The sequence below is a fragment of the Chiloscyllium punctatum genome, chromosome 1, assembly GCF_047496795.1.
Source record: "Chiloscyllium punctatum isolate Juve2018m chromosome 1, sChiPun1.3, whole genome shotgun sequence".
NCBI classification, from domain to species: domain Eukaryota; kingdom Metazoa; phylum Chordata; class Chondrichthyes; order Orectolobiformes; family Hemiscylliidae; genus Chiloscyllium; species Chiloscyllium punctatum.
The window spans coordinates 108283035-108355123 of NC_092739.1; the positions used below are offsets into that span (position 1 = coordinate 108283035).

At 40.8% G+C, this 72089-nt stretch overlaps 1 non-coding gene across 1 annotated transcript; it reads left to right on the forward strand.

Annotated features, from left to right (window-relative positions):
• The first annotated feature begins 25566 nt into the window (after positions 1-25566).
• trnak-uuu (transfer RNA lysine (anticodon UUU)) lies at positions 25567-25639 on the forward strand. The gene has a single exon. It is a non-coding gene; the product is annotated as a tRNA-Lys (tRNA).
• The last annotated feature ends 46450 nt before the right edge of the window (positions 25640-72089 follow it).

Here is a 72089-nt window from a genome sequence, read left to right on the forward strand (position 1 = left end):
TGGTACTTTTTTGTCCTCCAGGTAGACAGAATAATTAAATACAATTTGCATGGCCAGCACACCTGTTTTGATATGTAAGCCTCAACAGCCCAAGTCACTTTTGTTCTCGATCTCCTGCATGATTTCCATAAAGCTTAATGTAAGTTCGAGGAACTGAATCTCAGGTTTCCAAGAGGCTGTTTACAACTTTCTCGAGTCAAAATAGAGTTTAACAAAAGAGGTGAAAGCTCTGGAAAAACTCAGAAGGGCTTCCTAGCTATTGTCAGATCTGTGGTGCATTGTCTCTATTTTAACTTTCTACTTCAGATCTCCAGCACCTGCTGAATATTGATTTAGAAATAGAAGTCAACAATTTCAGATTGCATTAAGTTAGAGTCATACCTGCTTGTTCACCTGGTAGGATTGTAAGAAAACTAGCTGATCAGGCAATAACACCAAACAAAATAAGTGCTTCATAAGATTGTGGAATCTTAGGGGTATGCTATTTATCTATATATTATACTTCATTATGACAGATTGCTTTAAATATATTGAGCATTTTTTAAGGTCATCCCCATGATTATAATAAGCAAGGTACTACAAGAAACAGATTTAATCTTGATTTTTATGTTGTAAAGAAATGTATACAGAGATGTTGTAAATGCAATTAGCTGAAAGGCAATAAGGTTAAATAACCATTAGAAAAGGGCACTATGATTACTAAGTGCAACTTTATAGCCTTTGTTAGCTAACCTGTAATCTCTACCAGATATACAAACAACTTTTTGGTGTTAATTGCATGTCATAAAAATTATGTTGCAGTTCCAAAGCACAAGGTAACATTCATTGTTGTTCCTCACTTCTGGCAACAAAGTTTTATACTTCTCTTCTGCTGTTTGTTTTCTTTTCTCATTACAGCATTTGGACATGTTTCAAGAAAGCAGCTCATCATCACCTTTTCAAGGGTAACTAGGGCCTGACCACTCAGTATGCTCATGTCTGAGTGAATAAAATAAACTCATTATCTGTTAGTTTAAATATTTCCTGTCTATAGGTAATATTAGTAAATTGACATCTTAGTTTTGTGCTACCTTTGAAAAGTACCCATGCATGACAGATCCCTCAGGGAAGTTTTGCTGCAGTTGTACAGAGCGTTAGTGAGACCACATTGAGAGAACTGGAGACAGTTTTGGTCTCCTTATTTAAGAAAAGAGACAATTGCATTGGAGGTAGTACAGAGGAAGTTCAATCAACTGATTCCTGGGATGAATGGTTTGTGTTGTGAGGAAAGGTTGGATATGTTGGGCCAATTGGGGTGGCATGGTGACTCAGTGGTTAGCACTGCTGCCTCACAGCACCAGGGTCCAGCCTTGGGCAACTGTCTGTGTGGAGTTTGCACATTCTCCTGTGTCTGTGTGGGTTCCCTCCCACAGGTCAGGTGAATTGGCCATGTTAAATTACCCATAGTGCTAGGTGCATTAGTCAGAGGGAAATGGGTTTGGGTGGGTTGCTCTTCAGAGAGTCAGAGTGGACTTGTTGGGCCGAAGGGCCTGTTTCCACACTGTAGGGAATCTAATCTAATACTCAGATCTCAAAGGAAGGAGAGTTGATTTTATTGATACATATAAGACCGTGACAGAACTTCTAAATGGTGAAAGCTCATGGGGAGATGTCTAGAAGTAGTGGATACACTTTAAAGTTACTTCCCATTTTCCTCTTAGAGGACTGTTTACTTGTGAAACTCTTCCCCAGAGAGCAGATGAGGCAAGGTTAATGAACATTTTGAAGGGTAAGTGGAATTGATTCTTTTAAACAAGAGAGTCAATGAGCACCAGGTGCATTGAGTGAAAGTGGAGCCACAGTCAAATTAGCCATTTAACAACTAACAGATCCAGGCAGCAGGCAGGTAGAAGGGAGGGGATGCATCTTTTGCTAATATCTTCATGCCCAGGTGTGCTTGGAGAGGGAGCAAATGGTATCCATCAATGTTTCTAATGTTTTTAGAGAGACATTGGCACTACGGGGATGCAGTGCTTTATTTTTCCATCCAACTCCATTTTGGGTTCACCCCTTCCTGCTCTCTCTATTCCTCCTTTTTTAGTTTGTGTTGTCTATAATGGGCTTTGCATGCAAAATTCTACATGGTTGCATGAGTAATTTATCGGTGGCAATTAATAGTTAAAAACAAATAGAAATAAAATCAGCCATTTGGTTAACCAGTCCAGGCAGCAGGCCATGGAAGGAGTCATATCTGCTGACTGTCTGCCTTTCTACCATGGCTATTTTCATGCCTGGATCCCTTGGAGAGGACGCAGTTCACCAATGCTCTCAATGCTGACTGTGGTACAATGTTTTTTGCCATCTCACTATTTGCATTTGCAGATCCAGGTTTGTACTTGTTCCTGATGTCATGTCCCATGGTGAGCTGTAAACATTGAAGCTTAAGGATCACACTGTTGCTGGAAAAATTTCAAGTCAATTTGAAGGAGAAGAAAGAGAAGTTTTAGAGAACAATGGTTTTGTTGGATAAGGCCCGCAAACCCTCACTCTCACTCACAGGCCTCTGTCCCCATGATTCCCAGAGATGCCTCCAGCTGGCTCCTCAAAAATGTAAATTGACAATCTGCTTCTCCCTTTAGAATAAATAAAACATGCATTTTCAGCACTTAAAGCTAGTTCTTGTGGCACTCTACTGTCCAGTCTCTATTCTACATGTATGAATGAACAACTTCCCAGAGACTATTGCCATGAGGGATAGTATTGCCTTCATCAGTCACTCCCTGCCAGACACGTTGTTTGGCCAGAGCAGAACACCCCTCTCCTTGCTTTCTATTTGTTCAACAGCAATTGAACATGATCACACTGAAAGTGCAGTCTCTGTGGTGAAATTCCATCTTTGCAGCAATAATTGAGGCACGTGGCAGGACAAAGGACAGCAATGTTTTATGGAGCCTGAGAGCCATACAGCAGAGAAACGGACCCTTCGGTCTAACTAGTCCATATCAACCAAGTTTCCCAAACTAAATTAGTCCCACTTGGGCCCATTTGTCTCTAAATCTTTCCTATTCACGAATCTGTCCAAATGCCTTTTAAATGTTGTAACTGTACCTGCATTTATCACTTTCTTTGGCAGTTCATTCCACATACAAACCACTCTCTGTGTGAAAAAGTTGCACCGAATGTCCTATTCAAATTTTTCTCCTCTCACCTTAAAAATATGCTCTTTACTTTTGAACTCCCCATCTGAGGGAAAAGACCTTTGCAATTCAGCTTATCTATGCCCCTCACAATTTTATAAACCTTTATAAATTCACCCCTCCTACACTCATTAAAAAAATGTCCTAATCTATCCAGCCCCTGCTTATAACTCAAACCCTCCGGTCCCAGCAATATCCTCGCAAATCTTTTCTGAACTTTCTCCAGTTTATTAATATCCCTCCTACAGCAGGGCAACTGGAACTGTACACTATATTTATGACTAGATTCTCATAATGTGGAAACAGGCCTTTTGGCCCAACAAGTCCACACCGACCCTTTGAAGAATAACCCACCCCACTGACTAATGCACCTAACACTATGGACAATTTAGCATGGCTAATTCACCTGACCTGCACATCTTTGGACTGTGGGAGGAAACCAGAGCACCTGGAGGAAACCCACACAGACAGTTGCCCAAGGCTGGAATTGAACCTGGGACCCTGGTGCTGTGAGGCAGCAGTGCTAACCACTGAGCTACCATTTATTCTAGAAGAGGCCTCACCAACATCCTATACAACCTCAACATAATGTCCCAACTCATTTTACTCAATGTTTTGAACAATAAAACCAAGCATGCAAATCCACCCATCTACCTATGATGCAACTTTCAAGGAGCTCTGTACCTGAATCCCTAGGTCTCTCTGATCGACAACAGGACCTGACTATTAACTTTATAAGACATAACTTTGTTCACTTTACCTTACATTTATCCATTTTTAAACTCCATTTGGCATTCCTCAGTCCATTAGCCTAATTAATCAAGGTCTCTTTGTAATCTTAGATAATCTTCTTCAATGTTCACTATCAACTTTGGTGCCATCTGCAAACTTACTAGCCGTTCCTTCTAAATTGTCATCCAACTGTTTTATGCAAATGACCACCAACGTGGATCCAACACCAATCCTTGTGGAACACCACTGGTCACAGGCCTCCAGTCCATAAAACCACCCTCTGTCTCCTACCATTGAGCCAATTTTGTATCAAATTGAAAGCTCTCCCTGAATCCCATTTGATCTTAGTTTACCAATCAGTCTACCACGTGGAACCTTGTCAAAAGCTTTACTAAAGTCTATGTAGACAATGTCTAACACTCTGCCCTTATTAATCTTTTTGTTTATATCCTCAAAAAGCTCAGTCAAGTTTGTGAGACATGATTTCCCATGCAACAAAACCATGCTGACTATCTGGAATCAGTCCTTGCCTCTCCAAATGTATGTAAAACCTATCTCTCAGAATTCCCTCCAACAATTTACCCACCACTGATGCCAGACTCACTGGTCCATAGTTTCTGCCTTTTTCTTACTAACTTTCTTAAATAAAGGCACAACATTAGCCATTCTCCAGTCCTTTAGCACTTCACCCATGGATACAGATTATTGATATACCTCTGCTAAGAGCCCTGCAATTTATTCCCTAACTTCCTACTACATCTTGGGTTACACTTGATCACATCCTGGAAATTTATCCACACTTATGTTTTTAAAGCCTCAGCACCTCCCTTTCAGTAATGTGATGTGGAGATGCTGGTGTTGGACTGGGGTGGACAAGATGAGAAGTCAAATGTAAGATCATTAGTCCAACAGGCTTATTTGAAATCACAAGCTTTTGGAGTGCTGTCCTTTCATCAGGTGAAGTGAAGAAGAGCACACAACATAGAATGTATAGGCAGAGAGATCAATATACAGAGTGATCATAAAATAATACAGATGGTGTGAGTGGAGTGTCGACAGGCTGAATAACAAGTCTCTACAGTGACCAAAAGTGTCAGATGGTGTGAGTAACGTGTCAACAGCTGAATAGCCAATGAAGGGATGACCTCTAATGTGGTTAACTGAGGCAGGGAGATAATCACAAAAAAAAACTCTTCAAGAGTTTCACTTGATTCCAGTTGTCTTTCTCGAACATATGCCTCCTTTTTATTCTTGACCAGAACCTCAATATCTTCATTCAACAATTGTTCCCTAGTCTTCCCAGCCTTGCCCTTCTCCCTAACAGGAACAAACTGCCTCTGAAGTCTTGATATCTCACTGTTGGAAGTCCACCTCCCCCTTGCCAACCATCCCTTTACCTGTGAACAGACCACCCCAATCAACTTTGGAAAGTTCCTGTCTAATATATTCAAGATTTGCCTTACTCTAATTAAGAACTTTAATTTTTATACAAGGCCTATCTGTTTTCATTCCTATTTTAAAACCGATAGAATTATTTTGAAAACTGTTCACTTTATTCCTGGACACCTGTAGTCAGAGCATCACCTGCACTTCTGAACAATGCATAAGAACAATATGATAATTTATATACAGTAGTGCCTCGACTTACAAACTTAATCCATTCTGGGACCTGGCTCGCGAACCGAAAAGTTCATGAACTGAATCAATTTTTCCCTTTTTTCGGATAGCGTTCACAGCGCACGCTCCAAAGATGAACTGCTCGTGCCTTTGTTCGTACCTTGAATTTTGTAGGTATGTTGAAGCAAAATTTTATGCACAATGCTGTTCGTAAACTGATTTATTCGTGAACGGTGTCGTTCGTATGTCGAGGTGCTACTGTATGTCTAATATGGAAGGTCATTTCTTCTCCGCAGACACTGCAGAAGTCTGACCATTTTACCTGGCATCAAGGAATCACACTCGTGATCTTAATTGAACTTTATTATTTGGTTTCGATATAGGAGCTGCTTATCTGAAGTACTTAGCAAAAGGTGTGCAATAGAACTCAGTATGAAGTCTGTTATCAATCAGGCATTTATTTTAGATAAGTTAATCAAACTGTTTTGCTGTGTTATGACACACCTCTGGCACAGAGTCATTATTGTCTTCTGATCATACAGAAACACACATATGCACACAAAACTGGTGGTGAGTTCAACCTAAGAGTTACCATGCCTCAGGCAAGGGGAGAGGTTGAGAAGGAGAGTCCTTCATCGTAACTTCAGTTGGCGTTGGAATTGAACCCATGCTGTTTGCACCACACTTATAAAAAAAATCATTTTGTGGATTGTGGGTATTGCTACCTGGCCAGCATTCATTGCCCATCCCTAGTTACCCTTGAGAAGGTGGTGGTGAACTGCCTTCTTGAACTGCTGCAGTCCACCTACTGTGGGTAGACCCATGATGTAATTTGGGAGGGAATTCCAGGAAGCTTGACCCAGCAACAGTGAAGGAACAGTGCTGTATTTCCAAGTCAGGATGGTGAGTGGTTTGGAGGGGAACTTGAAGGTGATGGTGCTCCCATGTATCTGCTGCTCTTGTTCTTCGAGATGGAAATGGTCATGGGTTTAGAAGGTGCTGACTGAGCATTCTTGGTAAATTTCTGCAGTGCATCGTCTACATAGTACACCCTGCTGCTACTGAGTGTTGGTGGTCGAGGGAGTGGATGCATATGGATGTGGTGCCAATCAAGCAGGCTGCTTTATCCTGAATGATATCAAACTTCTTTAGTGTTGTCGGAGCTGCACTCATCCAGGCAAGTGGGGAGTATTCTATCAGACTTCCAACTTGTACCTTGGAGATAATGGATAGGCTTTGGGGATTCAGAAGATGTGTTACTCGCCACAGTATTCATAGCTACTGACCTGCTGTTGTAACCACTGTGCTAATGTGGTGAGTCAGTTGAGTTTCTGGTCAATGATAACCCCCACGATGTTGACAGTGGAGGGTTCAGTGTTGGTAACACCATTGAATGTCAACGGATGGTGGTTAGATTGTCTCTTATTGGTGATTGTCACAGTCTGTGATTTGTGTGGCATATTACTTGCCACTTGTCAGCCCAGTTATGGATACTATTCAGATCTTGTTGGATTTGGACACGGACTGCTCCGGTGTCTGAGGAGTTGTGATACTGAACATTGTGCAATCATCAGGGAACATCCCAATTTCTGACCTTATAATGGAGGGAAGGTCATTGATGAAGCAGCTGAAGATGGTAGAGCCTAGGACATGACCCTGAGGAACTCCTGCAGAAGTGTCCTGGAGCTGGGATTACTGACCTCCAACAACCATGACCGTTTTCCTCTGTGTCAGGTATGACCCTAATCAGCAGAGAGTTTGCCCCCGGATTCCCATTGATGCCAGTTTTGCTAGGGCTCCTTGATACTACATTCAGTTGTATGCAGCCTTGATGTTAAGGGCTGTCACTTTACATCACCTCTGGAATTCAGCTGTTTTGTCAATGTTTGAACCAAGGCTGTAATGAGGTCAGGAGCTGAGTGGCCCAGGCAGAACCCAAACTGGGCATCACTCAGCAGGTTATTGCTGAGCAGATGCTGCTTGATAGCACTACTGATGACACCTTCCATCACTTTACTGATGATCGAGAGTAGACTGACGGGGCGTTAATTAGCTGGTTAGGATTTGTCCTGCTTTTTATGTACTGGACATACCTGGGCAATTTTCCCAATGTTGGGTAGATACCAGTGTTGTAACTATACTGAAACACCTTTACGAGGGGAGTGGAAGTTCTGGAGCACAAGTCTTCAGTACTATTGCTGGAGTGTTGTCAGGGCTCATAGCTTTTGCTGTATCCAACATCTACAATTGTTTCTTGATCATGTGGAGTGAATCAAATTGTCTGAAGACTGCTATCTCTAATGCTGGGGACCACTGGAGGAAGTCGAGATGGATCATCTACTCGGTACTTCTGGCTTAAGATTGTTGTAAAAGCTTTAGCCTTATCTTTTGCACTGATGTGCTGAGCTCTTTCATATTAAAGATGGGGATATTTGTGGAGCCTTCTTCTCCAGTGAATTGTTTAATCGTCCACAACCACTCACAACTGGACATGGCAGGTCTGCAGAGCTCAGATCTGAACTGTTGGGATTGCTTAGCTCTGTCTATCACTTGCTGTTTATGTTGTTTGGCATGCAAGTAGGTCTGTGTGCTGGCTTCACCAAGTTGAAACCTCATTTTTAGGTATGGCTTCCTGTATATTCTATTGAACCAGGGTTGATCCCTTGGATTGACTGTAATGATTGAGTGAGGGTTATGCCAGGCCATGAGGTTATAGATTGTGTTGGAGTACAATTCTCCTGCTGTTAATGGCCAACAACGCCTCATGGATGCCCAGTTTTGAGTTGAAGATCTGTTTGAAATCTTTCTCATTTAGTACAGTGATAGTGCCACACAACGTGATGAAGGTTATTCTCAGTGTGAAGGCGGGACTTCGTCTCCATGAAGACTGTATGGTAGTCACTCTTAGCAATACTGTCATGCATCTGCAGCTGGCAGATTGGAAAGGATAATGTTTCTCTCGCTTGTTGGTTCCCTCACCACCTTCCACAGACCCAGTTTAGCAGCTATGTCTTTTAGGACCCAACCAACTTGATCAGTAATACTGCTGATGGCCATTGAAATCCTCCCAGCTAGAGTACATTTGTGCCCTTGGTATCCTTAGTGCTTCTTTGAAGTGTTGCTCAACATGGAGGAGTACTGATTCATCAGCTAACAGGGGTGGGGAAGGATAGTGGTATGTTGTAATCAGCAGGTCTTCTTGCCCATGTTCAACCTGAAGCCATGAGACTTCATGAGATCCGGAGATAATGTTGAGGACTCCCAGGGAAACTCCCTCCTGACTTTATACGCCTGTGCCACCACCTCTGCTGGTAGTACAGGACATATCTAGGGATAGGGATGGTGGTGTCTGGGACTTTGTAAGGTATGATTCCATGAGTATGACTCTGTCAGGCTGTTGTTAGATTAGTCTGTGAGACAGCTCTCCCAACTTTGGCACTAGCTCCCAGATGTTAGTGAGGAGGACTTTGCAGGGTCGACAGGGCTGTTTCTGCCGTTGTCTTTTCCAGTGCCTACATCAATGTCAGAGGATCCGTCCTGTTTCATTTCCTTAAGACTATGTAGCAATTGGTACAAATGAATGGCTTGCTAGGCCATTTCAGAGGGCAATTGAAAGACAGCCACATTGCTGTAGATCCAAAGTCACATGTAGCCCAGACCAATTAAGGATTTCCTGAAAGGACATCAGTGAACCTGATGGGTTTTTCCAACCAGCAACTATGATTTTATGGTCATCAGTCAATTCTTAATAGTTTTTTATTATTGAATACAAATTCCAGTGTCTGCCACCAAGGCAGGATTTGAATCCAGGTTCCCAGAACATTACCTGGGTCTCTGGATTAATAGCCTATCGATAATACCACTAGGCTTTCCCGTGAGGACTGCAGATGCTGGAGATCAGAGTCAAGACTAGAGTAGTGCTGGAAAAGCACAGCAGGTCAGGCAGATTCCGAGGAGCAGGAAAATCGACGTTGCCTGAAATGTCAATTTTTCTGCTCCTCGGATGCTGCCTGACCTGCTGTGTTTTTCCAGCACCACTCTTATCTTTCCCTCTACATTGAATAACAGCCAGTCAGCCAGTTGAGCCAACCAACCCCTCTGGAAGCACTACCACTGTACCAAACATGCCCCCAGACATTTATTTTGATGTAAGACTATAAAAGAGGATGGTTGTTGCCAATATGCTTTGAGTAAAGATCTCTTAGTGAATCATCTATTAGTTTTTTTCACATAGTTGCATTCATAAACAAGACACTAAGATTATTCGCCCTATTGATTTGATACCATCACAGTATTATAGTTCAAGCAAATTACTTTTGACTTGTTGGTGGTAAAGAATTATTGATGTGCAAATCTGGGAATTTTTTTTTGGAATGCATTAGTTGTATTCCCTCTCTCTGATTGTTATGAATTGCTTTTAGATATGATGGTAGATTTCAATTACAGCTTATTATTTAAGGTGTTCCAAACTTAAATCCTGACTTTCCCATAGCATAACAGGTGATTCAGATTAAGCTAATTAACTTTCTAATTATAATTGCAATGTGTGAGGATTAAACACAAACACAATGAACTGGTTTGATTGGCCTTTCTTGACATAACCTTAACATCTTGAGCCAAGGCTAGAATTAATTGTTACCGTTTGCAGTGAGGCAACATTCATACTCTGAGACCTATGCATGAGGAATGGTAAGCAGTAGATTGGTGGTAAGTGATACACAATTTGACCATTCAAAAGTTTTATTCTGCACACTGTAGTAGCTGGAACAAAATGATTGTATTATTAGAAATGAGCCTTAGGGGATCTCATTGCCCTTTCACATTGAGAGACTGAGTTCAAACTCTGGCCAGACTGGAGGGGTGCAATTCTCCTTGCTTTGTAAGCTGTAAGAATCATTTGAGAAATGATTTGGGCTATCTCAATCTAGTTGGACCATTGCACAAAATTATTCATAAATTGGCATTAATTAGTACTAAATTGGTAACTTGTTCAAATAGATGGTGTGAGCTGCCTGTGTAATTCTCCACAGCCCAGGAGTGCAATTCTGGAAGTTTTCTACATACTTTTCCTTCAAGAAATAAAGTAACAGTGTTTGCGGGGGAGAAAATACAGTGTATTTCTTTTGTTTATAGAGCTTTGTGATAGTATAGATATTTGTACTGGGTAGGGGCAGCGTTGGATTAGAGATGGGTGTATGTAAGATATTCCTGAGTAAATTTGTGACTCCCAGTGGTCAGGATGTGTTTTCACAGACTATGCAGGTCCTCCTGTGAGCTTAAAATGAGCTGAAAGCAGCACGAAGATGAATTTTCAAAGACTTAAATATTTTTAGCCTTTGCTTTAACCTTGATCCAGGTATTTTGAGTACCACTTTATGAGAGTGCCATAATGAGACCCATTTGTTTTCATGGTATGTACACTGTCAGTTTTGCAAAGGCACTGACATTTATTTGAGAGATTCTGCATTTGGGGATTTTGCTGTTTGTAACAGATGGGAACAACATTTAGGAAATACTGTAGGATAGTGTTGTTGAAATATTCTTTCAGTGCTTTGAGTTGAGGTAAGTGTAACTTTGGTTTATATTCCAACACTAAAGGCAGCATTTTTCATCCCTGAGATGTGAATGAATTATGGAGGTAAAAACAATGACTGCAGATGCTGGAAACCAGATTCTGGATTAGTGGTGCTGGAAGAGCACAGCAGTTCAGGCAGCATCCAAGTAGCTACTTGGATGCTGCCTGAACTGCTGTGCTCTTCCAGCACCACTAATCCAGAATCTGAATGAATTATGATGAACATAATGGCTTAATTGTCCAATGAACAAAATAAAAATTTTACCATCAAGTTAAACTTTCACAATTATACTTCAATGTAATTCCCTGTTTATTTTTGATATTAGCGAACGAACCTGTTTATAGGTGTTATGAAACACTTCTGGAGGAAGTGGGACTTGAAACTCTACGAACACTTATGACAGTGCTGCAAGAGCTCCTACAACCTTCCTGAATACAGGTCCAGCTGATCATTGCTTGCTTCTGCTCCTCCCTCTTGTAGTCTCATGCAACAAACTGCTGTCCTAGGAGGTTTAAAGCAATTATACGTCAAGTAAAACCTTACTACACCCACCTCTATGCTCATGACTCTGCCTAGTTTTGTTATTAGCATATTTCCAAATAGTGTTTCACTTCCCTCTTTGCAATCATTTAAAAAAAATTGTAAAAGAGTGAGACCCAAGCACTAATTCCTGTGGTAGCCTACTAGCCTTTCACACTGAAATAGATCAATTTATTCCTAAACTGTTTTTGTTGTTTAGAAAATAGAACATAGAACAGTACAGCACAGAACAGGCCCTTCAGCCCATGATGTTGTGCTGACCACTGATCCTCATGTATGCACCCTCAAATTTCTGTGACCATATGTATGTCCAGGAGTCTATTAAATGTCCCCAATGACCCTGCCTCCACAACTGCTGGCAACACATTCTATGCTCTCTCAACTCTGTAAAGAGCCCACCTCTGACATCCCCTCTATACTTTCCTCCAACCAACTTAAAACTATGACCCCTTGTGTTAGCCATTTCTGCCCTGGGAAATAGTCGCTAGCCAGAGACTATCTATGCCTCTCATTACCTTGTATACTTCAACTAGGTCCCCTTTTCTCCAATGAAAAAAGTCCGAGCTCTCTTCATAAGATAAGCCCTCCAGTCTAGGCAGCATCCTGGTAAACCTCCTCTGAACCCTCTCCAAAGCATCCACATCTTTCCTATAATAGGGCGACCAGAACTGGACTCAGTATTCCAAGTGTGGTCTAACTAAAGTTTTATAGAGCTGCAACAAGATCTCATGGCTCTTAAACTCAATCCCCCTGTTAATGAAAGCCAATACACCATATGCTTTCTTAACAACCCTGTCCACTTGGGTGGCCATTTTAAGGGATTCTCAGTTCTAAGGGATTCTCAGGATTAACCAATTCAGTTATGCCAGCATTTCACCCCCAATCCCATATTCTTTAATCTTGCATATAAACTCTTATGTTGGACTTTATCCAAAACTTCCTGAAAATCCAAATACATTGTATCCACTGGATTCCCCAATCTGTGTTTAGTCATGTGCTCCATAAAACCCCAGCATGTCACTGGGCTGGTTATCCAGAATTCCAGGCTGATGTTCTTGGATCATATCTTCAAATTTTAGCATAGCAGTTGGTGAAATTGGAATTCAATGAAAATTTGGAAACAAAGGCTTGTCTAATAATAGTGTAACTACATTAGTGAATTAGATGGGCTTTTAAACAATGTTAGTGGGTTTTGAGAAGATTTATAGCTCAGGTTGAGGTTCTGGATGTAGGTTTGCTCGCTGAGCTGGTAGGTTTGTTTTCAGATGTTTTGCTACCATACTATGTAACATCAGTGAGCCTCCAGTGAAGCACTGGTGGCATGGCCCACTTTCTATTTGTGTTTTTAGGTTTCCTTGGGCTGGTGATGTCATTTGGGGTAGTGACGTCATTTCCGGTTCTTTGACTTAGATCCCATTTACCACCCCAAGAAAATGTGTTTGTTGATAGAGTTCCGGTTGGAATATCATGCTTTCATTTCCTAGAAGAATGGCATTTCAACCAGCACTCTATCAATAAACACATGATTTGGATCCCATTTACCACCCCCTGAGAAAAATTACAGGAAATGTCACCACAGGGAATAAAATCTCCAACCTAAGCACATAAATAGAAAGCGGACATGTCACCAGTGCTTCACTGGAGGCTCACTGATGTTACCTAGAATGGTGGTGAAATGTCTGAAAACAAACCTCTAGTTCAGCGAGCAAACCTACATTGAGTTTAATGTCTTTACCTGGTCTGGCCTGCATGTGACTTCAGACCTACAGTGATGTGGTTGACTCCTGCCATTAGGCAATAAATACCCACATCGCATGTATGAAAGTTAAAAGTTTGAAATTATTTCCCTTTGACAATGTTGATTATTTAATAATTTCAAAGTGTCTTGTTATGTCATTCATTATAGTAGATGCCAGTGTTTTACCTACTTGATGTTAGACAATAAAAGGTTTGTCATTCCCTGCTTTTTGCCATCGACCAATCTGCTAGGACAGAATCTACATTATTTCTATGGCTATCTCCTTTAGCTCCTGGGATTTTAACAGCTTTCACTCCTTTTAATTTTGGCAGCACTTTTTTCCACTGATATTGTTTTCTTTCAGTTCCTTCTTCCCAATACACCTTTTTTGTTTCCTTATTTCGAAAGGTTATTTCTGCCAAGACAGAGCAAATGTAAGTGTTTAGCTGCTCTGCCACTTCCTTTTTCTCCTTTTTATCAATTTTTTTTTTCTCTCTGATGTTTTAAGGGACTAGCATTTGCCTTCATAACCTAACCTGAAACTGACAGTGTCATACAGCTCCAGTTTGGATCTGATACCACCTTAACTTTGTTAGTCAAGTTTAGGCTACTTGTATTTTTGCAATGGAAAGAATGCATAACAGTTGCAACATGTACTTACTTCCATTCCTTCAATATTAGCCATTGCCTAACCTAGAATAACCCATTCCATAATTGGTTCTTCAATGTACTGATCTAAAACTAAATCTTGTATACACTTCAGGAATTCATCCACCACAGAATTATTGCAAACTATATGTAGTTTAAACACTCCTACGATTACTGTAGCACACTTGTGAGATTCATTTCTAATTTCCCATCCAAAGCAAACCCATAATTTATCATGTCTGCTTGGACAGTTATAAATTACAGCTACTAATTGTTTTTATTTTTTCGTGGGATGGGGGCATTGCTGGCTGGGTCAGCATTTATTACCCACCTCTCATTGCTGTTAGAAGGTGGAGATGAGCTACCTTCTTTAACCAGTGCAGTCCATTTGGTGTAGGTACACCCTAATGTCAGGACAAAAGAAATTCCAAGATTTTAACCCAGTGACAAGGCAGCAATAGTGAGAGATGTCCACGTGGATGGTGAATGGCTTGGCAGGGAACTTGCAGGTGGTAGTACACTTGCTGTTTTTTGTCCTCGAGTGGGAAGTGCTTGAGAGTTTGGAAGATACTGTCCAAGGAACACTGATATGTTTCTGTAGTTCTTGTAGCTGATACACACTGCAGCTGCTTAGTGTCAGTGTTGTAGGAAGTGGATGCTTGTGGATATGTTGCCAACCAAATGGGCTGCTTTGTCCATGATGATGTCAAGCTTTTTGGATGTTGTTGGTGCTGCACTCCATCCAAGCAAGTAAGGCATGTTCCATCACATTCCTGACTTATGCCATGCAGTTAGTGAACGGGCCTGGGGAATGAGGAGGAAGTTATTTTCTACAGGATTGCTAGCCTCTGATCTGGTCTTTTAGCCACAGCATTATTCTGGCTAGTAACCCACCCCCCAGCAGGCTGACCGTGCAGGACTCAGGTGATAATGCCATTAAATATCAACGGGTAGTGGTTAGATTCTCTCTAGAGGAAGATGATTATTGCCTAGCACCTATTTGGGATACAGTTAGTAATGTCACGGAAAAAGGTGGATTGATTTAGTAGGAAAGGGTTTGGGGGGAAAAGGCAGGAGATTCGCACTAGGTAGTTGAATCGGTATAGGCATGGTCACCCTAATGACCTCTCTTTTTTTTGGTAAAGTAACAATTCTATGTGGTACAAATGTTACACACCACTTGTTGGGCCAAGCCTGGATATTGTCCAGTTCTTGCTGCATTTGAACATGGATTATTTCAATCTGAGTTGTCAAGAATGCCACTGAACACTATGCAATTATTAGCAAGTATCTACATTTTCTGATCTTTTGGTAGAAACAAGGTTATCCATGGAGGAGCTAAGGACCCTATCCTGAGGAACTCTGAGAGATGTCCCAGAACAGACCACCTACAATCAGCTATCTTCCAGGGGTCAGTTTTTCTGCTGGTTCCCAATGATGCTAGTTTTGCAGTGGCTCCTTGATGCCACACTCAGTCAAATGCCTCATTGATATCCAGGACAGCCATTTACATTCCACCTCTGGAATTCCACTCTTTGGGGTGAGAACACATGAAGATCATGGCTTACCATAAAATCTCAATCAAAGGGAATGCATTAATGATCGTCATGGAGCTAAATAATTACCTCTGGAGCATGTATTATTGGTATGAATTTGAGTATATTTGCATGTGTTTCAATTGTGTATGGAGGCATGTGTGCATGAATGTGTATCTTTAAGTGGATGTATATTTTACAACTGAATTGCCTCATGTGTATACCAGATTAACTTTGCCTCAAGGATAATGTGAATTCCGAAATGAATTTATGGATTTTTGAAAGGGTGCATATTTGAATTCCCAATATCTGCTCCTCTTTATAATAAACCTGTAAAATTGCCACTTTTCTTCCATCTCCAGTGCTGTGTGGAAAATTTTCAGGCATGTGCACTGACACTAATTTTGCTTCAGTAAAACTTACTGGCTGAAATCTCCCACTATGCATTAGCATTCCTGACTGGTGAGCTGTTAATTTCTGATGCATACTTTTCACATCTGGTTTCAATGCATGTGTTGTGGGTTACTGGTTCTGGATTGAGTGATATGAGTTCTCTTATATAAATCCCTGGGCAATGATGTCTGTGGTTACTAATTCTGAACTAGCTGGTGATTAGGGATCAGTTTTATTTTTATAAAAACGTCAAGAAATTTGTCTCCGTAGCACCCGTTTACCTAGCACTGCAAGTGTCATTTTGCCGAAATAAAATCCATGGTGTGTGTACCAAAATCTGGGTTTTAGCCATATTGCATGTCATTTTGGTTAGGACATCAGTCTGGCCATGAGGAATGTGTCACAACACGGAATACTTGTGTCAGCCAGTGTGTAAATCTGATTTAATCCAATAATGTCCCCAACAAATCTTGTTTGGGGGAACACCTTCTACAGCAAGAAGGACTCCTCACCACCACAACTTAACCTGATCATCAATACTTTCAGATTTTTTGCTGATTTTTGGTTTCTATCTGTCTGCTGACAACGTGCTTGAAAGCTTTTGGAGTTGTTTGACATTGCAAAAGTCTCGGGATGATTGATGCTGAAGTACTTTGTCCTGACTTCAAAGATTCTGCAGAAACTACAGGACATGGGTTCAGTTGTTTGCAATTCCCTTGGTCAACACCCTGTCAGGCAGAATGGGCAAAAGCAACACATGGCAGAACAAGTTGTTGAAAGAGGAGCATGAGTGAAGTGTTCTCAGCAGGAAGCCAAATCTGCCCAGGGTATTCAGTTCCCTCAACCCCAATGAGAAACAACAGGCCTGTCCTTCACTGGGGTGAATCTGTGAAAGCTGTCACCTATAGCAGCTTCAACTGCAACTTCAGAGGATAGGGAGATCAGTGGCTGTTGTATAGGGGAGTGGAAGAATTAACACTGAGTAGTACATACACTAACACCATCTACTATCATGATTGTTGTATGCACTGGTGCCAATTATGACCAGTTTGTGTTTAGGGTGTTTTGCTGTTACCATCTGGGTGTAAAGACCTACTTGGTTTATAGTGATAGAGAGAACTCACTGGGAGTCTACCGAAGAAGAGGCTTATGACTGTACCATCAGGTACAAGTTATGTTACTACGGTAAACTTACCAATAACAGTTAACCAAAATAACAGTTAAGTCCTCCTTGAAACCCTGACATATTTTGACCTTGCCTGACCAAATGCTTATCCCAACATTAGGATTGAATGGAGAGTAGGCTTAAAGATTACCCATTATCTTGTAATTGTCATATGGCGTCCTGGGCAGAACCAGTTAGGATCTCAAAGGAGTGAACCTAATCTTTGATTGTCCTCCAAGTCTCTGTAACATGGCTATCACATCAATGTAGCTAGTTGCTAACCTGAAATAAACTGAATTTATGGACCATGGTCAGACCATTATAGGCTGTGGAGGGAGGTGTGCTAGAATTGGGCAAGACATCCAGATCATCTCATTCCATTATTTTATACTTTTCATAAACAGTGACGTGAACTTCTCACTAGACAGTGATGAGATGCCACTTGACAAGGATCAATGAAAAGGATTAACACTTGTTAACCTGATAGTGATGTATGAGCTTTTTACGTGTGTCAACAAAGTGCCCTCAACAGATATTCTTTTATTTCCCTCCCACTGCAGCTTAGTGTACAGCCTGGTTCTGCAGCTCGAGTGGAGGGAGCCTGCCCAGAAGTGGAGCAAATTGAGTCTGGGTTTTGGAGGTGCAGCCCTGGTAAATGTTTCTGTCTAAATGGCCCAGTCAGCTGAGGGTCTTCCAAGAGTTGGAATAGGGCAGGCAGGGTCAAGGTGAAAAGCCTGGCCATGTTGACAGTACCCTGATTGGAAAGAGCCAAGGGGTCTGTGCATAGCTCAGTGCTTTCTGGCACCATTTCTTTGCTCTCATTCACTTTGAACCAACTTGGATTTTCACAGCAACCTTGCCTTGCCTAAACAACATCACACTAAACTTGAAAGAATTGTAAAGCGTGAGTAGGACAGTGGAATTTTAGCTTCTATCTGCACTGTAGGGATTCTATTTGATCTAACGCATCTGCACTGAGCAACATCGCAACCAGACTCAGGCTCCCTGTATCCCCATAACCCCACGTTTCTTGTGGCTAATCCACCTGGCCACATATCCCTGCACACAATGGGACAATTTTAGAATGGCTAATCAACCTAAACTGCACATCTTTGGCCTGTGGGAGGAAACTGGAGCACCCAATGGAAACCCACATAAACATAGGGTGAATGTGCAAACTCTGACAGTCGCCTGAGGTTAGAATTGAACCAGGGTCCCTGTTGCTGAGAGGCAACATTGTCTCTAATGATGTGTTAACTACTTGCCTGTGTACAGGTGTGCTCATGGAAGATGGCAGGTCAGGTGTAAAGAGCAGTGAATAAAGCATATGGTGTCAGCAGCTTTATGACGGGGGGGCTTAGTGGTAGGTGGTGATGACTAACTTGTAGAAGACACTTGTTCAACCTAAGCTGGAGTTTTGTGTAAAATAAGTGGGCAACACAATAGGAAAAATGTGGATACATTGAAGAGATTTCAGAAGCATTCCTGAAGCAGAAGAATTCACCATGTTGATGCAATCCTGCAGCCATTGCACTGAGGTGGCCATTGCTCCATCAAACCCCCTGTTGCTTTGTGTCTGCCTCGACACTGAAGTCCCTGATTACTGACAGTATGGATTCATCTCCTACCTGGGGCTGTGCAGGTGCCTGGTCAAGAGAGAGAGAGAGAGACTCTACTTGGTCAAATATGTTAAGATTCAGTCTAACAAGTATACCAAGTGAAGATCAAACTGATGAGAGAAACATACAGGTCTAATTCATCTTGTACATTTCAAAATGAAGGGCTAGTAGGGTCCATGCATTTATTTCCAAATGTTCCTAACTATTTACTGGCTGAGTTTCCCTACAGTTAAGTCCTGGGCTTTTGATTGTAGGAGGATCAGGGACTCCAGGGAGGGAAAGAGTGCTTGGTGAGTCGGTTTGTGGAGACCAGGAGATGAAGGGTAAAGTGGATGTGGTACACCAGGCTCTCCAATGGAATTATTTTACTCTTCCCTCTCCTTTCATTCTTACCCTTTCTCCCAAGGTCATGAAATAGTGAACTGGTCTCCTTTTTTTTTCTGCCTTCTCTTTCCCCACCCCCCCCCCCCTCCCGAGGATGTTGGAGACAGATTTAGAGTCTCCAGTTAAAAGCCCAGATAAGTCTAAGTCACAGCGCCAGAGTCCCGGGTTCAATTCCTGCCTCAGGCGACTGACTGTGTGGGGTTTGCACTTTCTCCCCGTGTCTGCGTGGGTTTCCTCTGGTTTCCTCCCACAGTTCAAAGATGTGCAGGTCAGGTGAATTGGCCATGCTAAATTGTCCGTAGTGCTAGGTAAGGGGTGAATGTAGGGCTGTGGGTGGGTTGTGCTTCGGCGGGTCAGTGTGGACTTGGGCCGAAGGGCCTGTTTCCACACTGTAATGTAATCTAATCTAAATCTATGCGCCAGCTGGCATGTGCCCTACATGTCCATGGCATTATAGGGGACAATTTGGGTGTCAGCAGGAAGATGTTGGGCTTGCCACCTTTTGTGCTTCTGGTGGGGAGATGGGGGTAAATTCTTCCCAGGAAATGTTCACACCTTTCACCATTTTTCTGTTTCGCCATCCATCACCGGCAGGAGACAGTGAGGTCTGCAGATGCTGGAGATCAGAGTTGAGAGTGGTGCTGGAAAAGCACAGCAGGTCAGGCAGCATCTGAGGAGCAGGAGAATCGCCGTTTAGGACTGGAGCCCTCGCGTGCTATTTCAGCGACACACTCCAATCCCACCACTGGCAGTTTAGGGAATAAGTCCCTGACTTTAAAGGAGAAGTGTTAACGTTGAATCATTTTCGCTATTTTTATTTTGCAGGCACTCAAACTCTAATTTTAACCTCTCCCCTCCTCGTAGAGTCAGCACTCGCCCTGTCTGATTTTACTCTGCATAGATTTCTATTTGATGCAGTGTACAAGGGCAGGTAACTTAAACCAATTCTGTTTGCATCATTTGAACTTTGACTTGAGATTTAGTTCAACTGATGTCCTATGGCAGTAATACTCCTCCAACAACCCCAGTACGTGTTTTCACGTTAATTCAAGTGTTGGCTGGTTCATGAATGTCCCCTTTGAATCTACTGTCATTAACCCATCCTGTCGTCTGTTTATATCTTGCGTTTGGCCATTGGACTGCGACTCTGAAGGGGCTTCAATGTTGATTGAGTGGTTAAAAAGGTGTACGGTTCACTCCAGTGGAAAAAAGTCCCCTTTTTAAAGCATAATGTGGACTTGACCTTTCAAAGTCAGCAACAAAAACAGAAATGGTCCATTTCACATTTCTTTTGGGTTTCAATTTGGTTAAGACTTATTTTTATAGGATGTTGAGTGATTACCTGGAGATTACTGGTGCCTTTTACAGGACAGATGAAGTGTTTGTTTTGGAATTATTCCCTGTGGATGGAAATGGAGAAGGAGAGAAACAGTGCAGAAATAAAGGAAACTCAAAACTGAACATGCCTAAAGTCAGTTCCAGGGATAGCTTCTCCACACAGATGGAAATTGTTATTTTGTTTGTAGTGAGGTCATCTATTGATAATATCTAGGAATGCCACAATGAAGCCAAAAAACATTTAATATTTAAAAATTATTGTTGTATAAACTTAACATTTCTTGATAAGTAAGCTTAAAAAGACTAAGGAGGAACTGCCAAAAAAGTATAAATTATTGGACTGAGTAAACTGATGTCACAGTTAAAATCTCTGCTGAAACTATCTGTAACGTTTTATAGTTGAATTGTAAAAACAAAATTGTAAGGCTGATATTCTAAACACTTCTTTCTCATTTGAAGATCTCTGTGCTTCTGAAAATGAAAATGAAAACACATTCAACTGCCAGGGAGTGAGGGGGGAAAAAAAAATCAATAGAACCTTTTCAGACACTATTCTGTTTTGAAAGGAGCCCATTATATGCATCCACCGGAAAACAGATGTTTACTGAAAGTGCATTCATGGGCGAGTTCAAGAACCTGCTCTTTACAAACTCACATGGGAATTTTTGGCCCAATCTCACAGCTTGTAACAGAGGGTTTCTACACTATCGAATGTCTGAGGTCAAGCCCTGGTCACTCAAACCGCAAATATTTACAGTCAATCGGTTTCATCAGCAGATTCAGCTACCACAGAGCACATCGTATTCTGAAGTATAATAGAGGTTACCATATCAGCTTGTTCCACCAGTCAGTCTTTGTTCAATTGCTTCCCATGGGCTCGATTGAAAACCCCTAGCTAGCAAACAAAAAGGCCAGTGTAGATAAAGCAGCCTCTGTCTGGATCTCTTCTCATAGTGGGGTTCTTTTTACAGGTGCCTGAGAAGTTCTTATTTTCCACAGCTCCCATTTCTCAACCCCCCACCCCCCCTCCACCATGAATAATTTTGCAACATAATCTTAAACTATAATAATTGACAGCTTAATTATCCTTTTAAGAAAATGCTGTTGATTTTAAAAACTGTTTTATTGGAGGAAGAGGGGAGATGGGAAATAGATTCTGAACACTGGGCCATATCATGGAAAATAAAATAATATTTTCACAGCAACTCCTTTCAAAGTGTTGAAGTGATAACATGTACAACATTGTTAAACTTTTGCAATCCTGCAGGGGAACAACTAACACCACCAGAGATATCACAATGCCACCCTTCCTGCAATGTGAAGCCTACTGTTAAGGTTGTGACACCAAGCAGGAAATGTCACATTTGAATATCAGTGCACTGGGAAATGTTGCAGGAAACTGCATGTAATGAAAGTTGATGGCAGAAATAAATAATACATGTCACTGTTAGACCCCCAGTCCCAACAAAATCTGCTTGTGGGAAGTACCAATGTTTAAGTGCAAAATGCATTTGTAATCATATGATTGCAGATTATGATCCACCGTTTCTTCTACTTGGTGCAGATCAAGGAGGGATCAGGCAGAAAAAACAAGCATGTATCATAGAATTCCTATAGTGTGGAGATAGGCCCTTCAGCCCAACAAGTCCAATCCAAACCCATTCCCCTACCACTTTCCATTTTGTCCCTGACTAATGCATCTAAACATCCCTGAACACTATGAGCAATTTCGCATAGCCAATTCACCTAACCCGCACATTTTTAGAATGTGGGAAGAAATCCGAGCACCCAGAGGAAACCCACACAGACACAGGGAGAACTTGCAAACTCCACACAGACAGTCACCCAAGGTTGGAATCTGGGTCCCTGGCGCTGTGGGACCGCAGTGTTAACCACTGAGAAGCAATGAAGCAGGAAATCCAAATCTTAATTTTCCACTATTTATGGGTTTATTTGGACTTTTCGCCATCCCATTTACCATTTGCTGATAATTTTTAATATCACTTGTTTTTGACTGAGCAGTATGTAACTCATTAATTCCTTCTCTGTGATTAGCCTTTCTGCTGGCTTCCCCCACTCTTATCACTTACTCAACTCTTGACTTCAGTGGATATAAAATTCAGGAAAGTTGGGAATGCCAGTTGGCAAGCGAGCATTCCTGAGATGTCGCCTGGTCCAATGCATTCAGCTCATTTTTCTGAACTCCCAGTTAATGCTGTCTTCTGCACCATATGTTAGGATAATTTTCTTGTCGGTGGGGGGGGGGGGTTTGGGAACAAAATATCTTTGGTCTGAAAGAAGTAAAAACTACCACCTAGTTTGTTTTTTAGTGTCTGTAGCAATTATTTTTCAAATCAGAGTAACGTGTGCTGTGTGATTTTATGATCATCACTTTTACCATTGTTCCTTCCCTCATTGGCTTCTCAAATTAGCCAATCTGGAGGATTTTGTATTCTTTCAATTGCTTCTCAGTGATTAGCACTGCTGCCTAACAGCACCAAGGGCCTGTGTTTGATTCCATCCTCTAGCAATTGTCTATGTAGGGTTTGCATGTTCACCGTGTCGGTGTGAGTTTCTTGCAGGCATTCCCGTTTCCTCCCATAGACCAAAGACTTGCAGGTTAGATGGATTGTCCATAGTCTCCAGGCATTTGCAGGCTAGGTGAATTAGTCATGCGAAACGCAGGGTTAAAAGGATAGTATGGGGATGTGTGTCTGCTGGGGATCCTCTTTGGAGGGTTGATACAGACTTGATCGGCCAAGTGGCATGCTTACACACTGTAGGGATTCTGTTTCTTTGTTCTCTTCAGATGAGATACATTCGTAGGACCCTGAATTGATCACTGTTGATTTTTAATTATTAAACTTGAGAACATTATCGCTCATCTATCCATTGTGTAAGACATATTATCTGCTGAAACAAAGAATTTCTCCATTGTAATATTTGGATAACCTTTAGTCTCATGAATGACCTTTTGAGGAGGACAGCAGGCACTGTTTGAAAAGGCACTTTTTTTTTTGCAGTATCCTGGAACACTGGGGCCAGCAATTTCATATCAATCATGTCCCGAATCATTGATATCCAATCACCCCATCTTCAATAGTGGTGTGCATGCAGTTATATGATCACACCTCCAATCTGTTAGTACGTTTTTATTCTCAAACTGCTGGTAAATCTATGCAGAAGAACGTAGACTCTTTACTTCAACCTGTTGTTTAACTCTGACCCTCTCATTCAGTCTTGGTGAATTTGGTGAAACTACATGTTTACTTTTGTTATATCATTTGAGGACTTTTTTTTTGCTTAGCATGATCTCTGTCGCTGTTCTTCAGAATTCTTCCCAGGAAGATTTGGTAAATGAAATTTTCTGTTTGAATGTGTGTCTTCTGAAGCACCTCAGCATCTGACATCCGGCTTAAACCTGTCTTTATTATTTGTTCAGCAAGCTGTGTTGCTCTCTGAATTTCATCAATTTTAAAAAAATCATCAATAAGCTTGAGTGGGGTATACTGGATTAGTGGTGCTGGAAAAGCACAGCAGTTCAGGCAGCATCCGAGGAGCAGGAAAATCCATGTTTCGGGCAAAAGCCCTTCATCAGGAATACAGCCGGTATTCCTGATGAAGGGCTTTTGCCCGAAACGTCTTTTTTTTTTTCCCTGCTCCTCGGATGCTGCCTGAACTGCTGTGCTTTTCTAGCACCACTAATCCAGAATCTGGTTTCCAGCATCTGTAGTCACTGTTTTTACCTCTGGGGTATACTGCTCAAGCAGAAGAGAAGCATAACTCATTGCTTAAAGCTCTGGAAAGGTAGAAAATCTTTATCCAGTGTATCTGCAGCTTGAAATCATCCAGGTAAAACCATGAAGAAATGAGATTCATTCAGTAAAGCTCCTAAGAGAATGACAATTATTTATTCAGGCCACAATTGGCAGAATTCATACAGAGAACAAAAACATGGGAGCCCTCTATATTACTTGGAGAAGGGGATCTCTATTTTAACCCCAGAAATATGGGAAACCCCTCACTACAGCAGCACCATAAGCAAGGTAAATCAATTGTTATCAGAGATAGTATTGCCAGGATGACACAATTTCAGAGATGGGCCAAAGTGAGCATGGAGCTGGACATCTTTAGAGATGCCATAAAGCTTCCAAATTAGATACCAACTCAGAGGCTGCGAAAGCTCATTCCCTTCTATATCCAGTTTGGATTATAGTTGATAACTATTTGCTCACCAAAGTATAAAAGAAGTAATGGAACGTTTTACAAAGTATTGAAAACATTTGATAATTATTTCAATTTCAGAGCAAACACATTTCTTGCAAGAATAAGATTTAACAGAAGATTCATTGAGGAGAATCCGTGGAATCCATCAGAAATTGCAGCAGGACCTTGATCAGCTGGGGAAGTGAAACAAGAGATAGCAAATGGAGTTTAATATCGATAAGTATGAAGTTTTGCTTTTTGGAATGTCAACTCAAGGTAGGAATTTCATGGTGAATGATAGAGATCCCGCTGTTCCACTACACTTAAAGCCCTGAGTTCAGGTGCACAGTTCTCTGAAAGTGGCGTCACCAGACAGGGCAGTGAAGAAGGCTTTTAGCACACTGGCCTTCATCGGTCAGGGCATTGAGTGTAGAAGTTGGGAAGTTATGTTGCAGCTATACAGGATGTTGGTGAGGTCACACTTGGAGTATTATGTTTGGTTTGGTCACTTTGCTATAAGAAGGCTATTAAACAGGAAAGAGTGCAGAAGAAATTTACAAGGATGTTGTCTGGACTCAATGCTCTGAAAGGTGGGACAAGCTTAGACCTTTTTTTTTCTTTACAGTGTAAAGGGGGGGGGAACATTATGAAGGTGTATAAGATCGTGAGGCATCAATAGAGTGAATGCACTCTAGTCTTTTTCCTAGGGTTGAGAAATTGAGAACTAGAGGGCGTCAGTTTAAGGTTAGAGGGGAAAGAATAAAAGGGAACCTGAGGGGCAACTTTTTTTACACAGGGTGGTACACATTTGGAATGAGGTGTCAATGGAAATCGTTGAGGTGGGTACATAACAACATTAAGAGGTATTTGGACAAATACACAGGAAGGCATTCGAGTGAGCCCGGGTAGCTCAGTTGCTAGAGCATCAGACTTTTAATCTGAGAGTCCAGGGTTCGTGTCCCTGCTTGGGCGGCCACTTTAGGGTGGCACGGTGGCTCAGTGGCTAGCACTGCTGCCTCACAGCACCAGGGTCCCAGGTTTGATTCCAGCCTCTGGCGATTGTGCAAACTCCACATAGACATTCTCCCAGTGTCTGCATGGGTTTCCTCCCACAGTTCAAAAGATGTGTAAGTCAGGTGAATTGGCAATGCTAAATTGTCCCGTAGTGTTAGGTACATTAATCAGAGGGAAATGGGTCTGGGTGGCTTACTTTTGAGGGTCGGTGTGGACTTGTTGGGCCGAAGGGCCTGTTTCCACACTTTAGGGAATCTAATCTAAAAAGGATATGGGCCAAGTGCTGGGAATGGAGTTAGCGTGGATGGACCAGTTTGGGCCAAAGGGCCTGTCTCTGATGTATGACTCTGTGTAGCTCTATAATTTCACTAATTAGCTACAGGTGAGCTGGAAAATGTGACTACAGTGATTTGAAGTCAGAATTTCTAGATCATGTTGTTGTAATTGTTGATGAGTCTTTGCCAGGAGATTTATAGAGGTTAAAATAACTTTTGACACTAGGAAAAAGTCAAGACTCAAGATGATTAGCGAAGCCAAAATCTGGAGGCAGCACCTTGTCAATCCTAAGAAAACTAGGTAAAAATAAGGACTGCAGATGCTGGAAACCAGATTCTAAATTAGTGGTGCTGGAAAAGCTCAACAGTTCAGGCAGCATCTGAGGAGCAGGAAAATCAATGTTTCGGGCAAAAGCCCTTCATTAGGAATAGAGGCAGAGTGCCTGCAGGGTGGAGAGAAGATCCTAAGAAGTGTAGCACAGGGGATCAGTGGAGTCCATTTAGTTTTGAGAAATCAGCATAGCAAGTGGGAACAGACACCAGACCTTAGCAGTTATTATCATCATCTTTGGAGTGACTAATACTCTAGTTCCAGGAATTGAAAACATTCTATTGCTGCTTCACATCTTCTGCCAGGTCTGATGCTTTCACCAAGTTTGCAGACTTAAGTTTTTGATGGTATGAAAATTGGTGGTGTGGTAAATAGTGAGAGTAGCCTTAGATTACAGGAGCAAATCCATCTACTGGTCAGATGGGCTGATCAGTGGAAAATGGAATTAAATCCAGATAAATATGAGGTGATGCTCTTGAGCAGGACAAGCAAGGCAAGGGAATTCATTATAAATAGTAAGACCTTGGCAAGCAACCTTCCAAAGAGTAGCCCACCCAGCCCCAATCCCCACCCTATACCTGTGAAGCAGCATTTATCATTGGCCAATCCACCGAGCCTGCACTTTGACTTGTGGTAGGAAACTGGTTTGCTCTGGGTGCTTCAATGAAGATATGGGGAGAGCATGCAAACTCCACACACAGTCATAGAGATGTACAACATGGAAACAGACCCTTCAGTCCAACCCATCCATGCTGACCAGATATCCCAACCCAATCTAGTCCCACCTGCCAGCACCCAGCCCATATCCCTCCAAACCCTTCCTATTCATATACTCATCCAAATGCGCCTCGAATGTTGCAATTGTACCAGCCTCCACCACTTCCTCTGGCAGCTCATTCCATACACATACCACCCTCTTGTGTGAAAATGTTGCCCCTTGGGTCTCTTTTTTTTTTTTTACATCTTTGTCTTCTCACCCTAAACCTATGCCCTCTAGTTCTGGACTTCCCCCACCCCAGGGAAGCCACTTTGCCTATTTACCCTATCCATGCCCCTCATAATTTTGTAAACCTCTATAAGGTCACCCCTCAGCCTCCGATGCTCCAGCGAAAACAACTCCAGCCTGTTCAGCCTCTCTATAGCTCAAATCCTCCATCCCTGGAAACCTCCTTGTAAATCTTTTCTGAGCCCTTTCAAGTTTCACAATATCTTTCCGATAGGAAGGAGACCAGAATTGCACACAATATTTCAACAGTGGCCTAACCAATGTCCTGTACAACTGCAACATGACCTCCCAACTCCTGTACTCAATACTCTGACCAATAAAAGAAAGCCTTCTTTCGTATTCTATCTACCTGCAACTCCACTTTCAAGGAGCTATGACCCTGCACTCCAAGGTCTCTTTGTTCAGCAACACTCCCTAGGACCTTACCATTAAGTGTATAAGTCCTGCTAAGATTTGCTTTCCCAAAATGCAGCATCTCCCATTTATCTGAATTAAATTCCATCTGCCACTTCTCAGCCTATTAGCCCATCTGGTCAAGGTTCTGTTGTAATCTGAGGTAACCTTCTTTGCTGTCCACTACACCTCCAATTTTGGTGTCATCTGCAAACTTACTAACTGTACCTCTTTTATGCTCGCATATAAATCATTTATATAAATGACAAAAAGTAGAGGGCCCAGCACCGATCCTTGTGGCACTCCACTGGCCACAGGCCTCCAGTCTGAAAAACAACTCTCCACCACTACCCGTCTTCTACCTTTTGAACCAGTTCTGTATCCAAATGGCGAGTTCTCCCTTTATTCCATGAGACTTAACCTTGCTAATCAGTCTCCCATGGGGAACCTTGTCGAACGCCTTACTGAAGTCCATTTGGATCACATCTACTGCTCATCCCTCATCAATCCTCTTTTGTTACTTCTTCAAAGAACTCAATCAAGTTTGTGAGACATGATTTCCCATGCACAAAGCCATGTTGACTATCCCTAACCAGTCCTTGCTTTTCCAAATACATGTACACCCTGTCTCTCCAACAACCTGCCCACCACCGATGTCAGGCTCACTTGTCTATAGTTCCCTGGCTTGTCCTTACCACCTTTCTTAAACAGTGGCTCCATGTTGGCCAAACTCCAGTCTTCCGGCACCTCACCTGTGACTATTGATGATACAAATATCTCAGCAAGAGACCCAGCAATCACTTCTCTAGCTTCCCGCAGAGTTCTAGGGTACACCTGATCAGGTTCTGGGGATTTATCCACCTTTATGCATTTCTGAGGAGGATGTGCTGGATGTCCTGTAATATGGACATCTTGCAAGGTGTCACCATCTATTTCCCTATAGTCTATATCTTCCATATCCTTTTCAACAGTAAATACTGATGCAAAATACTCATTTAGTATCTCCCCAATTTTCTGCGGCTCCACACAAAGGCCGCATTGCTGATCTTTGAGGGGGCCTATTCTCTCCCTAGTTACCTTTTTTTTTATATCCTTAACTTTGTAAAAATCCTTTAGATTCTCCTTAATTCTATTTGCCAAAGCTGTCTCATGTCCTGTTTTTGCCCTCCTGATTTCCATCTTAAGTATACTCCTACTACCTTTATACTCTTCTAAGGATTCAGTCGATCTATCCCATCTATACCTTACATAAGCTTCCTTCTTTTTCTTAACCAAACCCTCACTTTCTTTCACGCAAGGTCGGAATCAAAACTGGGTTGTTGCTGCTGTGAGGCAGCAGTGCTAACCACGGAGACACTGTGCCACCCTTGACCTAGCTTCCTTCACTGCCTGTGAACTTATTCAGACACACAAAAACCTGCAGATCCTGGAATCCAAAGTAGACAAGCAGGAGTTTGGAAGAATACAGCAAACCAGGTTGGCTAGGAATGTATCGGCCACATTCAAAGCTTTGTGTATAAGTACCACAAGGTCAAATTCCAACACCCTGTTTCAAATTGCACTATTTAAATCTCCACAAACAACTAATATTGGATGGAATGAGCCTTTATATTTATTGGAATTAATTTAAACTACCAGAGAGATTGAGCTTAGTATTTTGACACTAGTTGGTACATTTGAGGTAGACAATAAAGGGAGCAATGCAATTCAGCCAACAACTTTTGAATATTTGCAATTAACTGGGCATCCGGGTCTCTCTTAAATTGCTGTACCCTTTGTGTAGAAATAACAATGAGTCCTGTTAGGGTCATTATTTGAATGCAAAATTTTCCCCATGCCAATTTTAATTAGAAAAAAAAGTCTTCACCTGTTGCATTGATTTACAGTATATTGGCAGGATTTTATTTTGATAGAGTCTTCACATCAATTAATATATTTCTCTTCCTCTGTACTCACTTTGTCATCACTGTAGTGTCAATCAAATTTAATCTGCAATATATCTTGTATGATTGATCCTCAATGAAAATTGTCATGGTTACATTATTACAAATTGACCATTGGATTAACTGTGACACAAACTCCTCCTATCCTTACATATCTGTTAACTGTTACTTCATACACTTTTTTTTGTTCCAGTTTGTAAATCTTCACAATTTTCAAATTTACCATTAGGAAATGCTCTGTCTGCCTCCATAAGGGCATAAGACTTAGGAACAGAAATAGTCTATTCAGCCCATCAAGTCTACTCCATTATGAAATAATAGCTGATTTGATTATCCTTGACTTCTCTTTCCTGCCTTTTTCTAGATAACCCTTGATTCCCTTACTGATTTAAAAATCTATTCATCTCAGCCTTCAAATTAATGACCCAACCTCCACTGTCTTTTGCAGTCAAGAATTCCACAGATTCATTACTCTCCGAAGAAATTTCTAATCATTGTCTTAAGTTTGCAACCCTACCCCACTATTCTGATATAATGCCCCTTGGTTCTACACTCTCTCCCACATGGGGAAATCACATTAGTGTATCGACCCTGTTAAGTTCTTGAAGAATCTTGTATGTTTCAATAAGATTGGAATTTAGAAGAATGAGAGACAATGAGTACAGGCCCAACCTACTCAAAATCTCCTCGTAAGACAGACCTTACATATCTGGAAGTGTAATATCTGTGCACTGCCACCAATGCCAATGCATCTTTCCTTTGATAAATGATCCAAGTTGGTCATAATACTTAGCTGTATCTGTCATGTGCCTTTATAGTTTTAGCACTATCTCCCAACTTGTTACTCTATTCCCTTTGAAATAACTTATTTGCCTTCCCTATTACCTGCTCACCTTGGATGCTATCGTTTTGTGATTCATTGATGAGGACTCCCAAATCTGTTTTGCAGTTTTCTGTAGTCTTTTTCTATTTAAATAATATTCAATTCCTCTACTCTTCTTGCTAAAATGCATAACCTCCCATTGCATTCTATCTATCAAGTGTATGCCCACTCACTTAACTTGTCAATATTCTTCAACAGATTCTTTGAGACATCCTCATTGCTTGCTGCCTTCCCTACTTTTTATGTCCTCTGCAAACTTAACCATAATGCATTCATTTTCCCCATCTAACTCATTAATGTACATTGCAAATGATCATGGCTCCAGCACTGATCCCTGTGGCACACCACTAGTTACAAGCAGCCCCGGCGCAGCATGCACACAGCGATTTCCAGGTGGAGACCAGTGTGGGAGAGGCATTTCGGGAACTTACCTGAGCAGTATGTGGGCTTTGAGCCAGAGAGCAGTGCAGGCATGTGGCCTCGCAGCAGCACGTGGGGAAACCATCCGGGAGCAACATGCATTCAATGATTCCCAGATGGAGACCAGCGTGGGGGAGGCAGTCCTGGAAGTTACCATAGAGCAACTGAGTTTAAGAGTGACGTGGGATGGCTGTTGGACTGGGGTTTGGTGTGGGCAGCCAGACCCTGTGAGGAGGCCCTGCACTGAGCTGCTATAATGTAATATTTATTTACAATTTTGTACTTTACTGAAATGCCAACTCTTTTAATGTTTTTTCTATTTTTAACACACTTTTCAATTGCCATATCCAAGAACTATACTGAGGTACTTGTACCTAAGATGTCACCATAAGAAGACAGACATGGTGAAAAGATTTTACAATACTCTTACAATGCAGTACACATGACAATAAAGGATATTGTATTGTAAGTTGCCATCCTGAAAATGGCTCTTCATGCTAATGTTTTGCCTTCTGTTAGTTAGTCAAACATGTATCCATGCTAAGAGACTGCCCCCAACACTCTGGGTTCTTATTAAATCATAAATAAAAAAACTAAAGTAGCTATCATTCTGCAATCTACCTCAGAGTTAGTAGTACTCAGGATCTTGCATTTTGTGGCACTATCAGAAACATGACTTGCATTTCCTAACCTATGGCAGGAAATCTATAGAGTTTCAAAGAAGTGCTGTTTTGATTAGATTAGATTCCCTACACTATGGAAACAGGCCCTTCAGCCCAACAAGTCCACACCGTCCCTACAAAGACTAACTCACCCAGACCAATTCCCCTACCCTATATTTACCCTTGACTAATGCTATGGGCAGTTTAGCATGGCCAATTCACCTGACCTGCATATCTCTTGGATTGTGGGAGGAAACCAAACCAAGCCCCCACAGACAGGGGGAGAATGTGAAAACTCCACATAGTCAGCTGAGGCAGGAATTGAACTCGGGGTCCCTGACACTGAGGCAGCAGTGTTAACCACTGAGCCACTATGCCACCCAAGTTTTCTTATGTAGAAAAAAATACATTATCGACCTCTCCACATTAGGTGTTAAAAAGAGAAAAAATATTTGCAATTATAGAACCGCTTTCATGGCAATGGAATCAAATTGCTTTACAGTCCATGAAATGGTTTGGAAACTGTTCTTCAACAGAAGAAGCAGAACTCCATTTGCACACAGCAAGATCCCCAATACCGTGATTGGATAAAGACCAAAGATTTGAATAGTGTTATTAGTTAAGGGGAAAATATTAACTAGGACAATAGAAAACCTCCATGGAATAAAGAGTCCATGGAATTTTTATGGCTACCTTAGAGGGTAGATGAGTTTCTGTCCAAAATGAAAAGCATTGCTTTTACAAAGAGCTCTTTAGCAATTATTTGAGTGGCTACACAAAAGCAAGATTTGGATTTCACTTTCAACTGGTTCAGACTCCGATTGGACGTTGGAGGTGAACTTTGTACTACAGGAAATGAAAAGTTAGCAAATAAAAGTCATGCGACAAAACTAACTCTAACATGTGGGACCCAAATCAAACCATTCGGACATATGTGGTCTGCCAGGGCAGCTGACCTTGCTCAGGTCATTGAATTCATTTTCTTATTGAACTTATTTTTTTTCTAATATCATAATCAAACACTATTTTCATTTATATTGCCTTAATAATATATTATTTTGTAAAGGTTCTACTACTAGACCTGAAGAACTAATGTGGACTAAAGCAGTCAAATGCCAACCATTGACCATTTCCAACAAGAGAGAATCTAACCATCACCCCTTGACATGTCATGGTATTGCCATAAGTGAGTCCCACATTATCACTACCATTGACTAGAAACTCAACTGGACTTGCTATTTAAAGACAACAGCTACAACAGCAGGTCAGAGATTAAGAATGTGAGTAACTCATGTCCTGACCCCCAAAGCCTGTCTACCATCTACAATTCACAGGTCAGGAGTGTGATAGAAGATGGGTGCTAGAGTAGGATAGGCCATTTGATCCCTCAAGCCTGCTCCACCATTCAGTATGATCATGGCTGATCATTAAGCTCAATACTCTAATCCTGCCCTCCCCAACCCCCATAATCCCTTGATCCCTTTAGCCAGAAGAACTATATATTTTGATTTAGATCATCTACCTCCTTCATGAAAACACTTAATATTTCATTTTCAACCTATTTCTATGGTAGTGAATTCTATAGACTCACTATCTGGTGAAGAAATTTCTTCTCATTTTAGTCCTCGAAGGTTAAACCATTTATCCATAAACTATGACCCCTTCTTCTCCACTCGTCCTCCATCAGAAACATTCTTCCTGTATCTAATCTGTCTGGTCCTTCTGGAATTTTATAGGCTTCCATGAGATTCCCACTCATTCTTTAAACTCCAGTAAATATAATCCTAACTGACTCAATCTCTCCCAGTGTATAAGTCCTACTATCCCAGGAATCAATGATGGAATACCCCCCACTTGCCTGGATAGCTGCAGCTCCAACAATGTGCTTAAAATCTCCAGGACAAAGCAGCCTGCTCCATTGGCATCATATCCACAAACAGCCACACTCTCCAACATCAATGCTCCATAGCAGCAGTGTGTACTGTTTACAAGATGTACTGCAGAAAGTTGCCAAAGATCCTTAGAGAAGCACCTTCTAAATACATGACCACCTCCATTGAGAAGAATAAGGACAGCAGATAAATGGGGATGCCACCATCTGCAAGTTCCCCTCCAAGCCACATATCATTGTGACATGGAAATATAAGAATATAGGAAGAGAAGTAGGTCATTCAGCCCATTGAGCTTGTTCTACCATTCAATAAGATCATGGCTAATTAGTGGCCTAACTCCAGGTGCCTACCTTGAGCTCACATCCTTCGATACTCTTGCTTCATGAAAATGTGTCTATCGCTGATTTAAATTTAACAATTCAATTAGTATTGATAGTCCTTTCCGAACCCTTACTACTCATTGTGTGTCGAAGTGTTTTCTAACATCTCTCCTGAATGGCTTGGCCCTCATTATTGGACTAATCCCCTTGGTTCTAAAATCTTCAAACAATGAAAATAGTTAATTTTTATTCATCCTGTTTAATATCCTGAAAACCCCAATTAGATCAGCTCTTAATCTTCTATATTCTAGAAAAATATCTCTTTTCATAACTTAACTCCTGAAGTCTAGGTGTCATCCCTGTAAACTTGTGTTGAACTCCTTCCAGAGGCAAAACATCCTTAAGTGTGGTGCCAGGATCTGTTCACAATGCTCTAAATGGTGTTGAGCTAGGGTTTTGCATAACTATGACGTTGCATCCATATACTCCAACCGTTTAGATAATGAAGACCAACATCCATTAGCCACCTTGACTATTTTCTGCACCTAGGTGCTGGAAAAGCACAGCAGATCAGGCAGATTCTGATGAGCAGGAGAACTGACCTTTCGGGCATAAGCCCTTCATCAGGAATCAATTCTGATGAAAGGCTTTTGCCCGAAAAGTCAATTCTCCTGCTTGTCAGATGCTGCCTGACCTGCTGTGCTTTTCCAGCACCACACTCTCGACTCTGATCTCCAGCATCTGCGGTCCTCTCTTTCCCCTATTTTCTGCACCTGGCATTTTGGAGCTCTATGCATCTGGATCCCCAAGTATTGTTGGACACAGACTATGTTTAACTTTGTGTCTTCTGAACAATATATATTGCTGTCCTTTCAGTGTCATTGAGTCCCAACCTAACAGCATTGTGCATCTACCTCAGCACATGGACTACATCAATTCAAGAAGGCAGCTCACTACTACCTTTTCAAGAGCAATTATGGACAAGCAATACATGTTGGCCCTGCCAACGATAGCTACTATGAGTGAATTTTTTAAAAATCCTGAATAGACTTAACATTTGTTTTTAGGAACATGTTCATGGTAACTGGCCAATGGTTTCTAGCATTTTTTCTTCCTTTCTTGAATGAAGATGTTGAAACTAATGTTTTCCAATCTTCTAAGACATTTTCAGTCTAAAGAATTTTGCAAAATTACAGCCAATGCATCCATTATCTCTACAGCTGGATCTTTTAAGGTCTTGGTATTCAGACCATCAGGTGGAAAAATTATCAGCCTTTATATATCCTGTTAGACTTCCTAATACAATTTGTCTGGTGGTTGTGATAGGTTTAAGTTCTGGTCTTCGATTTCATTTTGTTTTGTTATTTCTCTTGGTATGTTTTTTTGTCTTTCACTGTGAAACTACTACATGGATCTCATCTTTTATTAACAGAACCACTCCACTTCCTTGTCCTTTCCTCTTATTCTTCCTAAATATCAAATCATTTCCTACCAGTACCATCGGTGTATTTACAATGGATAGACTGCAGCAGTTCAAGAAGATCACTCCCCACTACCTGCTCAGATGCTGGTCTTGCCAGAGATGTTCAAATTTCATGAAAGAATAATTCCAAAGAAACCTTGAATAAAAGACATGCATTCAGGAAAGTAGTCTGTAATTCTGCCTTTTTCCTATTTGTTCCTAATCTTACCCTTTTATCCTGCTGCATTCTTATGTTTTTATTTTCTACCCTTTTCTGCAACACTCTGGTCATCATTCCCCACAATGCTACATTCCACTATATTGTCCTTTCTCATTAACTTTCTAAATCTTTCTTCACATGAACCCTCTTGACATTATCTTCGTTCCATCATTTCAGCTTGCTTGTAATTACTAAACTGATTTCTTCTGATCTCAAAGCTATTTTCTTTCTTGTCCAGTTACTTCCCACCCACACCTGTGGCTCTTCTGATGCTTTTGTCACTTTAACAGTTTCCAGTTAATTTTATTCTGTTTCCTATTCACCATGGACATCCAATCTTACTAAAACCATTCCCCTTTTGCACAATCTTGAGGATTCTCCACTTCTTCCCTGAGCTGATGCCCAATCAGTTTTCATTAATTTGCTAAATAGTTGAAGCATTTTCTATTTTTATTTCAAATTTCTAGCATTCGCAATGTTTTGCTTTCAGAAGAATATGTTGGATTTGGAGGGAGTTAAGAACAGATCTGTGAAAACAATCTATCAACTCTTAGACTTAAGTCACAAGGAAAGATTAAACAAGCCTGCAATTTAGAAGGTTAGGAATGATTTGTTTGAAATGTTCAAACTATCAAGGGAAACAAATTGAGTAGATTTGGAGAAAGTAATGCTGCTAGTCTGGGGGTCCAGGATTAGGTGACATAAGAACATAAATTAGAGCTAGTCCTTTCAGGACTGAAGTTAGAAACATTTTTTCATGCAAAGAACCCTGAACACTCTCTCTTCTTAAAAAAAAGATGAAGAGAACATAAGAAATAAGAGCAGGAGTAGGCCATCTGGCTCATCGATTCTGCTCTGCCATTCAATAAGATCATGGCTGACCTTTTCTTGGACTCAGCCCCATTTATCTGCCTGCTCACTATAACACTTAATTCCTTTTACTGTTCAAAATCTACCTATCTTTGCCTTAAAACATTTGGACAGTAACCTGGTGTTGTGTGGTATTTAACTTTATCCACCCCAGTCCAACACTGGCACCTCCACATCAGTAAAAATATTCAACGAAGTAGCCTCAACTGCTTCACTGGGCAGGGAATTCCACATTTTCACAATCCTTTGGGTGAGGAAGTTCCTCCTCAACTCAGTCCTAACCTGCTCCCTCTTATTTTTGAGGCTATGCTCCTAGTTCTATTTTCACTCACCAGTGGAAACAACCTATCTGTTTCAATATCATCCGTTCCCTTCATAATTGTTTCTCCAAGATCGCCCCTCATTCTTCTAAATTGCATTGAGTAAGGCTACTCAAACTCTCCTCATAAGCCAACCTTCTGGAATTAACCTTTGCACGCTTCCCTGTGCCAGTACATCCTTTCTAAAGTAAGGAGACCAAAACTCTGCAAAGTACTCCAGGTATGGTCTCACCAACATCCTATACAGCTGCAACATAATGTCCCTCTTTTTAATTTCCATCCCTTGAGCAATGAAGCACAATGTTCCATTTGCTTTCCTAATTACCTGCTGCACCTGGAAACCAACGGTTTGTGATACATGCACAGGGACACCCAGGTCCCTCTGCACAGCAACCTGCTGCAATTTTTTCAACATTTAAATTTTAGTCCATTTTGCTGTTATTCCTACCAAAATAGATAACCTAACATTTACCAACATTGTGCTCCATCTGCCAGACTATTGCCCTCTGACTTAACCTATCTATATCCTTCTGCAGACACAGTGTCCTCTGCACACTTTGCTCTCCAACTCAACTTAGTGTCACATGCGAACTTTGACACCCTACACTTGGTCCCCAACTCCAATCATCATCTAAAATTGTAAATTGCTGTGGTCCTAACACTGATCCCTGAGGCACACCACTCGCCACTGTTCACCAACCAGAAAAACACCTATTTATCCCCACCCTTTGCTTTCTGTTAATTAACCAACCCCCTATCCATGCTAATATATTTCATGTAAAACTGTGCACCTTTATCTTATGCAGCAGCCTTTTGTGTGGCACTTTATTGGATGCCTTCTGGAAATCCAGATACACCACATCCATCAGTTCTCCACTGTCCACTGTGCTTATAATGTCCTCAAATTTTATTGATGCTGAATTGTTAAGTGCAAAGCTAAATGGATAGATTTTTGTTAGCAGTGCTATTAAGGAATGAGGGAATATATAGTTAGGTCACAGATAAGGGACAATGTCACTGAATGCATTGAGAGACTTGAGGGGTGAGTTGTTGTGTCCTTATGTAGGAGTGATCCAGTTTCAAAATTGTTCGGCTGAACCCGAGAGAGTGGCAAGAGATATACTCTCTCCATTGATCTCAGTCTGAAATTGGTGCCAAGAGTGAAAATTACATTTCAGCCTTTTGATGTATAACTGACGGAAACTAGTTCATGAAAAACAGGGTGTTTGATACAAAGTTTGACAGCATAATGACTGGAGAGGGGTTCAGGAAGTGGCAGAGTGGAATATTGATTGTCATCAGGACAGACATCCTCTCGGCATCACCTGGGATAAAACATGTGATAATGTTTTTTACTTTCAATTTCAGTATTATTAAAATTCATTCAAGTTGACATTGATGCTGACCTCACTTCTGTGAATGATGTTTACCTCAAGGTAAGATTAGCTGAGGAAGAGGAGGGCCTAAAGAATGCAGAGGAATCTAACATTAAATAATACTTGTTCAAAAAGCTATGTGCAATTTCAGCTACTGAGCAGCTGTAAAGTGATGCAATTGTTCTGTTTCGATTCACCTGAGTGGAAATATCACAAAGTTTGTCTGTTCCACTAGCTGCAGCTGAAGTACTTTGGGGGAGGGGGAGATGTAATAAAATAGAAACAATCTGAGAGAACTGGGTAGAAATTGGTATGTTTGGCACCCAAGGGATAACTGAAAAATGTGGTGGAATCTGTATCAATTTAGCAGCGGACTGCCTGTGTCTAACCTGTTGTGGTTCATCCAGTCTCAAAGGGTATTTCCCCTTACTTTTTAATCAGCGTCCCAGGCAGAGATCTAAAACTGGTGTTAGACTTCGTAACTATGAGTGAGTTTTGAGAAGATTTGTAGCTCAGGTTGAGGTTCTGGATGTAATCTTGCTCGCTAAGCTGGAAGGTTAATATGAAAATTAGTATGACTTCACAAAATTTGTTTGTGAAGCGTTTGGCAGGATGTTAATCAGCACAACTGCCTACTAACTGACTGTGGGTGAAAGGAAAAACAAATTTGCTGCGAATCAGGATAAGTTGTGATCAACCTTGCACATTGCTCATATTTTGAGCACCTGGCAGGATGCACCTGAGTGTTGTTGTTGGTGAGGCACGCTGTCCAACATGAATGTTTTTATATGGGTGAACTGCAGGTAAAGGTACTGCCAACATTGAATGCACTGATGCTTCATGGTCTAGCTTGTTACACACTGCTGAATCTAGGCGTATAAATAGACACTAATCAAAATCTATCCCAAGATTTTTGAAAATTATAAAAGACACCTTCTCAATGAGGTTCTGTGCCTGAAGTCAACTTAACAGGGGCATTTATCAGAGATTACAATTTCAGCGATGTAACACTATAGTTTATGGCTCATTGAGTCTCTGACAGCCCAACTGCCACAGGTAGATTTAATTGGATGCATTTGACAAGACAAGCAAACAGGAAATCCCCTCCATAGCATCTAGCAGCTGCTGGCAGTGAAACAAAGCAATACACTGATACTTCGCCACAAGTCTGCACATGGGAATATTTGAAACGCGTCACTGGCAGGCTGCACGTAGGATGTACTGATGCCCTACTGATAATTTGGTGACACACAATTTAACCACACACCATTTATAGAGCGCAGTGGATTTTCCCCACCAGGTTGTTTACCAGAAGTCATGATTTCCTGCTTTACTATTTAAAGGGCGTGTATTCTTCAATGACGTGGAGTAAACTTCATTTGAGATATTAATAGCCTTGTAAGTCACTACTTCACAGTTTCAATAGTGGTAACAAGGCTCCCCCAGTGGGTTGCTGGGTATAACCAATGGAAAATAAATTTGGAAGGAGTGTAAAATTAATTACCAATAAATATCTTTTACACTAATACCCAAGATTTGTTTCACCGTCAGAGTCTTTGTACCACTGAGCTACACAACAAACCATTCTCAAGCCTGATTTCTGATCAAGGTTAATGATCTATCTAGGCTGGTTAAACTTGTCTCACTGGACTGGCATGAGAGGGGAATGTAATTGTAACTGTTTCCACCCACCCCCGCCACCCCCCACCATGCCCAACAGTGACCCCTGCTGGAGGTTGCAGATGTGCATCTATCCAGTGAGGCTAGGTCAAACATTTGATCTAATAGCTTGCCATCGCTCACTCTAACATTTTTTTGATCAAATCTAAGTTCCCACTAATGATGAATAGCAAAGTCCAGTGCAAGGACTGGCTGGAGAACAACGAGCCAAAATTCTGATGTGCAGTTAACTCTTAACAATTACAGCTAGGAAATCTATCCTCAATACCACCTAGTATGGGGTTGAAATGCCCTTATCCGTGAATGAATTAAAAAAAGGAAATAGTTCTTATCAGGATAAGAAGCATAAGGTGATCTTCCTCAACCTGGTCACTGGATTGGCTCTGACCTATCAATACTTACCGGTTAGCAATCCTGCCTGATGGACTTTTGTTTACTGACCTAATCACCCCTTATACCACCAGCCCTCAGTGTGTACCATCTAAAACAGACACTGCAAGAAGTTGTTCTCAAGCTCCTTTGATAGTTTCTTCCAAATGTGTGACATCTATCACCTAGGAGGGTAAGGGTAATTCCAACACATACAAGTTCCCCTCCAAGCTACTCATCATACTGACTTGGAAATATGTCACTATTCATAGAGTTATAGAGAAGTACAGCATGGAAACTGATCTTGCTGAGCCAAAATCATTGCAACTTTCTAACACCATTGTACATGTACCAGAACCAACTGGACTACAGTGGTTTTAGAAGGCAGCTCTCCATCGTCTTTGAAAGGGAAACTTAGGTTAGGAAATAAATGCTGGCTTAACCAGCAATGCCTACATTTTATTACATAATATAAATAAAATTGTACCACCATTGGAATGTGTGTTTTAGACTGCCAAGATCTCAAGCTTGCCTTGTTAATTCCCTTGTTAATGCTCTCTGTCTCTCTTTCCTCCTTTTGAGATACTCTTCAAACTATGCAGGTTAGTTGAATTGGCTATGCTAAATTGCCTATTGTGTCTAGAGATGTGAAGGTTTGGTGGATTAGCCATGGGTAATGCAGGGTTACAGTGATAGGGTGGGAGGAGTGCATATGGGTAGGATGCTTTTTGGAGGGTCAGTGTGGACTGGATGGCCTGCTTCCATACAATTAGGGATTCTATGATTCTAACTGTTTGACCAAACCTTTGAGCATCTGACCTAATATGTCCTTAGCTCACTGTCAATTTCTTTTTTCAATAATTCCCTGGAAATATTATTATATGATTTATAAAGCATCTTTAACATAATGCCAAATAAACATTTCAGAATTGAAACTCTCTTGGCTTGCTGACTTCTTTTTTGGAGAGTTTCACACCCAGACATCTAACATAATGTAATCTAAGTATACAATGCACAAGACAGGTTTTCCAGACTTTGTGGCTGGTTTGGCAATATAATTGAATCAGGTTCTGTGTCATGGTATTTTTCTGTTGTTCATTCCACAAGATGGTGGCAGTGGGAACCCTCTAGCCTCCAGCAAATACAAAACAATTATATTTCAATAAGACATTGAGATAGTATGATGGAAAAATCACTATAAAATAGACTGAAAGGTGTGGTCATGAATAAGCAGTGAGAGACGTTTTTAAAAAAAAAATTCAAAATACTCCATAAAAGTATGTTCCTTTCAAAAAGGTATAAAAGGAAATTCCATCCATGGCTTCATAATTTGGTTAAGGGTATTATTAGATCAAGCGAAGAGACTCATAATGTTGCAAAGATAATGGTAAATCTCAGGATTGAATGGACTTTAGAAAGGGCCACAAGAAAGTGGGTGAAATTTTAAAAATTGGATTGAGAGTAAACTAGTCATGCGTGTAAAAAAGACCGTAAAAGGTTTCACACGTATCTAAACACGCGGAGAGTAGCTAAAGAAAATGTTGGTCCCTTAGAGGCAGAGACAAGAGAAATTAGTGCAGGAAATGAGGAAATTGTAGTAGGGCTCATTTAATAGTTGAAGACACTACACATTGGTGTCCTGGTGGCAATGAAACCTCCTATGAATAAATTGAAGGTGGGAAGCATCTAATGTCTGAAATTCTTGGTGCACTTTCAACCAGGTTTATTCACAGACCAATTTAGGACCATTGTAATGCAGAGTCAGTTTTGTGATTTAGATGTGAGTTGTGTGATTTGGATGCTGCCTGACCTGCTGTGTTTTCCCAGCAATACACTCTCTACTCTGATCTCCAGCATCTGCAGTCCTTACTTTCTCCCATGTATCCCAAAGGTTTATGAAAAGCAAGAAGAGATCTCAATGAGATATTAATGGGGGAGGAGGCAATCGTCTAGTGGGTATTATTGCTTGACTGTTAATCCAGAGACCTAGATAATGTTCTGGGAGCTGGGTCCAAATCCTGCCATGGCAGATAGTGGAATTTGAATTTAAAAAATCTGAAATTAAGAGCCCAATAATGACCATGAATCGATTGCTGATTGTCAGGGGAAAAAATCCATCTGCTTCACTAATGTGCTTGGAAACTGCCATCTATACCTGGTCTGGTCTACATCTGACTCCAGACCCACAGCAATGTGCTTGACTCTTAACTACCCTCTGGGCAATTAGGGATGGGCAATAAATGCTGGCCTAACCAGCAACTCCCTCAGTCCATTAATGAATAAAAAATTAAGGTGTTTTACATGATTTTGAGTGCGAGCAGCAGCTAAAGTAAGACAGTTTGTTTTAAAATTACTTGCGGGCAGCGGTGTTTTTATTCTCTTCACAGAAAGAGTGGGAGCAGAAGGGGGAAGTGACGAAGACCAGAGGGGCAGCCGGGACCCGGAAGCAGGTGTAGTGTAAGCTTAACTGGGTAGGTTTTTTTCCTATAAAAGCACGCAGGAGAGGAACCCGAGGCACTACAGAGGTAGTGCCTCCCACCCGCCCTCCTCCTCTAACCAATTATAAGACCCGTTGTGATAAGTAGGTAAGTGTTGCATTTTGCTTGTTCTATTCTTTAGACCTAGTTTGTTTTTATTTTAAAAGGTTACTTGTGGAGGGATGGCAGTGAAGGCAGTGCAATGTTCCTCTTGCAACATGTTTGAGGTGAGGGATGCCATGGTCGTCCCTGCTGATTACACTTGCAGGAAGTGCACCCATCTCCAGCTCCTCCAAGACCGTGTTAGGGAACTGGAGCTGGAGTTGGATGAACTTAGGATCATTCGGGAGGCAGAGGGGGTCATAGATCGGAGCTTTAGGGAAGTAGTAACTCCAAAGATTGCAGACAGATGGGTGACAGTGAGGGGGACTGGGAGGAAGCAGCCAGTGCAGGGACCCCCTGCGGCCGTTCCCCTCAAGAACAAGTATACCGTTTTGGATCCTTGTGGGGGGGATGACTTAGCAGGGGTAAGCAACGGGGTTCAGGCCTCTGGCATGGAGCCTGTCCCCGTTGCTCAGAAGGGAAGGGTGGAGAAGAGCAGAGCAATAGTTATTGGGGACTCGATAGTTCGGGGCATAGATAGGCGGTTTTGTGGGGGCGAGAGAGACTCACGTTTGGTATGTTGCCTCCTAGGCCCAAGGGTACGTGATGTCTCTGATTGTGTTTTCTGGGTCCTTAAGGGGGAGGGGGAACAGCCCGAAGTCGTGGTCCACATTGGCACCAATGACATAGGTAGGAGGAGGGCTGAGGATGTTAGGCAGGCTTTCAGGGAGCTAGGTTGGAAGCTCAGAGTTAGAACAAACAGAGTTGTTGTCTCTTGTTTGTTACCCGTGCCACGTAATAGAGAGTCGAGGAATAGGGAGAGAGAACAGTTAAATCTGTGGCTACAGGGATGGTGCAGGAGGGAGGGATTCTGGTTTCTGGATAACTGGGGTTCTTTCTGGGGGAGGTGGGACCTCTATAAACAGGATGGTCTACATCTGAACCTGAGGGGCACCAGTATCCTTGGGGGGAGGGGGGGGGGTTTAAACTAACTCTGCAGGGGCATGGGAACCTAGACTGTAGCTTTAGGGTGCAGGACCTGGAGTGTAGGGAGGTGAGGAACATGGCATCAGTCTCAAAGGAGGGTGTCTGTAAACAGGAAAGTGGCTTGAAGTGTGTATACTTCAATGCAAGATGTATACGAAATAAGGGAAGTGAACTTGCAGCGTGGGTTGGTACCTGGGATTTTGATGTTGTGGCTATTACGGAGACATGGGTAGAACAGGGACAGGATTGGCTGTTGCAGGTTCCAGGGTTTAAATGTTTTAGTAGGGTCAGAGGTGGGGGTAAAAGAAGGGGATGTGTGGCTTTGCTTGTCAAATATAGTATTACAGCGGTGGAAAGGACGATGGATGAAGACTCGCCATCTGAGGTAGTTTGGGCTGAGGTTAGGAATAGGAAAGGTGAGGTCACCCTGTTGGGAGTTTTCTACAGGCCTCCTAATAGTCCTAGAGACGTAGAAGAAAGGATTGCGAGGATGATTCAGGAGAAGAGTGAAAGTAATAAGGTGGTTGTTATGGGGGACTTTCACATTCCTGATATTGACTGGGAAAACTATAGCTCGAGTTCGTTTAGATGGGTCGGTGTTTGTCCAATGTATGCAGGAGGGTTTCCTGACACAATATGTAGACAGGCCAACAAGAGGTGAGGCCATACTGGATTTGGTTCTGGGTAACGAACCAGGCCAGGTGTTAGAATTAGAGGTAGGTGAGCACTTTGGGGACAGTGACCACAATTCGGTGACATTTACTCTAGTGGTGGAGAGTGATAAGTGTGCACTGCAGGGCAAGAGTTATAGCTGGGGGCAGGGAAATTATGATGTGGTGAGGCATGACCTAGGATGCGTGGCTTGGAAAAGTAGGCTTCAAGGCAAGGGCGCAATTGATATGTGGAGCTTGTTCAAAGAGCAACTATTGAGTGTCCTTGATAAGTATGTACCTGTCAGGCAGGGAGGAAAGGGTCGTGTGAGGGGGCCGTGGTTTAATAAGGAATTGAAATCCCTTGTTAAATGGAAGAGGGCGGCCTAAGTAAAGATGAGGCGAGAAGGTTCAATTGTGGCGATTGAGTGTTATAAGATAGCCAGGAAGGATCTGAAGAGAGAGCTAAGAGCAGCAAGCAGGGGACATGAAAAGTCCTTAGTTGGTAGGATTAGGGAAAATCCAAAGGCTTTCTATTGGTATGTCAGGAATAAAAGAATGACTAGGGTAGGAATAAGTCCAGTCAAGGATAGTAGTGGGAAGTTGCGTGTGGAGGCTGAAGAGATTGGGGAGATACTGAATGAATACGTTTTGTCAGTATTCACTCAGGAACAGGACATTGTTGCCGATGTGAATACTGAGTCACAATTAGTTAGAATGGATGGCTTTGAGGTATGTAGGGAAGAGGTGTTGGAAATTCTGGAAAGGGTGAAAATAGATAAGTCCCCTGGGCCTGATGGCATTTATCCTAGGATTCTATGGGAAGCAAGGGAGGAGATTGCAGAGCCATTGGCCTTGATTTTTATGTCCTCGTTGTCTACAGGAATAGTGCCAGAAGACTGGAGGATAGCAAATGTGGTTGCCTTGTTCAAGAAGGGGAGTCGGGATAACCCTAGTAACTATAGGCCGGTGAGCCTCACTTCTGTTGTGGGCAAAGTCTCAGAGAGAATTGCAAGGGATAGGATTTATAAACATCTGGATAGGAATAATGTGATCAAGGATAGTCAGCATGGTTTTGTGAAGGGCAGATCGTGCCTCACAAACCTTATTGAATTCTTTGAGAAGGTGACTAAGGAGGTGGACGAGGGTAAAGCAGTAGATGTGGTGTATATGGATTTTAGTAAGGCGTTTGATAAGGTTCCCCATGGTAGGCTACTTCAAAAAATATGGAGGTATGGCATTGAGGATGAGTTGGAGGTTTGGATTAGGAATTGGCTGGCTGGAAGAAGACAGAGGGTAGTAGTTGATGGTAAAGGTTCATCTTGGAGTGCAGTTACTAGCGGTGTTCCGCAAGGATCTGTTTTGGGACCATTGCTGTTTGTCATTTTTATAAATGACCTGGAGGAGGGGCTAGAAGGTTGGGTGAGCAAGTTTGCGGATGATACGAAAGTTCGTGGAGTTGTTGACAGTGAAGAAGGATGTGTCAGTTTACAGCGGGATATAGATAAGCTGCAGAGCTGGGCAGAAAGGTGGCAAATGGAGTTCAATGTACCTAAGTGTGAGGTGATTCACTTTTTGGTAAGAGTAACAAAAAGATGGGGTACTGGGCTAATGGTCGGATACTTGGTAGTGTGGATGAGCAGAGGGATCTTAGTGTCCATGTACACAGATCTTTGAAAGTTGCCACCCAGGTAAATAGTGCGGGGAAGAAGGCATATGGTGTACTGGCTTTTATTGGTAGAGGAATTGAGTTCCAGAGTCCTGAGGTCATGTTGGAGTTGTATAAGACTCTGCGGCCGCATCTGGAGTATTGTGTGCAGTTTTGGTCGCCATACTATAGGATGGATGTGGCGGCACTAGAGCGGGTGCAGAGGAAGTTTACCAGGATGTTGCCTGGCATGGTAGGAAGATCCTATGAGGAAAGGCTGAGGCACTTGGGGCTGTTTTCATTGGAGAAAAGAAGGTTTAGGGGAGACTTGATAGAGGTGTACAAGATGATTAGGGGTTTAGATAGGGTTGACCATGAGAGTCTTTTTCCACGTATGGAGTCAGCTATTACAAGGGGGCATAGCTTTAAATTAAGGGGGGATAGGTAGGTATAGGACAGATGTTAGGGGTAGATTCTTTACTCAGCGAGTCGTGAGTTAATGGAATGCCCTGCCAGTAGCAGTGATGGACTCTCCCTCCTTATGGGCATTTAAACGGGCATTGGATAGGCATATGGAGGATAGTGGGCTAGTGTAGGTTAGGTGGGCTTGGATTGGCGCAACATCGAGGGCCAAAGGGCCTGTACTGCACTGTATTCTTCTATGTTCTATGTAGATACCAAGATATTGATTTTCCTTGCTGGGTATCTCGAAATCAGAGGTACAGTTTTAACATGAAGTGACCCAGGGGTGAGAGGTTTCTCTACTCATAGTTTTGTGATACCTTGGACTTCTCTTCCCCAGATGATTGTGAATTCTTCAGTATTGAACTTATTTAAGGCTGAGGTAGATAGATTTTTGATCTCTCAGGTATCAGGAAATATGAGAGCTGGGCTGAAAAATAGAGGTCAAGTTAAAGATCAGCTTTCACTGATAGCATGCAATAATGGAGCTGGAGCAGCTATCAACAGAGCACACCATCCATTTCAAAACCTATTTCTTCTCCTCTTGTGTCTAACATCACTTCTTCTGTATGCTGTGTAATATTGAGGTTTGACATGACTGGGTGATGGAGAACATGGAAAATAAATATTCAAGGTAGAATGTTGCCCTCAAACTCTCACTGGGTGCCTGAAGGTACAAGATGTGTATTGAGCCTGTAAGCAGGTGAAGTTTTATAATTTTCTATGGCAAGCTGCCAAGTTCAATCTTGTGCACAGTGTTTGAGGAAACAAGGAATAGAAGAGGAATACAAAGGTGTCACCCCTTCACTAAGCTAAGAAAACCCAAGGGTACTATTTTTTCCAAGGTATGCAGCCGAAATATGCTATTCAAAAAAGCATTTCCCATTTACTAACCTTGGTCTTCAAGCCCAGTGCAGGGCATTGTTGCTTTTGGTGAACTGTCCAAAGATCACAAGACCAAGTGAAGCCAGGCAATTTCAGATTGTTGTTAAATTCTTCAATGGAGATGTGCCTGAAGTATCTTGATACTGGTGCTTTGTGCAGGGTCCAGAGTTTTTAGGACTTTAACGTGAAGGTAGCTTAATGATCCACATTTTAAAAAAAGGTTGGTAACATTTTTAAACTTTACACCGATCATTTTAAATGCAACATTTGCATGGAAACACCACTATCTAAAATTCTCCTCCACGTTGTGGGTCTACTTACTGCACATGGAGTGCAATGGTTTAATAAGGCATCTCACTACAACCTTCTCAAGGGCAACTATGGATGGGCAATAAATGCTAGTGCAGCCTGTGAGACCCACGTCCCATGAGTGAATACAAAAAAATTGCACATATCTTAACTTGGAACTATATTGTTGTTCCTTCAGTGTTTCTGGGTCAAAGTCTAGAAGTTCCCTTCCTAACAGCACCTGTGGCTATCCTTACATCACCTTTTCCATTTCCAAAGGTAGTGCACCATATACTTCTCAAAGGCAATTTGGATTGACCAACAAATACTGGCCTTGCCAACAATGCTCAACTCCAATGAAAAACTAAAGCTTTCCTCTTCCCCTTCACTTCCTTATTCTGCAAACACTGGACCGTATTTCATTCCATCCCTTCATCATCCAAGTCACACACTCACCTCTATTGTAACTTTCATTCCCCCATGTCTCTTGAACATTCTGATTATTCACTATGAAAAGCAATTTCTCTAAACACCTCAAGATTACTGTTGGCAGACTTGCTTATTTTGACAGGAAAAGGTGACACATAATTTGCAACAGCAATCTGTACCTGGAGAAAATTGCCATACATTTACCTCTCCTTTTAAATAAAATGTTCTGTTTTAACTGACAGGAGTCAAGGTTGTGAAAGTGGCAATGCTGTCAAAGAGACAGTACCCAGGGTTTCTTTATAACTTGTCGTCTTTTTCCCCTACATTTTTTTTCTCTTACCCTGTACATTCAACATAACAATTTGCAAATGCTGTCAGCAGACACTTCTTTCTTCATGAAAAACTAACCCTTATTCTTTTCTTCTTCTCAATGTGACCACCTCTCTACCAGTTGAGAACCAGAGGAACTGTCTTTGTCGTGCGTCAGCAGCACTTGTTCTGACTTTTCTAAACACCAGTTGAGATCTTAATACCAGTGTGCTTCAGAGGCTGGACCAGAGTAGGGGTCTTCAAATGGTGAACCACTAGCCACAAGTATAGTGTTGTGGTTCTGTGTTTGCTCTCTCAAACTTATCAGTCTTACACCAGGACTGGTTAGCTGGATGAAGACTTTAAAGATTTGTTACAAGATTGCTTCGCAATCAGCTTTGTCACAGAGGTTCAGCAACTGTTATGAGAGGAAAGCACAGCTACATTCCCACACAGCTATTAGTGAAAGCTAAACTATGAAATGGCATTCACTATTTATTCCAAGTGAACATTGCAAGCATTAAAAATAAAGTTACATATATGATCAGGGAGTTGCGAAAACTATTTAAACAAGAATAAGTCTCTGTTTAAGAGTTTAAGAATTAATGAATTTAAGAGATTATAATATATGGGTGGTTTGCCAATCCTCTTGGATCTCATGATCTGACTTTTCTGAGAACTCATTCTTTGGGTGTTCTTCACTTGTAAGTTGTTGGTGCTTTGCACAATGGAAGATTGATTGTTTTCATAGTCAGCTTTTTCTTTCTGAGTTCATCTTTTGGTATTTTATATGATAATTGGAGTACTATACAATCGTACAATTCATTTCTGTTTCTGGGAGGAATGTGTAGTGAACCAGTATCACTGTGATTAGAAGGAGTGTGAAGCAAGACAGCATCGCTATGGAACAGACTGAGCAAGTGAGACGAGGAGACTGTGTTTCAGATGCACAGTGTTGGGAGAGAATAGGGACAGCAGCATCATAAATACCATGTGAGAGTGGGAACAGCAGTTTTATAAAGAACATGAGAGCGCATGGAGTCAACACTGTCTCAAACATTGAGAGCTCGAATTAGCAGCTTTGTGAAGAGAAGAGCTGATGTGCAAGGGACTTGATCAAGCTAGCAGAGTGGACGAAGAAGTGACAGATGGAATACAATGTGGGAAAATGTGAACAACCCCTTGATTACATATGCACTTTGATCAGAAGAATAGAAGCACAGACTAATTTCAAAATGGCAAAAGGCTTCAAAATTTAATGTACAAAGGGACATAAGAGTCATAGTTCAGGATTCTATTTAAGATTAATATGCAGGTTCATTCAGCAGTTAGGAAGGCAAATGTAATGTTAGCATTCATTTTGAGAGGGCTAGAGTACAAGACCAAAGGGCATACCCTCAGCGTGAAGGTATCACAGTTTAGAACTGAAGAGGAGGAATTTCTTCAGTCAGAAATTCTGTGAAACTCATTGCCAGAGAAGGTTGTGGAGGCCAATTCATTAAGTATAATTAAGATGAAGATAGGTTCTTGATGAGTAAAGAGATCAAAGGTAATGGAGACAAGGCAAGAGAATGGGATTGAGAAACACATTAACAATGATTGAATGACAGAGCACACTTGCTGGAACAAATGGCCTAATTCTACTCCCATTTCATATAATCTTACAGTCTAACGTTTGGAAAAATAATCTTCAGGATAATGTCCTGAAGATAGTGATTCTTGAGATTCCTCAGCCAAGGGAATGGAGAAATATATTTGTGTTTGTTGTCCAACTTGGAGGAATAGTTAGATCCTCTACTGTTTGGATTCAATTTGTCTAATATTGGAATTTTCCTTATGCATCTCTTTGGAGAAAAACTGAAATGCTTACTAAGCATACCTGGATTGTGTCTTATTTTTAGGAAACACATGATCGAGCTACCAGTCAGTGTGCTAATGCACACAATGACAATGCTGCTCCTCTCCATGTCTTAGTGAATTTTGAGAAGATTTGTAGCTCAGGTTGAGGTTTTGGATGTAGGTTTGCTCGCTGAGCTGCAAGGTTCATTTCCAGACATTTCGTTACCCTACTAGGTAACATCTTCAGTGGGCCTCAGACAAAGCAATACTGAAAATTCCTGCTTTCTATTTATAAGTTTGGGTTTCTTTGGGTTGGTGATGTCATTTCCTGTGGTGAAGTCACTTCCTGTTCCTTTTCTCAGTGGGTGGTAGATGGGGGGTCTAACTTGATGTGTTTGTTGATAGAGTTCCGGTTGGAATGCAATGCTTCTAGGAATTCTCATGCATGTCTTTTTGTTTGGCTTGTCCCAGGATGGATGTGTCATCCTAGTTGAAGTGGTGTCTAACCTCATCTATATGTGAGGATACCAGTGAGAGAGTGTCATGTCTTTGTGTGGCTGATTGGTGTTCATGTATCCTGGTGGCTAGTTTTCTGCCTGTTTGTCCAATGTAGTGTTTATTACAGTCCTTGCACGGTATTTTGTAAATGACATTAGTTTTACTCGTTGTCTGTATAGGGTCTTTCAAGTTCATTAGCTGCTGTTTTAGTGTGTTGGTGGGTTTGTGGGCTACCATGATGCCAAGGGATCTGAGTAGTCTGGCAGAAACAAGTTTACCAATCTCACACCAGGACTGGTAATCTGGACATAGGTTCTGTTTATTTGAAATTGCATTAGAAGATTGCTCATCTCTGGAAAGAATCTTCTATCTGTTCTTATCAGAAAGCAAAGATGCACTCCTCCATACTCCATACTGCAAACTAGACTGACCTATGGCTGCTAATTACATGTTCTACATTCTGGTTACTTGCCCATTTGCATGTATCCTCTTAAAATGATATTAGAATATGCAGGAGCTAGCTCAGGTGGACTGAGGCTGGAAACTGAGAAGAGTCTATCAGTGACAAAAATGTCTTCTCCAGAAACAAAGCTGAAATTTTAAGAGTCAGTGAATACAGCAAAAAAAAACTAGAACTGAAAGAGTACCCTGAACTGACAAAGCAGCATATAACCTGTAAGTAGGCTATGATTTCTGTAAAGAATACTGACTGGTCACTTCAATTTTTTGGCAACACAGGTCGTTGGGTATTGTTTAGCACACAGCCACTGGGTCATCATTAAATCAGAAAATGATCTTTCAGTAATTGGTATCTAATTTGATTACATTATTTATTCATCGAAATGGTCTTCTCCTGCACACCAGAAATTTTAGGGAGAATCCTGGTTCCCAACCTATTATGATGTGCAGTTCACTTCTGCAATTGTATTGGTGGCTTAGACACCTATATTATGCCTGATAATTACATGTGGTACAATGCCCAAATTTGAAATAGAGTTACATATCTGCATATGTTGTGGAAATCAGCTTCAGCTATCTGATGATATTTATGTTTCAAACTGTATGTGTGGCCAGTCAACATGAACAACATCCTAACACTGAGCAGCCTGGGTTTTATTAGGTCCAGTTTAAAAGCTTGACTTATAAAGAAATACAAATTCCCCTGGTCACATAGCAGAAAGCTATTGATATCCAGCTTTCTGTATTAATCAATGATACATATCAATATTACCTTGTATTTAAATGTTGTTCAATTCAATCAAGGGAATATTCTAGAATATTCAATTTGTGCACCAGAGGTATCTCTCTTGAATAATCAGTAATGTTTTATTACAATATTTAGAATATTCTTGACAGTTGCAATATAAGTTTTTGGTGGTTATGATAAAATGATCAAATTATTTCGAGATATCCTGTTAGTGTAAATGCTTGCAAGTAAAGTTATTTAAATGTTCTTACCTAGTTAAATCAAATGAAAATCATCTGAACCTCACAAAAATGATCTTTTTTTCAACAGAGTAATGACATTAATATTCATAGGTGCAGTTGCTCTCTTCAGCATGAGACTTGGAGAAATTTATGCAGAAATGTTGTTAAAACTCAGTCTGCACAGTTGATGCACATCTGCTCTTAATAAAGAAACAGGATGTGTTTGTATGCTCACAGTGGGGAAGAAAACCTATTAAGTATAAAACTGACCACTTCCTGTTTAACTAGGAAATGTGAACAGTACAAAACTCCACATAGTAAACAGAAAAAAAATGAAAAATACAACAGCTGTGAGGAAGAAGTGCAGTTTAAACCCTCACCATAATATGTAATAAATGATTGGTGGATGGAAATATCATTTTGTTAATGCCTAAAACACTGAAACCTTCCCATATATAACTTCTGGCTCTAATTTTAACTCCATTTTCCATAGCAATATTAAATCTAGAAATGAATCACTAATAATTCATCCTTAGAAAGCAAATTCCACTAAGAGCTTAGACGTTTCACAAAAAATGTAATTGGCATATGAATTCTGAACTGTAAAGATTTTTGAAGAAAAGAATCCTCACTCTCTCTTTTATCGACCAAGAACAGTAAAGATTTGTAAGGATTAGAAAATCATACTTCCTGCCAGGAGGTTTTGCCTCGTGGGAGTAAAGATGAGGAAATCATGCATGTTCTTGCCAGAATTTTCTGTTGACTGAAGTTTTTCTCTTGGCTATGGTCAACCGGGCCTGTGCCTGGCCACATTCCATCTCACTTTTCACATAACAATAACAGGTTTAACCTTATTTTCATTTTCCACTCCACTGGCCTTTTACATTTGCTGGATTGTCTTGCAACACAAATGTATTTGTAGACCCCACATCTGCAGTTGACCTACAAAGTTGGGAGTTTGGGGTGGGGACATGAGGGGACTGTACCATTCAGATGTAGAGGATGGCCAGTGATGGGGATTCAAGAGTTGAAGTGTGGAAATGTGCCAAAGGATACTGTCTCTTCTGTCCTGACCTTAGATGTAAGTTTTACATTCCCATCTCCTTTAGCAAGGATTCCAAGAAAACAAGCAACATTTTTTTGTTCAACTTAGGTGGTTTAGGTCAAGAGCCAAGCCTGGACAATCAGTAGGTTCTCTTGCTGCTGAACTGAGGGCTGGAATGTTTGATGTTATTTGGCATTCCAGCACAAAGCGCTCGTCTCCTGAGCTGGGGCAGAGGGTTTGAACCCCAGCCCTGACCTTTCTTCTACTGTTTTACCTGTTTCAGACAGGTGGAGGCACTGATCCAATAGAAATCACTAGGCAATGGCAGGGACCCAGACAGTATAGTCAATGCTGTCTTTCCCAGGCCTGCCATAATCTCACCAAATTTATGACAGGAAAGCACCTGGATGACTGCAGATTTTCAACCACTTGTTTCATTCTGGGTTTTTTATTTGTTTTGTTTAGGTTGAATTGTTGAGTGAAGCTATGGGACCACAATTTGCAAATTGACAATTTTTTTTTTAATCTGCTGTTTATAGAAATCTCAATCCAAGCAATACATTTTTTGGCAACAGATTATTTGTAAGGATTCAATTTCAAATGCTTTGAGGCCTGCAGCAATAGTTTTTCTTTAAACTAAATGTAGAGTTGTATTCAGTTTATGAAAGCATTGCCCAAATGGAGTGATGCATGACTTTTGTATTTAAGAATTATTCTGCCTTCATAATAATCTGCATTTGGCTGCATGAAATCTTGGGCCTTGACTCACTTGGAAAATTGCCCTGATCCTTGAGTCTCACTATTCCAGTCTTATTACAAAACCTAAAGATTTAATCAAATCCCTAATATTACTGCCTGGTGAACTCAGATTAAAAGAAAACACTGACCAGGCTTCTGTTATTAACAGGAAATTACTATTTATTCCAAATAAATCAATTCTAACCACAGGCAAACAAATCTATTAATTATCAACATATAATTCCACTATCTGAAACTCCAACCTACTCTTAAATCCTATGTATACATGCAGATGGACGTAAAAAACAAACGTGAATGTAATGTGCAGAAAAAAAATTGGGAAACACAGTTCATTAGCATCAGTCCACAGGAGGTGTCCTTTTTGCTTCTTCCAAAACCTGTGCTTTATGATCATCTTATCTAAATTGTTTCAGTTCTTGCTGAAGACAGAGTTGCTGACACGAATTGTACAGTCTTTCAGTAATTGGTTATAGGAAGCAGCTTGTAGTAACTGTTGGATGAGGATAACTAGTTATCTTCCGCATTTCACTGCAGTTTGTTGCAGTCTGCAGATGTCTGCATCTGTGTTGTTCATATATACAGTTCACCTGCACGGGAGCCTATCAGAGAGCTGTTATCATGCTGATGATGCTGGCCTCCAAACTTGCCCTGAATACACAAACCAATCAGCAGGTGAGCAGCCCAATCCCATTTCTAGCCACTGTAGTATCTACAGTAGTGATTCAGGAACTATGCGAGGCTCTTGCTAAAGCAGGCAAGAGTCCAATCAACAAACCAAAGGCATGTTTCAAAGATCACAGCCACACTGTGGCACAGCCTTTGCTTATAACTGTCCCGGCCTCATGGAAAACAGACTTAAGGTATTAAAATACTGGCAATGGTGTACTCCCTCCCATACTGCTTTCTTTCCCCTGTGGATCTACAATACAGAGGAGCAGGTAAGCCAAACCCCCACAGGCATGATGAATGTTCATATGATCAGACAGAATTGCAAGGCTGGATAAGACCATATGATCCACATGAGAACGATACTGAAAATTATCGCCAGCATCCCTGTTATTTTGTTCTTTGTTTCTCTCAAAAGAGTGGCATACATTTTGTGTGGTCATGGAGATTTATCTATTTTTAAGCCTGCCAGACCACTCAGAACCTCCTCTCTGCTTATACTAATTTCTTTCTGTAAATCACAGTACTGACTTATACACCCACATCATCCCTATCACTGATGAATAATGACACAAAGTTTTATCAATGTCCTATTTAGAAACCTATCAATATCACCTGGCTCCATGCACAGATTACCATTATTGTCCTTAACGGGCCTTTCTCTTTCCTAGTTATCTTTTTACCCTTAAAGTAAAATAACCTGGCATTTCCCTTTATTTTACCTGACGTTATTCCTTCATGCCCACTTTTGCTCTCCGAATTTCCGTTTTAAGGGTCTCCTTGCACATTCTGTATCTTCTAGGTCTTCTGATGTTTTGAACCCTTGGCCTTTGCCTCCCAACTTTTACTATAACAAATCTTGCATATCCTTTGATAGCAAGGATTTACTGAATTTGTTGGTCTCCCCCTTTGTCTTCAGTAGTACATGCTGGCCTTGCATTCTCCTATTTCCTTCTTGATTATACCTCACTGTTGCAGTGTAGGATCATAGAATCCCTATAGTGAAGAACATGCCATTCAGCCCATCAAGTCTACACTAGCCTGCAGAAGAGTATCTCAATCAGACCCATGATTCTATTCCTGTAACCCTCCATTTCCCATGGCTAATCCAGCTAAATTGTGCATTCCTGTACACTGGAAAATTTGGCATGGTCAATCCAACTAACCTGCATATCTTTGGAATGTGAGCTGAAACTGGAGCACCCAGAGGAAACCCACAGAGACCCTGGGAGAACGTAAAAACTCCACATAGCCATCAGAGAGTGAAACGGAACCTGTGTCCCTGGTGTTGTGAGACAGCAGCGCTGACCACTGAGCCGCTGTTCTGTCAGTGCTCTGACACAGCTCTAGTTAAAAATATTTGCTCTATGTCCACTCTGGCCAGACCACATCCGATCTTATTAAAATTTGCCTTTCCCAAGTTTAGAATTTTGATTTTGGACACTTTCTTGTTTTTTACCAAAACAATATTGAACCTAAAAGAGTTATGATTGCTGTTTAACTGCAAAATGCTCCCCCATTGGTACTTTAACCAGTTACGTAGCTTTGTTACCTAAATTTAAGTCCAGGACTCTCTTGTAGGCCTTCCAAATGATGGCTTAAAAAACTTACTGGATGCATTTTAAGAATGACGTGACTTTTGAAATTTTCACGCTATGATTACCACAATTAATGTTGGGAAGATTGAAATCCCCTACAGTCACTACCCTCTTACTTTTACAATTCTCTGTAATTCACCTGTACACCCACTCTTCTACCTTACTAACACTTCAAATCTAATGACTAGTTCTCTTGAAATGTTAACTCTGCTTTCTCTCTACAGATGCTGCCAGACCTGCTGACTTTCTCTAGCAATTTCTGTTTCTGTCCCTTGTGCAACAACTGGTCGATAATTTCAATGCCACCTTGAATTCCTTGCAGTTCTATTTTTGGCAAGTCATCTTCCCGCTGCTGAATCTTTTCTCTTGAGTCGACTTCCTGCAAAGTTAGTTTAAAGCCCCCCAGACAGCTCAAGCAAATCTTCCCGCAAGGTCCCACTGCCCCTCCAAAATACTTTTATTTAATCAAATCTACTAATTCTTTTCAGTAGCTAGTGGTCATGCTATACACATTTGCCCTTCAGTTTTAATTGGTCAGTTATATGGGAAATGGCAAACCAATTGCCATAACATACAATTACAGCTGTAAAAAAATAATCTCTGAAATGTGCTGTTTATTATGTGGTGTCAGCTGATGGTAACACTGGAGAAGTTAGCCCCCAGGGTGAAGCCTAGCTGGATAGGCCAATTGTTCAGTTTTTGAAATTTTGCTGATATGATGGTTCACACAATCCTACTAATGCACTTTTAATGGAAGAATATAAAAATTTATTGCACAAAAGAATTTTTTAAAATGACAATTTGGAAAGATCTTAACATAAGCAACAAAAGATTCAAACCTTTTCATAGCCATTTAGTCCCAGTGATGTATCACTGTTTTCTTGTCAAGTTCTTGCTGAACTGATTCTTTCTAGCACTGCTCCTTGGACTGCTGAAATAACTAAAGACCTCTTTCCAGTTATGAAGGCCTTGAGACTTCTTGCCAGCTCTGAAGGCTCAGAAACTTCTTTTCAATATTGGTCTGGAGCTTCCTGTCAATCTTCAAAGCTTGGAGACTTCTAAAAACTACACACTAATATCTGAAAACTTCTATAAACTACAATGCTTCTCTTCTGCTAGGATGACTTCTCTTATGAGTTCAATTCTGACCATCTAATTCTGTTCAATAAAACTCAACCTTACAAACATCCAGTAATTAACAGCCCAGAGTGCTGATCAATTTGTTTATCTCATGTCACGTGCTTCCTTGTAAAGGCTTTTGTGACCTCACTGTTCACAATGACTGTCTGACCTTTTAAAAAAAAATCCTCTTCACAGGACCCAAAGCAAAAGCAAATTTACCTCTACTTTAGAACTAAATTCCTCAATAACAAAAACAGAAATTGCTAGTGAAACACAACTCCTGGAAGAAAACAGAATTAACACCTCAAGTTCAGTAACTCAGAAGAGATGTAGATTCAAAACATTGACTGAAGCGTTTTAATGTTAACTCTGCTTTCTCCCCCACAGATGTAAAGAGACTTAGAGTTTCATCGGCAGTTTATGCTTTTGTTTCAGATCTCCAGCAACCGCAGTTCCTTTCTCATTATCCTAAATGATGATAATTTATTGTAAACCTTTATCACAATATTAACAAATTTCCACAAAACATATGCACTACTAAATGATCATCTCCACACTGATAAATGTTTCACCATGCTCACTTGGTCGACTAAATGGCCCTTTGTTTATAGCAATCACTTTTTTTCCAGCAACTTTTAGATGATGGCTTCCTAACATCTTATAACAGAGACAGTCTCTTGATTTTGATTGCAAAATGCTGAACCTATTTAGAACAATGTAACTCAATGCTTGGAATATATATGGTTTGTTTTTCATACTAAGTCTGCCGACAATTAAATTAATGGAAAGGCAGGAAGAAGTAAAATTGTCAAAATCTGTCTAAAGAAAACTGTAAAGCTACACTATGTAGATTATGAATAAACTGATGAGATCAGTTTAAAATAAAAAAAGTCTCCTTTTTGACAATTTGGAGCCAGCAAGAGATAAATTGGATGAATTAAAATCCCATGCCAGGATCAACTGATATTGAATTTCTCATCTTTGAATGATAAGTGGAAGTTTGTGTCTCAATTTCCTCCGTATGGGCATAAATGGATCATGTATGATAAAATATTGTTAGACTTATAACCAAGAGCTTGTATAATATGTATAACCAGTTAAACTTCCCACAATTTGATCATTCTCAGACAATGGAAATCACTCTCAAGGTATTTCTCAACCAAGTATATGTAATATAATTTTTTATAAATAAAAGTTCTGAAGTAGAACTTTAAGCAGCAACTGATCACTTTATCTAATATTAATTCTTTCTTTTCATGAAATAAAACATTCAAAGGTAAATTTCAATTCAGCATGTTAATTCTTACTGTCTGATTCCTGTTTCATGAAGTATTTGGAGTTTACCTCTATTTAATCTCCCAAAGAACCTTCTGCATGAACTCTGGATCTGTACAAACAATCTCTCAGCATTAGATTTTGAGCTCCTGTTTCCTTCAAGCTCACTTGACTTAATCATTAAGTGCTGAAATCATGCTTGTACATCCAATTGCACCTATATCTCCCTTCTACCAAGCTTTTCTCTCCCTTGTGAACACATTGTAAACACTTCCTCCTAAATTCTAAGACATCATAAGGTGTGCTATGACCCATCTCCATGATATGGCTCTGTTCTCATTCAGAGTTCTAGGATGTTATACACTTTTTGTATTTTCAGTGTGAGTATTCCTCTCCTGGGTAGTTGTAGAACTTCATTTTTCCTCTTCTTTTAAGAAATAATTCCAAATTTCCATTGCTTGCTTGTATCACCACATTATGATTTCTCCTATGTCAACTCTAGATGATCTCAGTCATTATGTTCTGACTAAGATTGTTCCTTCTCCCTGTTGATTTGGTATTTATATTCTTTTCCTGGAAATGTTAGTTTAATACTGTTTATTGAAGTTTCAAACGTTATTGTCCCTTTGCTCCTCCTCACACTTACACTCTGCTGTGGTCTTTCTGATGTTAGACTATGGCTGAGACATAGAAACAACTTGTTTTCAATCTCTGGCTCATGAGTAATTCTGACAGTGATAATCCATTCTATAATGGTAAGGATCTATAAATTAATAATGCAAGCTTTAATTGTCTGCATTTCTGACAGCTTCTCTATTTGCTTTGAGAGAGAAGTGAACTTTTAATGTGAATTAAATCATTTTTGTGCGTATGTGAATTTTTTGAACGATTGATCTGCAAACAATGGTTCATTGTCAGAGATGCAATGCCAAGAATGCCATGCATTGAGTTAGATACTCTTAAATAGTTCTATGGCTGCCTCAGATATGATTTTGTGTAGGTAATTTAACCTAATTTTGGTAATAGATCTTGCCTTTAAACTCAAATAAATCCATTCCTAGTTGCTCCCTTAACCTTGATGGTTCTTTCCTGTTCTGTAGAAGGGTCACTGACCAAGCAATATAGAAACATAGAAAATAGGTGGAGGAATAGGCCATTTGGCCCTTCAAGCCTGCACTGCCATTCAATATGATCGTGAATGATCATGCAATCTCATTCCCACTTTCCTTCCATGCCCCTTGATCCCTTTAGCAACAAGGGCCTTGTCAACTCCTTGTTGGATATATCTAACAAATTGACTCTAACAGCTTCCTGTGGGATAGAATTCCACAGGTTCATTACTCTGAGTGAAGAAAGTCTTCCTCATCTCAGTTCTGAATGTCTTACCCCTTATTCTTAGCCTGTGACCCCATGTTCTGGACTCCCCCAACATCAGGAACATTCTTTCCATATCTAGCCTGTCCAGTCCAATCAGGATTTTATGTTTTATGAGATCCTCCCCCACTCTTCTAAATTCTAGCAAATACAAGCCCAATTGATCCATTCTTTCCTCATATGTCAATCCTGCCATCCCAGAAATCATTCCAGTGAACATTCACTGGACTCCCTCAATGTTCTTCCTCAGACTAGGAAAAACTGCACACCGTACTCAAGATGTAGCCTCACCTGTATTACTGCAGCAAGACATCCTTACTCCCATACTCAAATCCTCTCATGAATGCCAGCAAGCCATTAGCTTTCCTCACCACCTGCTGCACCTACATGCCAACCTTCAGTGACTGTTCCACCATGACACCCAGGTCTCATTACACCTCACCTTTTCCTAAACTGCCACCATTCAGTTAATAATCTGCCTATCTGTTTTTGTGATCAAAGTGGATACCTCACATTTGTCCAAATTATACTGCATTTGCCAAGTGTTTTCCCACTCAGCCAGTCTGTCCAAGTCACCCTGAGGCTTCTAAGCATCCTCCTCACAGCACACACTGCCACTCAGCTTAGTGTCCTCTGCAAATTTGGAGATATGGCATTCAATTCCTTTGTCCAAATCATTAATGTACATTGTGAAAATCTGAGGTGTCAGCACTGAACCCTGCAGTACCCCACTCATCGCTGTCTGCCACTCTGAAAAGAATCGTTTTTTTTTAAATCTCTGTTTTGTCTGCCAACCAGTTCTCTATCCACCTCAATACTTTATCTCTGATGTCATGTGCTTTAATTTTCCTGACTCATCTCTTGTGGAGCCTTGTCAAAAGCCTTTGGAAGATGCGGATACACGCCATCCACTGATCCACCCTTTGTCCACTTACTGTTCACATCCTCAAAACATTCCAGGAGATTTGTTAAGCATGATTTCCCTTCAGTAAATCCATGCTAACTAGGACCTTTTTTTTTCACAACTTTCCAACTACTCAGTTATTATGTCCTTAATGATTGACTCCAGAATGTTCCCCACCACCAATGTCAGGCTAACCAGTCTGTAATTCCCCATTTTCTCCTCTCCCTCCTTTTTTCAAAGAATGGGGTTACATTAGCTACCCTCCCATCCACTGGAACTCTTCTAGAGTATACAGAATGCTGGAAAATGATCACCAATACATCATTAGTGTAATTTGTCTCAGAAATGTCCTTTTAAAAAAAGCAATTGCAGACGCTGGAAATCAAAAACAAAAACAGAAATTGCTAGAAAAACTCAGCAGAACCGAAGAGGGCTCACTGGAACCACAATATTACTTATTCTTTCTCTCCACAGGCAAAAATAGCAATTGCTGGAAAAGCTGAGCTGGTCTAGCAGCATCTGTTTTGGGTCGTGATCCTCCGTTCTGCTGAGCTTTTCTAGCAATTTCCATTTTTGTTTTGGATTTCCAACATCCTTACTTTTTTTTTGTTTTGTTTTCTGTTTAAGGACTGATCTATCTAAGAAACCAATGACGTTTCTGTCACAATGTAACTCTAATTGGAAGTTTCTAAGGCTGCATAGTTCATGGAGTCATAGAGATGGACAGCATGGAAACGTTCAGATAGTATATACAGTTCATTATTGAAATAATTTAATTCTTCAGTTACAGCTTAAGCTGTATACACATTCTCTCAGTATGAGGTTAGAGCTTCTGCTCCTTTCCAGCTTCTCTACTTATTCATGTGACTTTGATCTCATTACTAATCATTGGCAGCATCATACGTGATGTTACATCATTAACTCCACAAATTGTATCCAATTGAAAGGTATGTGTCAAAAAATTCATAGATGATTTAATGACAGTAATGACATGACCCAATTTACTTAAAAATTTCACTGAACTTGTATGAAGAGCCAGATATTTGCACCAGGCCAGAAACCCTTTTTCAGAACCTGACTGGATGAAAAATAACACACTTGCCTTTAGATGGATTCTGCATTGCAGATTCCTGGAGAGGTGCCTGCTGTTATGAAACTGTCCAGGAATTCAGAAATGAAAAAAAGATTTTTTATTGAAACTATGCCCTGTTTGCCACAACGAAGTGTGCACTCTCCTTTTTCTTCAAGATTCGGTTGCAAGGCGTGGCTGCATATCTTGGACTGAGGATGATTTTTTTTTTGCAGAATGTCTTCTGTAGCCTTTTGTGAATTGTGCTCTTTTGCTATAATGACAATATTTTTAACAGAAAGCTGGACAGCCTTGTTTTCTATTAGTTCACTGGAGTAATGGTAATAAAAGTAAGAAGTACTGAAGAGAGCCGACAGGACTGTAAAGAGTTAATGTTTTTGAGACAATATGAATCTTTTTGGTACTGGAGATGCTGGAGGAAAAGTGATAGGTTTTGTACTGTAGAGCAAGGTGAGTAGAACTGAAAGGAAGCTCAAGGGAAGTTTCAAGGGCGATTGGAGATCATAGGTGACACAGAACAAAAGGCAAAGTTAGTCATAATAGTAGTAGAGGAAACAAATAAGTTTGCATAGATGTTAATAGTAGGTGTTAATGGCAGGTAATTGCTTGACTCTGCTGAAAGCAAAGACCATGAAACCAGGCAATGGCGCTGGTGGGAGTGGAGTGGAGATGCTGGGTAGAGGTGCTGTGGAAGGCAACAGAATCAAAATGGAGGAGAGAATTTATGGTCTGAAGTTGTTGAACTCATTGCTAAATCCAGAAGCTGAAAAATACATGACAGCACTGGACCCAAGGTTTGAATACAAATGGTGTTTCAGCTGGCAACAAATGGCTGATTGGTCTGTGGATGAGTGATATTTATTAACCACAAAAGCTTTCTGCCTGTAGGAGCTTGGGGCTATGAACATGATAGTGAGAAGCCATCAGAACATCACAACTTTAGGAACTCTCCCTGTTCTCTGCAGTAAAACACTTTAAGTAGGAGAAAACCAGACTACTTTTCTATCAGCAGTTGCTATTAGCTCTGCCTTTTAATTCATAAGTCAGACTTATTCTCTGTATGAACAGTCATCCTGTGCATTATGAAAACAAGTAAAAGCAGCCAGTGAAGACAAGTAAAAGCATCCAAAGAAGGAAGATCAAGAAGCAGATTTCTGATCAACACAAGAATCATCTTAGCAAATCTATGAATGGGGTCCAACCAACTGCTTTCCAGTCTTTCCCCCTGCACATAACACTGATATGTTTGTCTTGTCAGTGCCAGTCTGTATGTGTGTCAAGCAGGGGTTTATAAGGGAATTAATGTTTCAACTAGCATGCCAATGGTCCACAAATTGTTCACCTGGTCCAAGATTTCTGTTCCCTTGTCTAAAAGACAGATAAATTGAGTAATGTGGCATGCATATTAAAATCCTTAACTTTTATAATGAACCCTGGATTGGTGAGATTGATCTTCAGCACATTATGCCAGTCTGGAGTAACCAGTTGCAGAGGAATTGGATGTCCACAGTGAAGCAGAGACAGCTGAGGCTAGGGAACTGGCAATTGTTGATATACCTTTGGCCATCAGGAAAAAACAAATAGGGGGGCAGAGACTGGCTAAGAGAGAAAATAAAATCAAGTAAATTAAAGAAATAGTACGCTCAGTGAGGCTGGTATAGGTAGAAATGAGGAAGTGCATGGCTAGTTTCATTGGTGTATTTTACGAAGAAGGTTGTAATAGAGTCAAAGAGATGTACAGAATGGAAACAGGTCCATTGGTCCAACCCGTCCATGCTGACCAGATATCCCAACCTAATCTAGTCCCATCTGCCAGCACCTGGCCCATATCCCTCCAAACCCTTCCTATTCATATACCCATCCTGATGCCTTTTAAATCTTACAATTGTACCAGCCTCCACCATTTCCTCTGGCAGCTTGTTCCATACAAATACCACCCTCTGAGTGAAAAAGTTGCCCCTAAAGGTCTCTTTTATATCTTCCCCCTCTCACCCTAAACCTATGCCCTCTAGTTCTGGACTCCCCAACCCCAGGGAAAAGACTTTGTCTACATATCTCATCCATGCCCCTCATGATTTTATAAACCTCTAGAAGGTCACCTCTCAGCCTTCGACTCTCCAAGGAAAACAGCCCCAGCTGATTCAATCTCTCCTTATAGCTCAAATCCTCCAACCCTGGCAACATCCTTGTAAATGTTTTCTGAACCCTTTCAACTTTCACAACATCTTTTTGTTATGAAGGAGACCAGAATTGCATGCAATACTCTAATAGTGGTCTAACCAATGTCCTGTACAGCCACAACATGACCTCCCAACTCCTGTACTCAATACTCTGACCAATAAAGGAAAGCATACCAAGCACCTTCTTCACTATCCTATCCACCTGCGACTCTACTTTCAAGGAGCTACGAACCTGCACTCCAAGGTCTCTTTTTGTTCAGTAACACTCCCTAGGTCATTACCATGAAGTGTATAGGTCTTGCTAAGATTTGCTTTCCCAAAATGCAGCATCTCGCATGTACCTGAATTAAACTCCATCTGCCACTTCTCAACACATTGGTCCATCTGATCAAGATCCTGTTACAATCTGAAGTAACCTTCTTCGCTGTCCACTACACCTCCAATTTTGGTGTTATCACCAAACTTACTAACCTATACCTCTTAAGCTCACATCCAAATCATTTATATAAATGATGAAAAGTAGTGGACCCAGCATCGATCCTTGTGGCACTCCACTGGTTACAGGCCTCCAGTCTGAAAAACAACCCTCCACCAGTACCGTCTGTCTTCTACCTATGAGCCAGTTCTGTATCCAAATAGTTAGTTCTCCCTTATTCCATGATATCTAGTGTTGTTCACCAGTCTCCCATGGGGAACCTTGTCGAACGCCTTACTGAAGCCCATACAGATCACATCTCCTGCTCTGCCCTTATCAATCCTCTTTGTTACTTCAAAAAACTCAAGCAAGTTTGTGAGACATGATTTCCCACACATAAAGCCATGTTGACTGTCCTTAATCAGTCCTTGCCTTTCCAAGTACATGTACATCCTGTCCCTCAGGATTCCCTCCAACAACTTGCCCACCACTGAGGTCAGGCTCACTGGTCTATAGTTCCCTGGCTTGTCCTTACCACCTTTCTTAAACAGTGGCATCACATTAGCCAACCTTCAGTCTTCCGGCACCTCACCTGTGACTATTGATGATAGAAATATCTCCGTAAGAGGCCCAGCAAACACTTCCCTAGCTTCCCACAGAGTTCTAGGGTCCACCTGAACAGATCCTGGGGATTTATCACTTTTATGCGTTTCAAGACATCCAGCCCTTCCTCCTCTATACTATGGACATATTTCAAGGTGTCACCATCTATTTCCCATTCTATATAGTCAAATCTTCCATATCCTTTTCCACAGTAAATACTGATGCAACATACTTGTTTAGTATCTGCCCCATCTCCAGCTGCTCCACTCAAAAATCGCCTTGCTCTTTGAGGGGCCTTATTCTCTCCCTAGTTACCCTTTTGTCCTTTAAGGTATTTGTAAAAACCCTTTGGATTCTCCTTAACTTGTTATTTGTCAAAGCTGTCTCATGTCCCCTTTTTGCCCGCCTGATTTCTCTCGTAAGAATACTCCTACAGCCTTTATACTCATCTAAGGTTTCCCTCAATCTAACCTGTCTGTACCTAACATATGCTTCCTTCTTTTTCTTAACCAATGCCTCAATTTCTTTAGCATTCCAGCATTCCCTACACCTACCAGCCTTCCCTTTCACCCTGACAGGAATATACTTTCTCTGGATTCTTGTTATCTCATTTCTGAAGGCTTCCCATTTTCCAGCCGTCCCTTTACCTGCCCCCAATCAGCTTTTGAAAGTTCTTGCCTAACACTGTCAAAATTGGCCTTTCTCCAATTTAGAACTTCAACTTTTAGATCTGGTCTATCCTTTTCCATCACTATTTTAAAACTAATAGAATTATGGTCGCCAGTCCCTAAGTGCTCCCCCACTGACACCTCAGTCACCTGGCCTACATTATTTCCCAAGAGTAGGTCAAGCTTTGCACCTTCTCTAGTAGGTCCATCCACATACTGAATCAGAAAATGTTCTTGTACACACTTAACAAATTTTTCTCCATCTAAACCCTTAACACTATGGCAGTCCCAGTCTATATTTGGAAAGTTAAAATCCCCTACCATAATCACCCTATTATTCCTACAGATAACTGAGATCTCCTTCCAAGTTTGTTTCTCAATTTCCCTCTGACTATTAGGGGTTGAAATACAATCTCAATAAGGTGATCATCCCTTTCTTATTTCTCAGTTCGTTGAGGAACTTTAAGGTGGGAAGCTATAGGGGGAAGATCTCCAGGGGAGATGAGGTTTGTGCCAGTCCTGGGAATAATAACTTCATGTTTGGTGGCAGGATCATGGTCCAGAGGTATAGGAAGCAATGTCTGGGAGTTGGAATTCATTTCTGCAAAGTAGCAGTCAGCCTGCCGATTTTGAAAAATAATCAAACCAGACTCAAAACATTAATTCTCGACTTTGTTCCACAGATGTTGCTGGACTTATTGTGTTCCTCCAGCACTCTGTTAGTTTGACACCCTTTTTCATCAGGTTTGATAACAAAGTTAGGGTTAAATTGAGAAAATAGGATCCAGCAAATTCAGAGGAAGATATAGAAGATGTCTTGCTTCATTAAGCTAGCTTCTTTCCAGACATTGCCCTTCAGAGACTTTCTCATGCAGAGGAGATTCCAAAAAGCAGATGTTTGAAACAATGCCACCAGAACGATATCCTATATCATTGGCAAAATCTTGACTTTTTGCCAAAGGGATCTAGCAAAACCCATTGTTCGCATCCATTTTTGTGTAAAACTTGCTTAGTGTCAGCTTTACCTAGTGATCATTGACAGATAAAATAGGATTGCTTTTCCTTTAAGCTCTTTTGTTTAACTGTGTATGATCCACACATAGTCTTGGCTCTCCATTTGTCTTTAGCTGCCCTGAGCATAATTCTGTCATTAATGACACAACCCTACTTTTAACCACACTGTTGAATTGAGATCTTATTCTTCCCATTGAAGGATGAGGAATTTCCTTGGGACTCAGCAAGTAGATGGGATTACCATCTTCTTCCAGAGTAACACTGATGCTCCTGCTTCAATTTGCTTAAAACTCTGTATTTTGTTCAGCAATTACATATTCTGTTTTCTTTGTCTATATAGTGTTTCACTGACATTTCGCCCTCTGTGATTAAGCTTTGTGGTGATTTGCAAATGCAAATAAAGATCTGTGTCTGCTAAACATTGATTTTTTTTTGCTGATCACAGTCCATGGTGACCTGCCTGTGTTGTCAATTTACAATATTTGTGAAGGTTTCACATCTGTGATTCTGATTGGAATCACATCTGGTATAGCCTAAGATCATCTTTGACATTGATTCTTGCTCTTATGGCATTTTTGGAATGCTTTGGATGGTATTGATGCTATCTAGGAGATTCCCTGTCCAACTGTGTTGGAGCAGTCCTTGATGTTTCCTTTAGGTACTGACTAATTTTAGGCCGTGATTTCTGCACATTCAGTGAAGAGATTGTTTGTTTGTTTGTTTGTTTGTATGTTATAATTTTAAATCCTCCTCAGATTTAAGGAACAGTGGTAACTTTTCTTCTCTCACAGTAACTGCTATATGGTTTCTAATTGTTTCATCTTTCCAATTATTTATACCCTGCCGGATGATTAAATATAACATATTACAATCCTGGAACATCTGGATAACAAGGATACCAACATCAGGCTTCTACTTATTGACTACAACTCCGCCTTCAACACCATAATTCTAAACAAACTAATCTCCAAACTCTGGGATCTAGGTCTCTGCTCCCTCCTCTGTAACTGGATTCTCGATTTCCGCAACAACACCTCCTTCATGATTACCCTCTACACCGGTGCCCTGTAAGGCTGCATACTCAGCCCCTTGCTGTACTCTTTTTACACTCCCAAGTGTGTGGCCAAATTCCCCCCAACTCCATTTGCAAGATTGCTAATGACACTACTGTTGTAGGTCAGATCACAAATAATGACAACATGGAATGCAGGTGAGAGATAGAGTGCTTAACTCTTTGGTGTAAAGACAACAATCTCTCCAGCAATGTCAGGAAAATGAAGGAGCTGGTCATTGACTTCAGAAAGAGGACTAGAGGGCACACCCCATCTATATCAATGGTGCAGAGGCAGAAATGGTTGACAGGGTCAAGTTCCTGGGAGTGACAATCACCAACAAACTGTCCTGCTCCACCTATGTTGACATTACAGTCAAACAAATATAACAATGTCTCTATTTCCTCAGTAAGTGAAGAAAATTCAGCATGTCCATAGCCATTCTTATAAATTTTTATAGATGCACCATAGAAAGTATCTTATCTGGCTGCATCACAGCGTGACATAATTGGGGTACGTGAACCTTATATCTCCAAGACGTTATGACCTTGGTTAAAAAGGAAAAGGAAGCGAATGTAAGGTCTAGAAGTATGGGACCTAACAAAATCCTTGATGTATATTAGAAAAGTAGGAAATAACTTAAACAAGACATTAGAAAGGCTAAAAGGGGTCATGAAAATTCATTAGGATTAAGGAGAATCCCAAGGATTTTTATACATATATAAAAAGCAAGAGGGTAGCCAGGGAAAGAGTTGGCCCACTCAAGGTCCTAAACAAATACTTTGTGTCCATATTCACCAAAGAAAAGAAATGATGGAGACTGATCTCAGGGAAGGCAGTGTTGAATTTTTAAACCACATTGCTATTAAAAATGAAGAGATATTGTGTGTCTTAAAAAGTATTAAGGCAGATAAGTCCACGGGTCCTAATGGGATCTATCCCAGAATATTTAGGGAGACAAGAGAACAAATTGCTCGAGCATTGATGCACCTTTTGTATCCTTTTTGGCCACAGGTGAGGTCCTGGAGGACTGGAGAATAATCAGTGTTGTCCCCATTGTTTAAGAAGGGTGGCAGAAATAACCCAGGAAATTACAGGTCTGTGAGCCTCACGTTAGTAGTAGGAAAATTATTGGAAAAGATTCTCGGGGACAAGATCTGTACACATTTAGAAGCAATGGACTTATTAGTGATAGATAGCATGGTTTTTTGTAGGGGAGGTCTTGCCTCACTAATTTGATAGAGTTTTTTGAGGAAATGATTAAGATGATTGATGAGGTAAAAGCAGCTCATGTTGTCGACATGGACTTCAGTAAATCCTTTGATAACATCCCTTATCGCACACTGGTACATGTCACGTGGTATTGTGGGTGATCTGGCAAGATGAATATAGAACTGGCTTAGTCATAGGGGACAGAGAGTAACGGTGGAAAGATGCTTTTCAGAATGGAGGGTTCTGACTCGTGGTGTTCCACGGCAATCAGTGCTGGGATCTTTGTTCTTTATAATCTACATAAATGATTAGGAGGAAAATACCATCTACTATTGATCTGCCCATCTGACCAATCCATCTATACTCTCCTGTAACCTACAATCCTCTTCTTCACTATTAACCACCCTAACGATCTTGGTGTTGTCTTCAAACATGCTGAAAATTCCCACCATATTTTCATCAATAGTATTTATGTATATAACAAACAATAAGGGTCCCAGTATTGATCCTTGTGACACACTGCTGGACACCAGCTTCCAGTCACTCAAACAACCTTCTACCCACTACACTTTGTGTTCTATTACTAAGGTAGTTTCTGAACCAACTAATCAAGTTTATCTCAATTCCATGTGCTTTAACCTTCTCAATCAACATCCCATGTGAGCCCTTGTCAAAAGCTTCGCAAAAATCCATATAAATTATATCAACTGAACTACCCTTATGCACACACTTGGTCACATTTTTGAAAACATTTTTTAAAATTTGTTCAGCATGACCTCCTTCTGACAAAGCCATGCTGACTATCCCTAATTAACCCATGCTTTTCCATTTGAATATTAATTCTCTCCATCAGAATTTTCTCCAGTAGTTTCTGTACTACTGACATGAGACTGACTGGTCTGTAATTTCCTGTTTCATCTCTACCACCCTTGAGAAGTGGAACCACATTAGCTGTCCTCCAGTCCTCGGGCACTTCCTCCGTGGCCTGAGAGGGATTAAACGTTTGTGCCTGAGCCCCTGTAAATTCCTGCCTCACCTTCCACAGCAGCTAGGGATGCAATTCATCCAGGCTGGGGGATTTGTCCATTTTTAAGCCTAACAGAACCTCTAATATCTCCCCATTTTCTATCTCAAACTATACAATTTCCTCACAGTCCCTTTTCCTGAATTATGTACCTTCATTCTCCTTTTCCAGAATGAAGACCGGAACATTGAACATCCTTCCTTCAAATATCCTATGAATCCACACTGTAATGGTCCTATTCTTTCCCTAGTTAACCTCTTTTCTCTTTGATGTATTTTAAAAAATCTTAGGATTCAATGTCCACAACTGCCGTATTGTGACATTTCAGGAGGATGGTGTTTAAGTGCTGACTTGGTAACTGTTTCTTGGAATCCTTCTGGAAATTGTGGTCAGTTTTGCATTGTCTGATTGGAAGCAGCCATGTTTAGTCCATATTAAATTTTAAGCAAGAACAGAAAGTATTTAAAATGAATTATTATTTCCTTCATATTTCATGTACATGCTCCACTTTTGGAACGTTTGCTGCCTTAATACCATCTTTGGGGTGAGTGTTTTTAATGCAGCATGGTTGGATGCCAAGAATGCATATCTTTTGTATTGAATCTTTGAGACATCCTAAACAAGAGACTTTATAATGACAGATCTGTGTTACTATCTATCCAGCAACTACAGTGTGCAGAGAATAATGAAAGCAAGATACAAAAATGGCTTATTTGTATGTTTAGATTAATACGTCAAATTATTATGCATTAATGTATACTAGTACATATTAATTTACAGAGCGATGTTTCCCCACTGTGCCAAGCTAACATTTATTTTGTCACTGTTACCTAATGTGCATTATTCAATGAATACCATCACATCAGACAGCACTCATCAGAAAAATATTTGTTTTTTACACTGAAAATAAATGTTTTTGTTAACATGACCTCACATTAATAGAGATTCAAGTGCTTATGAAGGCCTAAAGAAATGTGAAAATATTTTTACCCAACATTTGTAATTACTTGTATTTAATTAGTGTAATGTACATTGTCACCAGGCACATATGTGTAAACAAAATGTGAACTTCTGTATATATATTGAATAAATCTTAGTGGCAGATAACGATGTATGCTTTCTAGAATTTATTAAAACACATGGTTAAAATAAACAGAATGCCCCAACAGTGGTAGTTAACTGAAAATATTATTTTATTCTCATTAAAGACCATCATTAGTCACTTGTGAAAGAACAGCTGCAACCCATCATTGTCGGTATGATAACCTTCCCCTAATGCAAAATGAGTCTCGGGAGTTAATGATGGAAAATAAGGAAATAGCAAATTAATTTGAATACGTTTTGTGCATTGGCCTGCACAACACGGGTTTCAAGTAATATCCCAGAAATAGCAGTAAATTAGGAAATGAAAAAGAGGGCAGGGCTCATGCAAATTACAATCATTATGGAAAGGAGACTGTAGAGATTTTTGGAGCCGGCTGAGAAGTGTCTGGGCCGTAATAGACACTATCCCAATTTCTTTAACGATGTGGCTCGTGAGATGGTTGATGCATTGATTTTACTGTTTCAACATTTCTAGATTTTGGTATGTTCCATTAGAATGGAAATTAGCAAATGTATTCAAAAAGCGAAGTAGACTGAAAGTAGGGAATTACAGTCCAGTTAACTTATCAGCTGTCACAGGGAAGATGTTGGTAACTATTAGGAAAGATGCTGTAGGATGATACTTAGGAGAGTCAGAGAGATTCAATATGGCTTTTTGCAAGTGAAAACATATTGAATCAATTTATTGGAGATCTTGACATCCTATGGATAAAGGGGAACCAGTGGACATCCTGTACTTAGATTTTCAGTAGGTATTTGTTAAGGTGGTACTTCAAAGGTAAGTATGGAAAATAAAAACTTACAATATATGGGGTGTTGGAATCAATAGAAGAATGGCTAGCAAACAGGGAACAAAATGAAATAAATGGGTCATGTTTA